We start from the raw sequence: 72089 nt of genomic DNA, 5'->3' as shown, positions 1-72089 counted from the left end.
GGTCGGCAGCCGAGTAACATAGCCACTGGTCCACCGTGACGTGCCTTCTATAGTATAAAGGCACACATACGAAACATTAAATTGTTGTTATAGTACCTCAGATACTGCGCCATAAATGCTTTTTAATAGACAATCACACAAGTATGAACGCTACAACTTGAGAAATATTGGTGGGCACGGCGGATGTGGTCGGCCGTTTGAGGTACCAATTAGGGCAGACAAACAGACGAAAGTACAGAGAGACAGATAGACAGACAGACAGCACAAAAGTTTTCCGTCGAATGTGCCCAAGAAAGTTTATCATCTTTAAAAAATGTCCCAAACTCCGAAAATAATCGTGAGGAAATGCGAATGCATTTCTTGCACTGAGGGCACGTAACGTTGCTGTTGCTGTCAAAGATTCGCCTTCACTGACTTCTGCCATGCCGTTTAGAGATGTGCCGCTAGCAAACAGTCGAGAGGGAGGAGCAAGATTACGGGAGAGTAGGGTACCAGTGTTCTTCGATCGGCGTTTGCGTGTCAAAGCAGCGTCTGGAGCACACATTTTCGGATGTTCTTGATAGGCGTCCAGCCAGCCAACGGTCGAGAGTAAGACATGAGCGAACGGGAAAGTGGTGCACAGGAAGGAGAGTAAGCGAAAGGTGATGCACTGCACTTGCCCTCTCTTACACTCTCTCGCACCACATGATTTGGTTGCAAGGGAGCAAGCCTAAACACGCGCGCCGGCAGCTGTTGTTATGGAAGGGGGAGTGAGAACGAAGAGAAGAGTGCGGGGATGCCACGGACAACGCCGGTTACCTGACATAGCCCGAGTAAGAAATGCATTCCCATCTAAAAATGAAACTCTTCACAGCGAAACATTTAGGGTGGGGTGCTTCAGCTACCTTAACGTAAAACGGGGCGAGGGGTGAAGCCTGCAGTGTCCACTACCATTTCCCAAAGCAAAGTCACTGCTACTGGACAATTAGGAAAAGCACAAGAATACGAAAAAAGACTGATTTAGGTAAGTCAACACATTGTTTTGTGACATATTTCATTGATAAGGCACTAGCTACGACAAACCTGAAACCTTGTGTGTGGGAAAGAATGTTTCAGCTTCACTAACACCGTCTGCTATTTGTTGTGGTAAACAACAACCCTTTTATTTTTGTGATGGGTGGCGATTCAAAGTGTGGAGATATGTTTCAAAAAGTGGTGTTTCAAACAGATTACAATAAAATGAAGATCCGCATTTGTCTGTCTGTTTCAGGCAAGAAACATCAGAGCCTTGGTAAATTTGGTCCAGGATTCTCGCGCCGCTACTAAGTCAAGCATAACATTTAGTTAGTGACGACGCACCTCTAACTCTTTATATGCATAGCCTAGGCTGGTGGCAAGTAGGGTGAAATGGGCAATCTTTTAGGCAGATACGCTTTTATGGCGTATCGTAACGACAACGTGACACGCCCAAAACCTAAGGTGCTTTGCGCATGAAAATCCCGGATAGACTAGGCAAGCCAGACTTCTTGTGCTCGGGAGCATTCTCAAATACATGAGATACCAACTGAGCATATATTTCTTCGTGTTCTCATTATGTTCTAAACACATGAGCTCTAATGTGACTCAACCAGCCAAGTGTTTATTCATGTCTAATTTTGCAATGCTCTAATTGATTATATATATTTCTTTTCTGTTGTGAGCCCTTGTGTTCGCTCCTGTCCTTCGGGTGACAACCAGCAATCACTGGAGAGTATCAGCTTTTGAAACCTCGATAGCATGAAGCTTTCAAATCTGACCGGCTTTGTCTAGCATTTTTGAGGAGAATAAGAGAACCGTAATAGCTTACAACACAATCTAACACACACAAAAAGAGGAAAAATACAAAGGCAAGTTCTATAAAATACCCTTTGTTTTAATAGAACTAAGATTTAGCCCAGACAGCACTACACAGTGACCCAAGTCGGCTTACTATGACAACACTCCACAGACAGCCAGTGGATCGGCCGCGACCATGCCTCAGAGGGAAGTGACGTAGATGAAGAGGCGTGCTCGGTTGGTATGTTGCCTCAATGATATATGCGCCACTCTTGTATTCGGCAAGGGTGCGTCTATGTCCGCCTACGGTGCAGCAGCGCTATGCATGATTGTGGTGTGCGCAATTGTGGTTCGCAACGCACAGCCACCCTGCACCGTGTTCGCATATCAAGTTGTGCACGAGGCTTTACTCACAACGCCTGCGTTGGGCGTGCATACATAGGGAAGGTTGTGGTCACCACCAACAATGCGTGTTGCCTTCAAAATTAGGGCGCGCCACAGTGAGCTCAAGGAGGTGTGGCTTCTCGATAGCGAATTTGTTCTCTCGAAGCATACGTTTGTGTGATGCATGCCAAGTGAAGGATGCCGACATGCGCATTCTAGACAACGCACAGAAGATGTCCAAGAAATGCATGTGCTATCTGTCATGCACATCTGCGAGACCCTGCTGATATATACCCACGACTGCTGGGTAGACTCTCAGGCTTGCGATTTCGTTTTGGGCCTGTGATTTCTCAAAGGCCTGCAGGTCGCTGATTTCATTTTTGTAGGCCTGTTGAAACATCAGAGTTTGCACTTGTAGTGATGTTCATTATGACCAATGGACTGAGTGAGCCGAGGCGAATATCTAATACAAGAAACATACACGAGTTTATTTTCAAGTAATTCCAATGCAAGATATACATTTTGAAGTAAAAAGAACTAAACATGTTAGATAAAAAGAGAAACAGCATAAAATGCATTGCGGCTAGAGATTACAAGTACGAATATACATCATGTGGTAGATAAATATGAGAACTTAACATCACGAAGGCAGAGAAATTAAAAAAAAATTTAGAATGAAATTGCACTCTCGCATTAGAGCTTTTATACCAGACAGCGCACACCAGTAGATGTATAGCAAAGCTGGTTTTGAAATAAAAAGCGTAACATAAGAATCACCCGAAAACGTTCCGTAGGAACCATGCCAACTCGTGCTACTTGTGCGGGCAGTCAACGTTGTGCTTCTGGTGGTCTCGCCATGTTCGAATGGGACGACAGTGGCCAACGTTACAAAAGCCTAGATTCTTAGCTCGGGATTTGAAGCTTCTCACCCTCGCAATGATAAATTCAAAAAAGATGGTGTTCTTTGCCAGTTCAACGTCCACTGCTGAAGCAGGCAAGCTCTGTCGCGCCGTATTCCCGCGCAATGGCTGTTGGAGTGCATTAGATGTTCGAAATTAATCGAAACATCTGTGGGGTGTTCTAAAAAACTTGGCTAGTTATTCTTCTTTTGAAACATCAGTTACCAGCGATTATGGGTCATCCACTGAAATACCAGCGTTGAGCAGTATTTCAGTGGTACGTCTAGCATTGTGTAGGTACTTATACAGCACCAACACTTTTTCTCGATGTATTGGTAAATACTAATAAACACAAAGTTTTATTGCGGGGTGCCATTGTTGGAAGAGTAACCGGCAGAAGAAAGTATGAGCATGAGCAGTAGAAATTTGGTACGGGCTCCTTTTCACATTTTGTCGAAAACATAAAGCACATCATTTCAACGAGGCAAAAATCAGGCACGTGTAGCGAAAGAAACAGCGACCTAATATGAATGCAGTGCCGTGGTTAATATTTTTCAGTAAACAGGACCAGCAGCTTTGTTTTTCTACACAGCAGTAAGATATTTCTCCAGCAGATGTGATGCGCAATCGAAAAAAAAAACCTTCCTCCATTTTTTTCGTGCTATCAGCTATATGGACAGTTTCCATAGAAGTGTGCCTTCGCAGTTTTCCTCGCTCTCACGTCACGCATATAGTAATAGCTGTGAATATCTCCAAGCACATCGCAATTTCTACTCGCGGTTAGTAGCGCGCAAGAAGGGAAGACGAACCTGGAATAAGCAGACATCAAATGAACATACCCACCACCTCCACTAAGAGGGCACATGCTATGAGATCACGCCGACTGTTAGACCGGCCGTCGAATGCTCAAGCAGAGAGGAAACTACTCGTCCGTTTTTGTCTGGCATGAAATGATGCGAGGTGGTTAGGGCAGCATTCGAACAGCAACCGTGAAATCAGATTTGACGGTCGTGGTCGCCATCGCCAACGCGCGTTCTATCTGGTTAAATTGGCACCATGTAAGCCAGCGTGTTCCGAAGTTATATGAGAACGGATCCAAAAAACTTGGCAAGCTGCCAACCTCACCTCATATAACTTTACAATTTGCTGCTATCGCATTCCCTGCTTCAAGCCTGGGGCGAAACTGTCGGTGCTTTTATATAAACGTTTAAAGAAGACTATCAAAGTTTTTATGCATATTCATTATCTTTATATCAATATCAGTGTTGAAAATTGAGCTTTTTCAAAATACATCTACTCCTATTTGGATCATTGTGAAATTTTATATGTTTTTCAACATCCCAACAAGGAAATGATAGGCGAAGTTGCAATAATAAACTCTACAAAGTATAGTTTTTACAATGATATCTGACATTACATTACCAATGCTGTATTTATATGTGGCATTAAATTGCAGAAACTTGTATTAAATGAAATCTGTTATATGCGCCAGAGATAGCAAATCGTTAACGCACCATTCCTTGAGCTGCCCAGTGTGGATATGTAACGGCGGTAAAGAGAACAAATAACCAGAGGCACTGGGGAGACATTCAGGTGGTACAATAAATTATGCAAGAAGTAATAACTTGGAAGTTTCTTGCACTGACAGACGCTGTAGACGGCCCATTATATATGCGCTGCAGCGTGACATCCGCGTCACTAAACTAAAGGTCAGTGGCTAGATAAGTGTAAAGACAAAGAAGCATACATTTCGATCGTTGAAGAATTCATCTACAACACGTTGTGTGCATCGGAACATTCGTATTCAGGGCTAATTTATTGCCTTTTTGCCATTTACGTTTTCGCGGCACACCGAAAACACAAGAAGCAAAACAAAAAAAAAACACGTTTTGCATCTTCAGACAATGGCTTGCTTCGCAAAATCACGGTCGTGAAAGTGTGTATCTTCTTAGTTCACTGCGTACAGTGGGCGCGCCATTGACCTCCCTTTAAAGGAGCATCACCCGATGCCTAAGTCATTTCACTAGTGTCGCTTTCAACAACCGAAATTCACTCTCAAAGATTCAATTTTATGCATTGAACATGAACAAGTTGAGGAGAGGGCTGGTGGTTCCTCGTAGAGTCTGGGCTTCCCGGCACTACTTCGTACGTGACGCCCTCTTATCGTTTGAGAATTCGAAAATGTTCGAACGTAGTTACTGAGAAGCCTTTCGAATAACCAGTAGAATGTAAGGTTGCGCTAGTTGCAATGCTTGCATGATTAACGCAACGCTACTGACAAAGACGAAGGAAACCGAGAGTACATAGGAACCGTTTTCGAAGAGGTCTCTGCAGCCATACCATGTCACAGGTTTCGCAGGTTACAGGTTTATGACGAAGGTCGCAGAGGACTTTCGGGTGCGTTTGCTACTGGTATATTCGCGAACGTGAGAGCTGCCTGCCCTGCTGTTCACGTGGGGTAAATTAGCCGGACCTCGTTTCAACGTCAGTGCATTTGTGTGGTGTCCCTGCATTCAACATCGCCCTTACAACTCGTCTATGAGAAAGACGCAACGAGGTCAATTAGTTTTTCTTTGTTATTGTGAGCAAACGTTATATATTGAACTGTAGTTTGAGTAAACTACGAGGGATCCAAATAAATAGATCATTTGACCTAAAGTTTACTAAAACCGATACTCACTATAAATCAGAACAGCACTGAACACAGAAAACTACCGAAGAAGATGCTACAAACCAACCAAAAATAGTTCTGTGTAGGTACGGAAGCACACGTAGCTCGCTTTCATCACCCTAATGAGCGCTTTGCATCGGCGGAGCTATGTGCACAAGCGTTGTTCCACCGCAAATTAAGTGATTTGGGGACGGCATACATCTGCTACATAAGAAGAGCTCGCCGCTACATTGGATTTATAATCAAAATATGCCAGGTTAGGCACTTCGAGTTCAGTCAACAGAAATATTCACTGTCGGCAAATGTGGCAGGTCCACGTGTCCATTTTATGTGCCTATAAACATGGTTGGTGATGGTTGGGGTGTTGCAACAGGTGGGGTTCACCTGGCCTAAATGGCAGGCATTTGTTGCGCCTGAGCTTCTCCTGAAGTGTAGGGGTCCATGAACAAGTGTCGCACAGCGAAGCGTCTCCTGGAAGCCATGAGAATTGGTTGCACGCTACTCCTCGTTGCTGTGATCCCTTAAGAAAGAATAACACCATGAAATGTCCAGTCCCTGTGCCAAGCCTCTGGGTAACATCGCTGCTTTTTCGTTCTCAAACGGTGGGCTCAGCTAGATTATTATTTGATGTCAGATATCCACACAAAATCCCAAAAATGGGGAAGCGCCTCACCAATTTCAAAAGACTAAGCCGGCGATTATGCAGAGTCACTACTTACCCAGTAAATAAGTGTCCGTTGTTCTAGTTCGCGGAATATATATTCATGGCTTGTGTGGAAAGTTGTCCCGTTGCCCTCGATTATTTGCGTAGTAAGTCATCCTAGTATTTATACTTGAAGTCTATGCTTCACGTGCATGCGTGCGTGTTCTACGTTTTCAACGTGTTGCCTTCTTCTCTTAGGTTAAACATGTCTGCGAAATCAAAAGCATGTCCTTTAGTGTTTTGTTCAGCCATTTGGTTACTCCGTTATTTGGCAGGTCACAGGTGCGGATAAGTGAGGTAGAAACTCCAACATCTTCACAGATTCCCGAAAATCATGTCGGATTTTTATCCATGGCACAATACTACAAACTGTGTTAAGAATGTGAGGTTCACACAGTGTATCTGACCATGGCATCATATGGTGCCTGGTGCATAGGGTGTTCCCGGTAATGAATTGACCAACCAACTCACTCGCGCAAGTACCTACCAAGCGATAGATGCGCCTGTATACAACTTCGTCCTTGTCTACGATGAGCGACCAAGCGGTCGAACTGACATTCTCGAAGCACAACAGCTGGAGCGAGGACTAAAGCATAGCCTTACACAAAACTAAACGGTGCACAAGTCTTCAGGCGAACACGTAGCCCAATATACACGCTTTCAAAATACACCCCTCCAAATATTGCGATGAGTAGCTCTGGTGTGAGGAGTACCCATACTTACATTACAAACAGCTGTCCTTCGCGTTCTGCTGCGGCAAACTCGACGTTCATACAAGCACAAACCTTAACACAACAGTCGTGAAAGGCGCAACTCTTGAATGAAGCCTTGCGAAGCCTATTGGCAACCATGGACCCAGCCCGGCAAACCGCTATAGTCATTGGAGCTCGGGACAATGGTCCTCATCCACTTTAGCTGTAAACAGAGTACTAATGAATTTTATTCTCTCTCTCCCTTGGTTTGTGCATTAGAGGTGGTCGGTTCACGATTAGTTCTCCCATTGAGCCCCAATACATAATCTAAAGGTGCTATCGTGATAACAGTGAAAGGTGCTTTCTTCTCGCCACAGTCATTTCTATTTATAAAAAGAACAGATAACCTGTGCTTCTGGGACTTCAAACTTTTTGTCTAGGCATAGTGAGGGAGAAAGCCGGTTGCTAAAATGACCCAAGTTTTACGAGAACTTAGGGTAGGAACAGGGCAGAAAATCTCCATTTCGCCCTGTTGAAACAGTGTGCATGCGTTGATCTGTACTGAGTGTGTATAACCGGATGGTGTTGTTGAAAGGAAGTGGCATCATTGACAGTCGAACTCCACTCGAGAATTATGTTGCACAAACAGCGGTGAACATGGGCGGTAGTATGTCTTGCGCGTTCTGCTTAGGCTATGGGCGTAGCCTAAATGCATAGGAGTGATGTCAATGTGCCACGCTTGCAATACGTCGCTACGAATGGTGGTGTACACATGACGAGCAAGTGAGTGGATCCGTCTGACGAAGAGTAATATATGTTGGCAACTTTGCTTTGTAAACTAAATGACGAAACTCCTGTTGCAAAGACGTTAGGTGCGTTCTAAGGTCACCTTTATTAAGCACGCGCGTCAAGTATTCTGAGGGAGGCGTCGTGTTCATCAAGAGGAGCAGATGAATCTGTGAGTTTCGAAGATAGCCAGTAAACGTCCATTAGTCGTCTTTCCTACTTGTATACAGACTCATTTAAACTTCTGCGGTCTAAGGCTCAAGCGTCCTAGTGAAGCATTCGAAAAAATTGCTGATCAGAACAATGAATGGTGGTCACTGAAAACCTGTACAGCGGCTGTACAAATACAAGCGAAATTTCCTGAGCGCCTATACCACAGCATCACACTCTTTTTTTTCAGTGATTGTGTATATAGTTTGCTTCTCAATAAAGGTTAAGAGTGAAGTGTTAGAATTTTTCACATACGAAAGCGCAATTTTCGTAAGTTGAACAAAAATGTTCGTGTTCAAGACCGGCCACCACCGACTTTCACCACCAGCTATTCACATCAGTCTCAAAATTCAGATGATGTTGCACATAAAAATAAACAAATAATTAGCACTGTAGTTATAATACATTTGAAAACAATTACCTATTAGAAGCATTATTTGTTATTGTCCTTCTGATTGTGTACTTATTTTCGGCATCAAATTAGACATATACAGGATGTTTCATGAAGAAATCACCATGCAAAACAAAAAATAAATTGAGCGTTGCGGGTTTTCAACTTTATTAGATGGAAGTATACCGCGTCAGAAAATTTAGTTTCGTTTGCTCCACTAAACATGGTGATTCACAAAACTTGTTTAATGCTAACTTGGAGAAAAAAAAATCTCCAAAAAGCTTGTAGCCCTTCTCCGGAAATAATGAAATTTAAAATTTAGGATAACGACACCGGTGACTTTTTGCAACGTTTGTTTAAACTGCGCAAAATTTGAAAAAATCACAACAGGATTGCTGCCTAGTGTACAGAGGATTTATTGCCCTGAAATATAAATTGGTCAAATTAGCAAGCAGTTTTCACACATGAAAGCATCTTGAACAGGCTATCGACGACTACGATGGACGTTTAGCCAAAGTTGGATAGTACAGTTAAAAAAACAAAGGCAATGAAATTCAATAATAAGCGGCCGCCACATGTAATGCGATACGAGAACGGAGTCGGCATTCAGCGCAGCGCAGGCTTTTGCTTTTTCAGGCCAGCGATGAACGGGATTAACAGTAACAGATTAGAATGCTTTACATGGTATGGGCGTGCTTTTGACTTTGAGTGTTCTGTGCGCGCTTTTTGTGGCTTTGCACAATCAAACGTTCAGCGAACTTGAAACCCCAAACTGTTTCATGGCATATGAACCGTCCTCATATTTTTTCTGTTCATTTCAAGGTGTACTTGGAAATAGTACTTTCGCTGCCACGGACGTCTCCCGTTGTTCTGTTTTATGCATGAAGATGTGACTGCGAAATTGTCTCGTTTATAATTAGCTACGATAAATGACTTCGAGTTGTGTTTTCTTGCGGAGCAAGAACTACAAATGAAAAAATTTCGTGTTCACGCTCAAGTTGCTCACATTCCGACTGCATGTATAGACCCGTGAATGCTCACTTGCCACTTCTGAGCGTCTACATCCACATAGTAATATATGTATACACTGACTCAATGTTGTGCATTATTGTAAACTGATTTCTTTTGCATTTCAAGCGTCGGTTTTCATGAAACCGCATTCAGACGTGCATTCAGGACTTATTGTAGTAAAAAGCAGCGACCTTTTTATATTGGTTTTTTTTCATTATATCGCGTGGCACCAACGAATAGAGGGTGACAGAAGAGCCAGCACACTCAACGTAGACTTTTCCTAAAGTGTTTCGTGCACACGCGAGGCGTTCTTGGATTGCTTGAGAATGGGCGACTGCACAGCAATAAAGCCATGCGATCACCAGCCTACAGCTGTACAAATCCTAATTTGCATATGCATAGTTATATCTTAGCTGACTTGAAATGGGTTTGAATATGTGGAGATAGGTTTGCACAAGGCTTACTTACTATGCGCAACCGTGTAGGGATGCGACGTCCTCCACTGCCGCAGCGCGCGAAGACGTTGCGGCCGGATTTGTCGTTTTCTTCGGCACGGCGCAGAAACCACGCATGAGGCAGGATAACAACAACAAAAGGTTTATTAACCCAAGATGCAGCACAGTGCGACACTCACGGGCTTGCAGGCCGTATAGGGAACTCCGCAAGACCGAGCATATACGCTTGCCTAGGGCGCTACGACTCCCGCACAAGGGCCGAAGTCGAACGCTCGAACGAGAAGCCGCCTGCTAAGCAGCGCGTCAACCTCTCGTGGAGGCCTGAGAGCATCTGCCGCAACGAGCGAATCGTCGGGCACAACACAGCTCGTAGGAGAGGAGGATGTCACGCGCCCCCAATGGGAAATGGCGCTGCGTTGAGACGTAGGCCCGCGCAGCGCACCAGTGCAGCGTGCCCAGACATGCCAGTGCGGGAAGAAGCCGACGGTTGACTGGCCCAGACCAAGAGGCGCCCTGGCAGCCATCTCGGTGGATGCCAGCGCTTATGCGCGCCCGGGTTACGCTGGTGGCGCGCGTGCGGCAGCTGGGGAATGAGGCGCCAGATAGGGGGGTGCTCTCGATTCCCACATCCCCCCTCCTAAGACCGAGGCCGTCCTAAAGACGCCGTAATAACAGCATCCACTGACACCGGAAAAACTGAGGTCCAGCTCAGTGCCGTCCACGAGATCGACGGGGGCCCCAGTGTCTTCGTTCGGCGGCGTCTCAGCAGGAACCAGGGGCCGCGGGAGGGCGGCAGACACCGCATCAGCGATGGCCGACTTGAATGATGAGTCTATGACGAGCGCCGCCACGACCACCTGAACGGAGTCGGTCGACAGGGCAGGTTGAAGGCCCGGGCCAGGCGGCATCGCCGGAGTGGACAGGACCGCAGGGGCACCACCGGACTTCGTTCGGTGAAACCGTGAACGGAGGTGGGTAGCCTCGTGTACCAGCAGGACACCGCAAGCGTCGCAGTAGGAGGCCTCGGGAACAGGCGGCATCGAGGCACCTCCGGACGCGTCGAGCAGGTCCGAAAGGGTGCGCCCGCGGAAAGGACGTGGGATAGACTCGGGGTCTAACCCCACCCAGACTTTGCGTTGCTTGGATCAGCGACGAGTCGACACGAAGGCGACTGGGGCCTCAGTGCCTTGTTGGAACGTCCACGTAGCGACTTCACGACGACGCGGTGTCTTGTTAGCCGGGGCCGGGGAAGCATTCGACGGAGGCGGCATGGACGCGGCCGGTGCCTGCGGAACGACCGAGCGCGCGGCTAGTCTCCCGGGGTTTTTCTTGGAGGAACGGGTCATCGACGGAGACATAACGAAAGCTGGGGTGTCGGTGAAAAGCCGAAACGCAACTGAAGGTGCGGCCCCGGAGGCGCGACAGGCTGGCCCAATAAAGAGAGCCAACTCCGTCGGACTGAAGGTTGCGTCAGCCAATAAGGCGCACGCTTCCCTTCTCTCGCTGACTACGCGGAAAATACCCAGTGAGAGAGTGAGCCACCAGGGAAAGGGCTTTTCTCTCTCGAGCAGCCGAGAGCGCTGGGAACTGAGTGGATCTTCCGTGCGCAGCGCGCGTAATGTTGTTACCGGGGAGAAAGCTCGCCAGGTAACCGTTACTGTCGCTGCTGGATAGGCAGTCGCACAGCCGCTATAATCTCCGCTCCCTTACATTGAGGGGGTGACGTCCTGCTACATGCCGGGGGCGAAAATTAGCCTAGGTGCGTTTTCGCAGGTTGTACCGGTGGCGTGGTTTGGAACCAGCCTTATCCCGGTTTCCCTGCGGTTCGGTGACCACCTCCCCCTCCCCGAAGTCGTTGCTGCGTGCAACGAAAGATTTGAGGTCGGAGACGTTAACTGGACCACCGACTGGTCTCCCTTGGGATTCAGCCAGCTTGTATACCAGGGGCGACACTTTGGTGTGCACTCGGTATGGGCCCAACCACTTGGCCGAAAGGGAGGCCGAGATGCCTTTGGCGGCGTTACTCAAGACATGATTGCGCCTGAGGACGATGTCACCTACATCGTAACGGACATCCCGATGCGACCGGTCGTATTGAGCCTTCTGCCCAGCTCGCGCTTTTGCCAGGTTGGAACGCGCCAGGTCGAGGGCCGCGTCCATCCATGAGCGCAGTTCCGTCGCGTAGCCAGGCGGGCTGACCTTCGCGGCGCTTGTCCTGCCTCCACCCCGTAGGATGCGGTCCATGGGGTTAGGCAGCTCTTTCCCAAAGTTGAGGAAAGCGGGCGTGTATCTTGTGAAGCGATTGACCATAGACCGCAAGGAGAAGCCGATCTCGTTAAGACAACCATCCCAATCCCTGTGTTGCTGCGCAAAGGCCGTCAGCAAGGGCTTGAGGTTCCGGTTGATCCGCTCGGTCAGGTTGGCCTGTGGGTGATACGTGGTTGTTTTATGGTGCTTAATGCCAAAGGCAGCACACGCATCCCCAAACACCTTGGCCGTGAGATAGGACGCATTGTCCGTGATCAACTCCGCCGGAAAGCCAAAGCGGGTAAAAAGCTCGGTCAACTTGTCCCAGATTACGCGTGCCGTTAACTTCCGAAGGGGAAACAGTTCGACCCACTTCGTGAAGTGATCTGTGACGGCCAGGAAAAAAACATGGCCTCTCCGGCTTCTTCGGAAAAGTCCCATAATATCACAGGCCGCGACCTGCCAAGGCTGTTGGCTGTCGATCGGCTGCATGAGCCCGGGAGGCTTGCCCCCGCGAGGCTTCACGCATTGGCACACGCGGCATGAGCGGGCGTAGTGAAGGGCGTCGCGCTTCATGCCAGGCCAGGTTGTGGAGCGGCACAACTTTTGAAAAGTCTTAAGGCCACTCGCGTGTCCGGCCAAACGCGAGTCGTGGAAATAACCTAGGGTGACTTTCCTCAGACTGCGGGGTATCACCACCTTGAAAGACTCCTGGGGAGCTTCTTCAGATGGGACGTAGCGCAGGAGAATGCCGTCGGAATCAAGCAGGTAAAAGACCAACGTGCCCGCAGCAATACCAGCCTGCGTACGGCACTCGGCGCTGACAGCAATACCAGCTGTCTGTTCGCGCCCGGCGGCTTGACCGCCACGCTCCATTTGGGAGCTCAGCTCTTTGAGCTCATCAACGATGTGTTGACAAAACGCATCGTGCTGCTGTGCCTTGAGCAGCTCCTCTCTGCTAAAGACGATACCGGCGGACGTAACAGGGTCTACCAGGTATGCGTCCTCACCCGAGGCTGTCGACTCGAAAGTCACTTCGCCATCGGAGTTCGCGCCTTTCAACCCTTTGGAGCCAGAGGGCCCGGGGTCTACTTGATGCGATTGCTCTCCGGAGTGGCGGACACAAGTGTCGGACACCGAAACGGGGGCACGCGACAAGGCGTCAGCCACGACGTTCGAACTTGTACCGCTTCAAGGTCAACGCCTAGCGCGCGAGGCGGCCCGAGGGCTCGCGCAAGCGCTTAAGCCAGGTGAGTGCCATGTGGTCCGTTTCCATCACAAATGGCACGCCGTCGACATAGCAGTCGAACTTCCGGAGAGCAAAAACTATAGCGAGACATTCCCTTTCTGTGACGATATAGTTACGCTCGGCGGCGTTAAGTGACCGGCTCGCAAAGGCGACTGGCCTGAGGACGCCGTCGTGCTCCTGAAGGAGTACCACGCCGAGACCCAGGACACTCGCGTCCGCTTAGACAACGAACTCTCTGTTCAGGTCGGGAAGCTCCAACTCGGCTGTGGCCACTAGAGCTTCCGAAAGCGCCTTGAAGGCTCGCTCTTGTTCTGGCCCCCAGCTCCATTGTGCCGACTTTTTGCAAGAGTGTAGTAAAGGGCGCTTGGAGGTCTGCACAGTTTGGGATGAACTGTCGATAGTAGTTCACCACGCCCAAAAAGCGCCTCAGGCCCTGAATGTTTGCCGGCGTCGGGTACTCCACAATGGCACGTACCTTCTCCTCGCACGGCAGAACTCGACCACTCTGAATGGTAAAGCCTAATAGTGAGATGCGAGTCTCAGCTATTTGAGCTTTCTTCGGGTTCAAAGTCAACCCGGCGGCACGCAACCTCCCGAGGACATCCTCCAAGTGGTGAAGGTGTTAACTCGAACGTTCGAGAGAAGATGACGATGTCTTCGAGGTACGCCATGGCGTTTTACCAATTATCGTCCTCTAGAACGCGGTCTATCAATCTCTGGAACGTAGCTGCAGCTCCAGAACAGCCAAACGGCATGCGGGTAAACTCGTACAAACCTCTGTGAGAGGTGAACGCAGTTTTCTCCGCGTCAGCTGGCTCCATCTGAAGCTGTAGGTAACCGCGGCTAGCATCCAAGGTGCTGAAGTAGCAAGCACCGCCTATAGCAGCCTCAATCAAGTCAAAGTTAGGCATAGGATAAGCATCCTTCCTCGTGACCTAGTTCAGCTGGCGGTAGTCTACACAGAGCCGATGAGAGCCGTCTCTTTTTGGGACCATTACCACCGGTGAACCCCAAGGAATGTTTGAGCTTTGGACATTTCCAGTCTCAATCAACTCATCGAGTGCCTGGTCAATTGCTTTCCACTTTGCCGCACTAACGGGGCGAGGATTGCATTTCCACGGTTGTGTGTCGCCTGTGTCAATCCGGTGCCTCACCAGAGAGGTCCAACCAGGGTATTCCGTGAACGTGTCGCTGAAACGTGTCAACAGCGACGACAGGCGTGCTTTCTCGCGTTTCGACTAGCTGTCTAGCTGTCCGGCAAAGGTGGCAGCGAGCCATTCGAGTTGCTGCTTAGCGGGGGGTCACCGGCATAGCCGAGACCTCGTTCACCGCGGCAGCATTATGTTCGAGGGAAAGCTGTACGCACGGACCGTTTTCCGCCGCGCCGGCCAAAGTATAATATAGAACGGAGACAGTCAAAACTGTTATCCGAGACCAGGTAGGAGCGTAGGCCTAGCTAGCAAAATCAGCGACAGTCCGGGCCAAGCGTCTCGTGCTTAGCACTGACAGTGTGTGTGCCGAGATTTGCATGACCCACTACATTCATCATTACATATTTCCCCCTCGCTGAAGATGGTGCCAAGTCAGTGTTCTAAGGTGTCGTGAGGACAAGTGGTTCGTGATATGGTTTGAGCAGATTCACATGTACGATTTCGCGGCCTCGGCGACGCAGGTCCACAGTGGCCGTGAGGGGTTCGATGAGGTAGTTAACGGCGGAAGTTTGTTCTATGACGCGATAAGGTCCATGGTACCTGCTGACAAACTTTGTAGAGGTACCAGGAGCAGCACTGGGGGGCACCCACAGCCAAACAAGAGAGTTGGGCGAAAATTGGTAGTTGGACCGTCCATCGTCGTGACGAAATGTCTGTAGCCCTTGTTCTTGTGTTGTAAGGGTGCGAGCTAATTGCCGACATTCTTCCGCATACCGCGCGGCTTCGGAAACTGGTGTGCCTTCGGATGAGTCGGGTCGGTAGGGGAGAATGGTGTCAATTGGAGATGATGGTTCTCGACCATAAAGTAAAAAGAATGGAGAAAAGCCTGTAGTCGCTTGAGGTGCCGTGTTGTAAGCGTACGTTACGTAAGGAAGGATAAGATCCCAGTTGGTGTGGTTGGAGGCGACATACATAGAAAGCATGTCGCCAAGAGTACGGTTGAAACGCTCGGTCAAGCCATTTGTTTGTGGGCGATATGCGGTAGTACAGCGGTAAATTACATGGCATTCTGAAAGAAGTTCTCGAATAACATCCGCGAGAAAGACGCGGCCTCGGTCGCTCAAAAGTTCACGTGGAGCGCTGTGACGCAGAACAAAACGTTGCAGCAGGAAAGACGCAACGTCACGTGCCGTCACGGCTGGTAGAGCGGCCGTTTCTGCATATCTCGTGAGATGGTCGATCGCTACAATAATCCAGCGATTCCCAGCTGATGTATATGGTAGAGGACCATAAAGGTCTATTCCAACCTGGTCGAATCGTCGCACTGGGCATGGTAACGGCTGCATTGGTGCAGTAGGACGGCTAGGATCGTGCTTGCAGCGTTGGCACTCTGTGCAAGATCGAATGTACTTTTGAACGAATGTGTACATGCCGCGCCAATAAAACCGAAAACGTAGCCTGGCGTAGGTTTTAAACGAACCGGCGTGCGCACACTGCGGATCGGCATGGAAAGCAGCACATATGCTGGCGCGGAGATGCCTGGGTATGACGAGTAGCCATTTGCGACCGTCAGGGTGGTAGTTGCGGCGATAAAGTATTCCATCACGAATGGCGAAGTGAGAGGCTTGTCGGTGTAGCGCTCGAGATGGCGGGTGGGCGAGTGTTTCAGATAGGTAATCCATCAGAGACGCAATCCACGAATCTTTGCGCTGCTCCGCAGCCATGTTGATGGGTCCTGATAGTGGAAGGAAGTTGTCTTAGATGGAGACACTCGCAATATCAGTAGAAACAGGCGAACGTGAAAGAGCGTCGGCATCGGCGTGCTTCTGGCCTGAGCGATAAATGACGCGGATGTCGTACTCTTGGAGCCGTAAAGCCCATCGTGCCAAGCGTCCCGAGGGATCTTTGAGGGAGGATAACCAGCAGAGAGCGTGGTGGTCGGTAACAACATCGAAAGGGTGGCCGTACAGATAAGGCCGAAATTTTGTAATGGCCCAAATAATCGCTAGGCATTCTTTCTCAGTTACCGAATAATTTGCTTCTGTTCTTGTAAGAGTGCGGCTCGCGTACGCAAGAACATATTCTTGGTAACCAGGCTTTCGTTGGGCGAGTACAGCGCCAAGACCGATACCGCTAGCATCTGTGTGGATTTCTGTGGGAGCGCTTGAATCGAAATGACGCAGTATGGGTGGTGTTGTAAGCAGTTCACGGAGCTTCGCAAAGGCACTGTCGCAAGCTGGAGACCACGCAGATAGATTGCGGTCTCCTTGAAGTAGGTCTGTCAGAGGCGCCATGATCGAGGCGAAATCTCGGACGAAGCGGCGGAAGTATGAGCAAAGCCCAATGAATCTAGGCAGCTACTTGAGAGACGCGGGCCTCGGGAACTCGCGAACAGCACGTAGCTTAGCGGGGTCAGGAAGAACGCCATTCTTCGACACGACGTGTCCGAGAATGGTCAGCTTGCGCGCTCCAAAGTGACACTTCTTCAAGTTGAGTTGGAGGCCTGCTGCAGAGAGGCAGCGCAGAACCTGTTCCAAGCGACGAAGGTGCGTGGGAAAATCGGGCGAGAATACCACTACATCGTCTAAGTAGCACAAACACGTGTTCCATTTGAGGCTTCGTAGGATAGTGTCCATCATGCGCTCAAATGTTGCCGGCGCATTGCATAGCCCGAATGGCATCACGTTAAATTCGTATAAGCCGCCTAGTGTAACAAATGCAGTTTTTGGCCTATCATCCGGATTCATGGGCTCTTGCCAGTACCCAGAGCGTAGATCAAGGGAGGAAAAGAACTCTGCGCCTTGTAAAGAGTCGAGGGCGTCATTAATTCGAGGCAAAGGATAAACATACTTTTGTGTTATTTTGTTTAGGCGACTGTAATCTACGCAAAAGCGTATCTTGCCATCCTTCTTTTTAACTAAAACAACCGGCGACGCCCAAGGACTGTTTGACAGTTGAACGACGCCTCGCTTTAGCATGTCACCTACTTGTTCATCGATGATACGGCGTTCAGTCGGCGAAACACGGTATGGTCGCTGCCGTAGTGGTGGGTGATTACCTGTGTCGATCTGGTGGCATACGGTAGATGTGCGACCTAAAGTAGCACTGTGACTGTCAAAAGATGGTCGAAACTTGTCAAGGAGGCTCAAGAGCTCACACCTCTGTTGTGGGTTTAGGCCTTCGTCGATGACACGGTTGAAAATGTCGGTAGTGGAAGGGTCATTCACGGAACTACAGGAGAGGGCACTGACTTCCGATGATTCATCAGGAACGTCAAGTGTAGCGATGGTTTCGAATGATTCTATCGAACCATTACATTCGCCTCGAAGTAGCGTAATCGTGAATGGGAACGGATTCTCCACAGGCACGTTGGTCGCACCACCTTGAAGAGTAACGAGAGCGGTTGGGAGCGGTGATAGGTGGCGATGAACGAAAGCAGCGGAAGGCGTGAAGAATGCGGTAGCGTCGACGACGGTGGAACACGACACAGGTGCGAAGACAGTAGCGCGTGGAGGGATTTGAGTTTCGTCACTACTGGCCAACTTTGCGTCGCAAGGGCGATCGTGCACTGGTAGCGCATCACCAAGGGGACAAAAGGCGACTTCGGCACGGGCGCAATCAATGACGGCTTGGTGATGGGAGAGAAAATCCCAACCTAAAATGATGTCATGAGAACAGTGCGGGAGTACTACGAACTGCACTGTGTAGGGCACTCCTTGAATTACAAGTCTGGCAGTACACGCGGCCACAGACTGCAGAGGCTGTGCAGTGGCAGTATGAAGACATGAACCCAAGTAAGGTGTTGTCACTTTTCGAATTGAACGGGAAACTTTTTCGGCCATGACAGAAATTGCGGCACCAGTATCAATAAGGGCAAGTACGGGTACACCTTCAAGAACGGCATTAATTACATTCGGCGGCGAACGAAGAGGGCTTGTGCTTTGCGACGAGGACGCAGTTCTTGCCTCGGCAACTGCGTCGTTTAGTTTTCCGCGTCGATTGTAGGGGGGCGTCGGCGCATCGGGGAGAGCGAGCGTCGACGTGGTGAAGGAGATCGGCGATCAGGGGCTGGTCGGTGGCTTGGACGAGGAGCGTGCAATCCGGGGTCTGGGGTGTATTGAGTGTACGTGTAATCGTTCTCATATGGACGTAGGTTTTCACGTGAGTGGAGTGGGCGGCGGCGGCACAGACGTGCGACGTGCCCAGGTAGACCACACGAAAAGCAGATCGGTCGGTTGTCGGCAGTGTGCCATGGATTAGGGACTCGGCGAACTGGAGGTCGTGGCGGCTGGGCGGCATAAACAGGAGCAGGCAGTGGAGGCGGCGCTTGGAACGTCTGTGGTCGTGGTCGTGCTGCTGCTTCGGCGTACGTCAATGGTGCATTGAATGGTGGCACCAGCTGCGGAGGAAAGACCTCAGACACTTGATCTCGTATAATAGTCCGTAGAGTAGGGCTAAGCGGTGCACTGCGCTCCGGTAGGCCAGAGATGAGCGAGAGTTGGCGGGCAACTTCTTCGCGCACGAAATCTTTGATCTGCGAGAGGAGGAAGGGGTCTTGCGAGGGAGTTAAGCCGGACATCGATTCCTGATGTGGGACAGCACGGCGGGTGACGAGACGTTGCCAGCGGAGCTCATCATAGCTTTGGCAGAGCTCGGTAACTTGGGCGACAGTAGCAGGGTTTTTTTTAAATGAGCATCTGGAAAGCGTCCTCGTCAATACCCTTAAAAATATGCTTGATGCGGTCCACCTCTGTCATGTTCACATCGACGCGTTTGCACAAGTCAATGACGTCTTCTATGTAACTTGTAAAGTTCTCACCAGGCAGTTGAGATCTCGACTGAAGGCGCTGCTCCGCACGAAGTTTTCGGACAGAAGGACGACCAAAGACTTCGCTGAACTTTGCTTTGAATGCTGTCCAGGTGGGAACGTCGGTCTCATGGTTCCGAAGCCATAAGTGGGCAATGCCACTGAGGTGAATGCCGACAGTGGCCAGTCCCGTGGCTTCGTCCCATTTGTTCAAGACACTCACGAGTTCTTAAGTAGCCAGCCAGTCGTCGACGTCGTGGTCGTCAGTGCCGCTGAATATGGGAGGATCCCGCTGACGGACCGCGCCGGAGCACACGATGGCCTGGGAAGCCATAGGAGGAGGGCTTGTGGCAGATGCAGTGGTCATGACAGCAGGTAGAGTCCGGCTTCGCAACTCCAGAATTGCAAGGAGACCCCGCACCTCCACCAACTATAATATAGAACGGAGACAGTCAAAACTGTTATCCGAGACCAGGTAGGAGCGTAGGCCTAGCTAGCAAAATCAGCGACAGTCCGGGCCGAGCGTCTCGTGCTTAGCACTGACAGTGTGTGTGCCGAGATTCGCATGACCCACTACATTCACCTTACAAAAGGACCAGTCTTGGCGTTGGAGGGGGAGACGCGGGCCGCGGGGGCAACGCTTGGTCTCCTTTCCTCCTTCCTCCTCGTGGCGTCCGGCGACTTACTGGCAGCCGAGACCACGGGAGGTGCAGCGAAAGGCCGTAGGGTGCCGGAGGGGCCGTCCCAGCCTCCCCTTGCGACGTCAATCACGATACCTGTGCACGCGAGAAAGTCGCGACCGAGAATCACAGGCACGGAAATACCAGGGAGATGAACAAAGCGCTGTCGGCGTGCGCGATTCTCCCAACGCACAACCAACCGCGCAGCGCCGCACGAGGTGGCGGTACCGCTGGCGAGGTGGAAGGCAGTGTGGCAAGCTGAAATGCGGACAGAGCGGTCGCGCAAATGAGCCCTAACCTCTTCGCCGAAGAGCGCGATAGAAGCCCCGCTATCCAGCAACGCCGCAAACTCTCGACCAGCGATCGTAAGGGCGATGAACGGCGCCGGCGTGGCTGGAATGTCATGTTCAGCGCGACACGCCATCGGTGCCAGAGGTTGTGTTACACTCCCGTGCTCTCTTACTGCTGCGGCCACCGGCAAGGGGGAGCTCGTCGATGGATCACCCCGTTTCCCGACGGGCGAGGAGGCCCTTGTGTCGGCTGGGGCGCGTTGCACTCACGCGCGGTGTGACCACGCTCACGGCAACGAACGCAGACCACGCCTTTTCCTCCAACAGGGGGGGGGGGATTTCGGCGATCCTTCAGAGCTACGAGGTGTTCGTTCGCTAGCCGCAGTGGGGGCTCCGTGATTGGATATCCCCTCGTGCACTGGAGCACGGGGTTTCCATTCTTGTTCACGCTGCTGGGCAACGGTGGCCGCCCGGGCGTACGAGTACGGGTCCAGAGCGCGGTCCGACACGTCCAGCACGTCTCAATCTCTCACGGCAGAGGCGGCCTCATGGTTCGGGGATCCCCAGTGTGACGAGTCACGACCAGCCCACGCGCAACGAGGCTCGAGAGACGCGGACGGCGGTGGTGGCGGGCGATAGGCTCACGCCGCCAGAATGTCACCCTGAATACGCTTCGCATCGGATGCCAGCTCGTTTAGGTCACTATAACGGCCGTTCCGAAGGTAAGCGGCGAAGGTTGGATGAGCCTGACGTATGGCTCGCTCCACCTTCTCGGCATCTCGGCAGATAACTGGAACCTTTTTAAAAATGCTCTTTCAACCTAATTGATCAATATATACCAGTCATTACCATAAAAACAAGCAACGTCGTTCCGTGGTTCAATAATCAACTGCGTCGACTTAATGATAAAAAAAAGCGACTGTTCAGAGTAGCGGACAAAAACAGATTATCAGATTCATGGTGTCGTTATAAAACATGTGACAAGTTATACCAACGCCTTTTAAAAACTACTCGTCGTCGTTTCTTCAGCCATGATTTGTCATCAATGCTAAAAAATAACCCTAGGCGCTTTTGGCGCACGATAAATCCTAGTAACCAACCTGATGTATATCTCGGTAATACTGATGAAAGCCCTGTTCCGGAATCAGAATGCGCTCAGTTATTAAATGATACATTCTTATCAGTCTTTACTCTTGAGGACACTACTTCATGCCCTAACATAGATGTAGTTGCCGGTATTAATATGTCGGAAATAATAATTGACGAAGCTGGTATCATATCTTTACTCGAAAAGTTGAAAACTTCGTCTGGATCCGATCATAATGGCTTCAATAACAAAATACTGAAAAATATTTCCTCAGGTATCTATCGCTTTTTGGCAGCAATCTTTTCTCTATCGTTATCATCAGGCACCATTCCTGACGACTGGCGAATAGCAAAAGTAGTGTTGCTATTTAAATCTGGTGATCGCTCATCCCCGCTTAATTACAGACCCATATCTTTAACTAGTACCATATGTAAACTTTTGGAACACATTATACACTCCCAGGTAATCTCCTATTTAGAGGAACACAATATCATCTTTATATACCAGCATGGTTTTCGCAAGGGCTATTCATGCGAAACTCAACTCGCGGGATTTACCCATGACTTGCACTCATCATTGGACGCCGGCATTCAAACTGACGCTATATTCCTTGATTTTTCAAAAGCATTTGATCGTGTCTCTCACCATCGGCTCTTACTAAAACTTAGGCAGCTTAATATTCACCCACTTGTTCTCGCCTGGCTACAAGCCTTTCTTTCCAGTAGAAAACAATTCACATCTGTCAATAACTTTAACTCTCCTTTTGTTGAAGTCTCATCTGGAGTTCCCCAAGGAAGTGTGATTGGTTCCTTGCTTTTCCTTATTTATATTAACAACTTACCCTCCTCAGTCAATTCTAAAGTTAGGCTTTTCGCTCACGATTGTGTCATTTACCATACCATTTCATCTGAAACTGATCGACAATCTCTACAATCTGATCTTGTCTCTTTAACTTCGTGGTGCACAGCATGGCAAATGAAACTAAATCCTTCAAAGACTAAGCTAATGTGTTTTACTAAAAAAGCGTCCCGTATTCCAACGTCTTGCTTACTAAATAATACTTCAGTGGAGCTTACGACTTCTTATAAATACCTTGGGGTTAACATTCAGTCTGACCTGTCATGGCATCACCACATTAACGTCACCCTTGCTTCAGCAAATCGCTCACTCGGGTTCCTTAAACGTAATTTGAAACACACACCCTCACACTTGCGTAAACTGGTTTATATCACCCTAATCCGTCCTAAAATAGAATATGCCTCAGCCATTTGGGATCCCGATCAAGACTACATTATTGAAAACATCGAAGCCCTGCAGAACCGTGCTGTACGTTTTATTTTTTCTGATTATTCACGTCACACGAGCGTCACTTTATTGAAACTTCGTGCCGAACTGCAACTCTTATCACGCCGCCGTAAAATTGCTCGCTTATCACTACTTCATAAGCTCTACCATCACACATCACTTCACGAGGATTTCTTTAGGCCACCCCCTGCCATCTTTCCGCGCCGCGAAGACCCCTTTAAAATCGAACGCTTCCCTTGTCGCACTTTTCATTATGCTAGATCCTTCATACCCCGCACAATAACCGAGTGGAATGACTTACCTTCAAACATTGCAACCGTCACCGATATCACTGAATTTCAGAACCTACTAAACATGAGTGCAAGCGTGTGAACCTTTTGCGGCATTCCCCCCTCTTTTTTCTTTTTTCTGCAAACCGTATTTTTGTAGAAACTGCGTATGTTCATGGTTCGTGTTATTTATTGCTGTGTTTGCCTAATTCAGTTATTCACACGTTTTTTGGTGATGTTGCCATTCCTTTATGCTTAATGGCGCGTGTGTTTGTAGTAAGCTAGATTGCGTTTTATTGTACTCTTGTGACTCTATTTCCTTCTTTGTGTAGTTCAATTTTAAAATATTTTTTTAGTTTTATCATTGTTTGACTCATATTATTTCTTCTGAATATTTAAGATTATGCGGTAAGAATATTGACCTTATATTTATTCTAATGTATTTAGTAGCTGTATGGTGTTTAGTTTGCGTGTTTTCTGGTTCTATTAATCATTTCATGTACCTGTATGTGTTATAGCCCCCCCCCCCCTATGTAATACCCTCCTGTGAGAGCGCCCTTAGGGATATTCTGCATAAATAAATAAATAAATAAATAAATCTGATGCCGTAAGATCGGCAAGGAGGTAGAGCTCCCGCAAAGCCCGAACGTACTCGAGAAGAGATTCGTCGGAATGCTGTGTGCGAAGCTCTAACTCACGACGCATGCGGTGCTCGTATTCAGGAGGAAGCATTTCGCTGCGGAAGAGCGCCCTAAACTCCTCCATCGAGCAATCTTGGTGGCCGACGAGCCGGTACCACCTCGCCGCTTGGGCTGTCAGCGACACCGGCAAAACAGAGCCAAGATAACGCTGTCGCTCAGCCGCGTAGCCTGCTGATAGCGGTGCAGCGAATCGAGGTACTCTGTGGCACTGATGCGGTCCAAATAACCGCTGTACTCAGGCAGAGGTACCTTTAAGCTACTCGGAACGCTTGGCTGAGCGCACTCGGGGTCTCCCTCTAAAGCACAAGGCTGTGAGCGCACCGCATCCAACAGAACGTTTAGGAGCTGCGCCACAGTTGCGTGCAGCGGTGACAGCTCCGACGCCGGCGCCGCCGTAACAGGTGCACGCGCCTGTTCGCCAACATGCGCGTCCGACCGAAAAGGGCCAGTACACGGCATGGAGGAGGGTAGGGTTACCGCTCCGACTAGTGCTTGAGGCCTCACGCGACTGGCAAACGGGTCGACAGCGGAGCATGGCGCCCACGTCCGTCGAAAGCGTCGCCCACGCTAGTCTCAGGCCAGCGAGCTTCGGTGAACGCGGCGACGTTGTCTGTTAAGCGAGCAGGCTCGCAAACGACATCGTCAACCTTTTGCGCTCGCGACCACGACGGGTCAGTAAGCGCGTTCCCGCCAACACCTGAGTGCCCCCGGTATGAATGACTGGGTGCGGCTATTTGAGCTGTCAACCGTGCTGCTGACGGGGAAAGGTCAGCGAGCGGAGACTGCGCCGGGGACGGGCCTGTAAGTGCGTGAGCATCGAACAGCTGATACAGCCCGTTACTGGCTTGGCTAGGACTGTGGTCCTCGTTCAAGCGACTCGCATAACCGTAGGGAGCCCCGAAAAAGGGATCCTTCCCGGTGAACGAAAGCCGAGGGTCGCCGATAGGGCCGTACCCCGTGCTTTTGCAGCGGTCCGCCTCAAACGAGATCCAGTCCGTCGCCACAGGATCGAACAGGAACGAGCGCCTTGAAGGGGTCTGCTCTGAAGCCATGCCGAAACCAAGTTGGGCGCCAGTTATGTAGAGATAGGTTTGCACAAGGCTTACCTACTATGCGCAACCATGTAGGGATGCGACGTCCTCCAATGCCGCTGCATGCGAAGACGTTGCGGCTGGGTTCGTCGTTTTCTCCGGAACGGCGTAGAAATCACGCACGAGGCATGATAACAAAAACAAGGGGTTTATTAATCCAAGATGCAGCACAGTGCGACACTCACGGGCTTGCAGGCCGTATAGGGAACTCCGCAAGACCGAGCAAATACGCTTGACTAGGGCGCTACGACTCCCGCACAAGGGCCGAAGTCGAACGCTCGAACGAGAAGCCGCCTGCTAAGCAGCGCGTCAACCTCTCGTGGGGCCCTGAGAGCATCTGCCGCGACGAGCGAATAGTCGGGCACAACACAGCTCGTAGGAGAGGAGGATGTCACGTGTCCCCAATGGGAAATGGCGCTGCGTTGTGACGTAGCCCGCGCAGTGCACCAGCGCAGCGTGTCCGGACATGCCAGCGTGGGAAGAAGCCGACGGTTGACTGGCCCAGACCAAGAGGCGCCCTGGCAGCCATCTCGGCGGATGCCGGCGCTTATGCACGCCCGGGCTACGCTGGTGGCATGCGTGCGGCAGCAGGGGAACGAGGCGCCAGGTAGGAGGGCACTCTCGATTCCCACAAATGTCATCGGTGCACGTGCACATGTTAGCTGATAGCGGAGTTAGCAGGTATGCAATGAGAACCTTCCTTGAGTGAGCCCACAATTAGGAAGGGGACGCAAATGTCGGGAGTCAATATATGCCACTTAAGTGTATTACCACCCCAAATGTAATATAACTGTCCAATCTGCGGCTGCTGTCACCATATCTTAGAAGCTAAGCTCCTTATGGCACCACCTGGTCGTTCGTTCCTCCATCCTACATAGCCAGCATATCCACGGAGTAAGTTATTCCTTGTTTTTGCTATTTGCATCATGCACAGGCAATGAAAGAGCAACACATATCATACATTGGATTCATAGCACATCCTTCGTAAAGGATTTGTCCTCATTGAGAGAGAGAAACAATATTCATTTACGCGTTCGGCGTGCGGGAAGTCACCGGCCACGCAGGGCGCGGGTATTCCCTATCTGAAGACTTTGGCTAATAGAGTCCTATAGTCTCAGACCTAGATCTTGAGGACGTTCTGCTCCGGCTAGGCGTTGGATACTCGGGCTCCTCCGCTCCCGTTGTCCGGGGCGTCGGCTCCTCTTTTCCTCTGCTTTGCAAGGGCCTTCTCAAGCTGCTGGATGGCCCTGGCAAAGTTATGTGCAACAGTCTCGGCAGAAAACAGCACTTTGCTATAGGTGGAAGTGGTGAAGAAATACGTCTACTTAAAACAGGTAGTTACCGCGTAGCCGAACCATGATAGGGAATCATTGACCCTCAGTTTGCAGTGTACCGGTAGATAAGGTAATTTTTCTGAAGACACCAACACGTTCAACGAGCCGTGCGACGTGCTCTTCCTGCGATCAATGAGAAAAGAAGAATTTTGTTTTCCTCCACATGGACAGCACTGAAAATGAAAATAAATTTGCAATATAATCCTAGCCTGAAATTTTACTTCTATTTATGCCAAAAATGAGCATCTATGAAATCAGGGTAAATAGATGTTTAATTACAACTAAATTAGGATGAGTACCTAAAGCACTCATATACTCACGAATTATCTCAATATTCTTTTTGCAATGGAATATTGAGTGCCTTGATGTAACGTAGTAGCAATTTGACTCATGTACATATAGTTCGTCATAGGTGGCGCCTGTAAGGGGTAGTGATAGGTGCATTATCCCACCTACTTAAGTAGGTGCACGTCTAAGGCAGGGAGACGTGATCTCTCCACTTCTATTCACCGCGTGTTTACAGGAGGTTTTCAGGGCCCTAAATAGGAAAGAGTTAGGGATAAGAGTTAATGGAGTGTACGTCAGTAACCTGTATTCGCAGATGACATTGCCTTGGTGAGTAATTCAGGGGACGAATTACAGCCCATGATTACTGTACTGGACACGAAAAGCAGAAAAGTAGACTGAAAATTATTATGCATAAAGCTCAAGTGTTGTGCAACAGTTTAGGCAGAAAACAGCACTTTGCGATAGGTGGAAGTGATGAAGGAATATGTATACTTAGGACAGATAGTCATTGCGAAGCCGAATCATGACAGCGAATTAACTAAAATAAAGATGTGTGGATCACATTCAACAAGCATTCTCAAATCTTCAATGGTAATCTGCCACCAAACCTGAAGAAGAAGGTATATAACAGCTGCATCTTGCCAGTATTATCTACGGAGCAGAAACTTGGAGGCTTACAAAGAGGGTCTAGCGTAAATTGTGGACGACGCAGCAAGTGATTGAAAGGAAATGGACAGGTGTTACCTTAAGAGACAAGAAGAAAAGGGCCGAGTGGATCAGGGAACCAAAAGGGGTTGAGAATGCCATAGTTCAAAATCAAGAAGAAATGGACATTGGCCGGAGACGTAGCTTGTAGGCAGGATAACAGCTGGTTATTAAGCATAACCGAGTGGATACCAAGAGGAGGAAAGTGCATGAAGAGGAGACAGAAAGTTAGGGGGACCGATGAGATTAAAAATTTGCGGGTATAACGTGGACACGGAAAGGACAAGACCAGGTTGAGTGGCGGATGATGGGAGAGTTCTTCACCCTGGAGTGGGCGTGGTCAGGCTGATGATGATGATGACGATGACGACGACGATTATGATGATGATGATAATGATGCATCGTTGCACCGCTTCTTTTTGGACAGTCCAGGGAGCCATACATGTTCATTACTGTTTTATAATACACCTTGTTCCACGTATCCAACTTGCCTTAATATTGCTAACCTGTCGTCCCTTCAAAAAAACACAAACATATCCACCCGCATAGTATTAAAGTGAGTAGGGATGTCAGAAGCTGTGCACAAACAAGCCGCAGCCAGCAGCCGAGTCACTGCGCCGCAAGTCAGGGTCTATATGTTCTGCAGCACTTTCAGGCGCGAGACATTCATTTACTTGTTGAGATGTATCGAGCATTAAAAAATTCATAAAACGTTGTAAGAGTCCTCCAAAATAAAGAAGGATCGTCATTTCACGATCTACCTATATACTTCAACACATTAAAAGCTATTTCAAGCTTCTGCCAGCGTATCTTGGGAGAGCCCTTACAAGTGAAATGGACTTTCGCTGAATTTGATCAGAGCCTTTTCAAACAAAAGAAAAATCTAACGCATGAATTTGCGGCAGGGCTCCAAAATATCCAATAAAAATGCTCCAAGCTTTTTTAACCTAGGCATTACAGGAAAGGAGACTTGTGTTGAGCACCGCTGGAAGCGAAGCAAGCATTAAAGAAGACGAAGACTCCCAACGTTTGTAAACCAAAACCGTAAGAAAACAGAGCTCGAAAGTGAACGATAAGGCCATAGTATTTTGTCGTGTTCGTAATAATTTGCGTCGAGAGTTTGTAACCAATGGCTCAACTTTTAAGCAGCGTTTTCAATTGACTGTTTCAGAATGTCCATGACAGATGTGTAAAGGCACCGCGTGGAGCTTTCATTAGGCGGCTGCTTCATTTTCCAGGTCAGCGCCCCCACTTTGAGCATGAGTTTACGAGTGGACCATAATTTTGCATCTCATTCTTCTTTACCTCCTTATTCGCCTCACTTCATGCATATGATTTTGTTCTATTCTGAGCAATGAAAAAGAAAAGGTTAAGAATGACACTTTATAATGATGAAGACGTGGTGAAAACACCCTCGCAAAGGACTCTTGATGACATAAAGGTTGAATAGTTTCAGACATACTTCAAACACTACACAAGAAATATTTCGGATATGCGTCTCGTTTTCTGATAGTACTTTAAAGGTTAATGAAAGAAGTCTGTGAACTAGTTCACGAAGTAATAATTCTGTAACGAAATTTTATTGTTCAGAGGGAGGGGGCAGGTTCTGAATTATAGCTAGCACTGTCTGCTTGAAGTCAGTGACGTTGTGTTTGACGTCGCCGAATTGTGTTCGTAATTTTCCAAAGATGTTCTAGTCCTGGGATAGGCAACCTTTCACCTTTCGAGGGGGGGGGGGAGGGTCAGCTGTGAGGACTGTGAAACGGCTATGTGACCTCACCTATATGAGCGTGCGGGAGAGGGTCGCTTTGAAGGTAAAGCAAACAACTTCGTGAGGATTGGAAATCATGTTTACTGCCAGTTTTCATGACATAATGTTAGCATGAAAGATAGCTTGTTTACAAATATCTTATATTTGGTTGAAGCGACCAATTCGGCGTTCATATGGTAAGAGATAAATTGAGTAGGAAGTAGGCAGAGGTTTGAGGGCGTGCTGGGGCCGCATAATGCTGTCCTTCGGGCTGCAGGTAGCTGGCCCCTGCTGTTGGTCATGGAACTTTCAGATTCCTCCATAAAAACTTGTTGACTTTTTCAGTTTATAACTACCAAAGTGTACGTAAGCTAAATGGTAGCTCATTGGCAGCCAGTCCCCACTTATAACGGTAGGTTGGCTGTTTGCACAACGTTTTGCAGTTAGTGATTCCATTATCAAAATGACAGAAATATCGTACCGGGTATCACTCAGGCTCCGACCCCGGTTCTTTTCGTTTTGGGTGTGTAAGGTTAGACGTTCACCGGGAGTGATGGTTTTATGGGCAAAGCTGGCGCTGGACCACGCTCTAGTGAGTTAAAGTGGCCTTCAAAAGGGAGAACGGCCGTTTTAATGACAGTTCCTAGCGGCACGAGACCCACGCTCACGTGTCGCCTTTGTGCGAAGCGTTCGAACGCCTGACAGAAAGAACGTCAAATACATGTTTTCTAGTCTCTTTTGTTTATGTCATTAGGACTTCTTCCGCTTAACAAGTGATTTAGTGCTCTAACACTTGTAATTAGCTCGCGTTGTTTTTTCTTGAGTGAGACAGCCAGATAGACCATGAACTTTAATAGAGCGTCAGGAGCAACTGACAGAATTAATCCAACAGAAGGCCGTTGAATTTAATTTCTTTTTTAGATTTATTTATGGTTTTGCGCGCTTGCATTAATGTCGTTTGATCCGGTTTTGTCTCGCAGAGTAGAATAAAAGTCATAGCTTTGTTGTAAGGGCTAAGCCATGAATATGAAAGCTAGAAATAGGATTGTCGCACACAGGGCGACAAACGACTCTATACTTTAAGCGAGGTCTTGACGCAAAATATGCTGCACGAAAAGAGCATACATGTAGACGCAGAACGAGTGTCATGTGAAGTTCGAACTGACACATTTGCTACGTCTTTATATTCGAGCAAGCCGCAGCGAATGTTAATATAGCAAAGGCGATGCTCAAGGATAAATATTTTTGTTCTGTTTTGACCTGAGGCGCATTGAGTGACCTCACTGCGCCCTCTGCCAAGCAGTCGTGTTAGATGCAAGGTGTGCATGGTCTTCTTTTATGGGCGAAGTTTTTTATAGCGGCACCCGTTCATCCCTCGTAGCTGTTGCAGTGTGTAACAAGTATAACATTTTGACCTCCAAGGTTGTGCTGGTGAAAGATTTCTTCTGTGTGTTGTTGAACAACAAAAAATTGTGTTTAATGTACATGCCAATGGCTGCTAATGAGAAATGAAATACAGGAGCACTCGGCTTTTAGTAATGCGCACGCTGCAATCCCCATTAGCAGTCATTAGCATGTGCATTGAGCACTATCTGAAAAGAAAGGGTTGATACGTTATGCTCACTGGGTGTCCCCTCCTTAGTTTTAGAAAGGTTTAGCGAGCGTTGAGCCAGAGTGCCCTGAATAGAGTGAACCAGTATATACCATGAATTCGAGGTTGATAAAGATGGAAAGTAGACCCGAACCGCAAGCCGTAAGAAAGGGTGCGTGTGCCGCCTCTCGTTTAGTCCTTGGAATATCCGCTGGATGGTGGTGCTTATATATGGGGAATATAAGATGAACAGATACGAGATGGTGGTACGTACTTGGAGTGTTGAATGAATGGACGAACGGACACGCAGACAGATGCATGGATGGACGCATGAACGGATGCAGGGGCGGATGCATCGATGAACGCAGGAATGGACGCACGAACAGACGCACGCACGGACGGGCGGATGGACGCATGGACGGTCACTCAGACGGACGCATGGACGAACGGGAGCAAGAACGAATGGACGGACGAAGGCTGTGCCTCAATCTCCATCATTCACTTCGTGGATAAGCTGCCAATTGTTGACATGCCGAACAGCATGCGGAACAGCATGTTGACATGCAGATAAGCTGCCAAAGCATGACATGCCGAACAGCAACCCTGTGCACAGTTCGGAGGGCCCTACTGTACGCGTAATCCAGAAGCGGGCAAGGAATTCGCATTGCGCCCGCTTACAGGCCTCTGCCGCAATACGTGGCACCCCTCTTTCTACGACGAAATGTCGACAGGGCGCTGAAGAGTTAAAGGCTTACACTTCTTAAAAAAGCTCTTTTTACCCCACACCGAACCGCCAGAGCCAGGAGGCGCCGTCTGGTCGGGAAGAATGCGTTAGTGAAAGGAAGCATACACAGACCGCTGACATCAGATAGGTGAAGGGAAGAAAGGGGAAATAGATGGAAGGGGAAGTGGAACGAAGAGTGCGAGGGGGGCGCCTGGGGATTGTCCACCTGTTATTCTTTCTTTCTTTCTTTTTCCCTTTCTCTTTTTTTCGCTTTTATTATTTTTTCTTTTTCTTTCCTTTTTTATTTTTTTTCTCTCTGTCCCTCTGATTTGAGATTGTATAAAGCTGAGTACCAACAAACTGTACCTTCAATCCTGATGAAGGTCAGACTCTGGGCCCAAACGTCGAAATAAACCACGTTGTGACCACTCATGGAGGATCTACTTCGATCATCATCGTCTTTTTCAGGAACAGCAGAGCGTCCGTTATTCAGATTCATTACAGTTACTCCCCGGGAAATAAGGAGCTATCCTGGTGACCTATGGACAAGTAAACACGGGAAGGTTGTAGCAGGGCTTAAGCCTTTACACGTGGATAATTTTCAGGCCACGACGATGACGGTTAGAAAATGGTTGCAGTGACTCGATGAGGTAATTCAACGGTGACTTTTTTGTAGTATACGATATTAGCCGTGATACTTGGGGAGCAACTTGGGAGAAAGGCCAGGTGTAGCGGAAAGTACACGCAGCCAGACGAGTGAACGTGGATCGTAGGAATGACTGTTGATTGATGCGTCATGGTGGTGCTTTTGGCATACTCGGTCTTGGGTTGTGAATGATCTTGCCAGTTGGTGGCATTCTTCAACGTATGTAGCGGCTTGAAACAGAGTTTTGGACTCCGAGGAGTCAGGTCTGTACGAAAGATTGGTGTCCATAGTGCAGGAATGTTCACGTCCGTAAAAAAGAAAAAAATGAGAGAACCCAGTAGTGCTTTGAATGGTGGTAATTTAGGCGAACGTGATAAACGGGAGCACTCGGGCCCAATTGGAGTGGTCTAACGAGATGTACATAGACAGAATGTCACCAAGTGTGCGGCTGAAGCGTTCTGTCATTCGATTGGTCTTGGGATGATAGGCGCTTGTAGTACAGTGAATGACGTGTGACAAGGATACGCGACCACGATCACTCAGTATTTCTCGAGGTGCTCTATGACGTAATACGATGTTGTGAAGAACGAATGTCGCAACGTCTTTTGCTGTAGACGAGGGAAACGGATGAAGTTTCGACATACCGCGTGAGGTTGTCGATGGCAACTATGATCCAGTGGTTACTGTCTGCAGTGTTGGGAAGGGGCCATAGATATCGTTGCCGTCACGATCGAATGGTCGGGATGGGCATGGTAAAGGTAATAAGCTACCACTGTCGTGATGAGGGGGGATCTTTTGTCTCTGGCACGTCGAGCAAGCCCAAATATACTGTCGTACAAAACGGTACATGCCACGTCAGTAATATCGGAGCCGTATGCGAGAACAAGTCTTCAGGAAATCTGCGTGGTCACATTGGGGGTCGTCATGAAACGTGAAACGAATTTCGTATTGCAGATGACGTGGATTCACGAGTAGCCACTGACGTCCACCGGGTACGTAGTTGCGTCGGTACAGCACGTCGCCGTGAGTGGTGAGGTGCTCGACTTGCCGACGCAACGCGTGAGCAGGAGGAGAAGCTGTCCGCCAGCCAGAAAGTCTAGAATTGAAGCAACTAAAGGGTCCTTGCGTGTGTCAGATGGCATGTCGATGATGGTGACAGCAGTGGCATCACAGATGAGATTTTCGCAGCAGGCCTGGTCAGGGAGTAAGTGTGAACGGGAGAGGGCGTCTGCGTCCGAATGTTTCCGGCTAGAGCGATACACAACGCGAATATCATATTCCTGAAGGCGTAACGCTCATCGGGCGAGGCGACCACTTGGATCCTTCAGTGACAATAACGAGCAGAGGGCGTGGTGGTCAGTCACGACGTCAAAAGGGCACCCGTACACGTAAGGTCGAAATTTGTCTATCGCCCAAATAATGGCGAGGAATTCCTTTTCAGTGTCGGAATAGTTGATTTCGACTTTGCTAAGAGTTCGGCTTGCGTAGGCAACCACGTACTCTTGGTAGTCGTCTTTCTGCTGTGCAAGAATAGCGCCCAGCCCGACACCACTAGAGTCGGTGTGAATCTCTGTGGATGCCGATGGGTCGTAGTGTCGCAGAATAGGCGGCGACGTGAGGAGGCGGTGCAGTTCATTGAAAGAATCGTCACAGGTGACAGACCAGGTCGAAAGGTCTCTAGAGCCGGAGAGGAGCTTGGTCAAAGGAGCCATGATCGTTGTCATATTGCGGACGAAGCGCCGGAAGTAGGAGCAAAGGCCTATGAAGCTTCTGAGCTGTGTCATTGTGGTCGCTTTGGGAAACGCTGAAGCGGCTGTAAGTTTGGCAGGGTCAGGCAGAATGCCGTCCTTCGAAAGCACGTGGCCAAGGATCGTAAACTTTCGAGCGGCTAAATGGCACTTCTTCAGATTCAGTTACAGCCCCGTGGCGAAGATACAAGTGAGGACTTTCTCGAGGCGGGTTAACTGGGTTACGAAATCAGTTGAAAAAACGACAATGTCATCTAAATAACAAACGCAAAGGTTCCATTTGAAGGCCTCAAAGGATAGAGTACATCATTCGCTCGAAAGTACCTGGCACGTTGCAGAGGCCGAAGAGCATGACTCTGAATTCATACAGCCCGTCAGGCGTAATGGAAGCTGTTTTTTTTCTCGATCGGCCTATGTCATAGGTACCTTCCAGTATCCAGAGGGCAGATCTAAAAAAAGAAAAAATTGGCTCCCTGTAGGTAGTCCAAAGCATCGTCCATTCTTGCCAGCGGATAGACATCCTTGCGCGTGATTCGGTTGAGACGTCAGTAGTCCACGCATAACCTTATGGATCCGTCCTTCTTCACCAGCACAACTGGAGAGGCCCAGGAACTGCTTGACGTTACAATTGTGCCATGTTTCAGCATATTGTATGCATTAGAGACAGGTGGGGCTGGGGGTCTAGCAACAACAGCGGCGTAGGCAGTGCCTGCGTGACCTGTGTCTCAATGACCTTGCGTAGACGTGGGTCTAACGAGGTCGCTGGCTCGGATGCTTCGGCCACAAGAGAAAGTTGACGCGCAACTTCTTCACGAATGAATTGTTTCATGTGAGGCAGTAAGACGGTGTGATCAGCAGCGACGTCATGCAGGAGGGCGGAAATTTCAGCTGTATCTTCAGTGGCCCTGCGCGTCGAGACACGCTGCTTACGCAACTCGTCGTACTCCTGACAGAGCTGGACAACATCGGTGACGGTCCGTGGATTCCTAGCGACGAGCATCTGAAAGGTATCGTCGTCGACTCCTTTGATAATGTGCCTGATTTTGTTGTGTTCGGTTAGAGATGCATCGACGTGCTTGCAAAGAGAAGACATCTTCGATGTAACTTGTAAAGGTCTCGTTCCTGCGTTGGACTCGACTACACAGACGCTGTTCCGCGCGAAGCCAACGCATGGTGGGACCACCGAAGACGGCGGCGATGGTGGTCCCTATTTATCACTTCAACATTAAAAACTACAAGTAGGAATTGAAAGCCGTATTTCTTTTGTCTTTTTGAAAATAACTACAAACGGCCTCAAAAGTGTCCCTGTGACTCAAGCCCGAATCCGATGCACCAAAAGAAATTATGTCCTTACTTATGAAGTAAAGCCCAGGGTTAGCGAACGCGATATGAAGTAGTCTTTTATGTAACCTGTAGCGGCGACATGACAACCAGTAGCGTTCTATTGCTTTCATTTTAGAAAAAGATTGTATGCGGGTTTTATCCCCAGACCAGCCTGTGTGAATGTATTATTAACGGGGGTACACGACATCGCAACCTGGTTGTTATGACTTCCTAATATTTAAATTACACCAATGAATTTTCGACGAACGCTTTAAATGACTGTGTTCTGGACATGAACTTGCTAATTTATTGCATCTGCATGAAGCTAAAATGATGTATATCTTGTTGCAGTTGTATAGGCCGCCACAGAACGGACCTATAGTATAAGACTATATATAGCCACTGGGGCTATTGAGTCAGCCTTTTCATTTAATTCTAATACACAATGACCAGGCGCCCGAAAAAAGTTTAGAAACTTCAGCTGTGAAGGAACTAGTGTGAAGAATGTTTCAAGGCAATTTCTTTTTGTGATGCAGTGAGTGACGTGCGCACTTACTAGGAGTCATATATTATCATTGCTAAACCAGTATGTTCTATCACCGTGCTCAGGTAGGTAGTTTGTTTTCTTTGCTTTAAAAGTTTCAAGTGAGTCAATTCGGCATCATACAGTCCTATCGAAATAGTTTATATAAAAAATAACGTAAAAGCAACGCAGAAATACAACATGTATTGCATCGAAAAAAAATTGTTGAAGTTACTAGTTACTCTTGATTGAAAGGTGTTGGCACCGTTTTTTTCTTTCGGCACCGTTTTTTTTTCTTTTTCGATTTTCTGGCGGCTGTTGTGGTCATGCGCCTCTCAAATCCTCAAAAGCAGCTCTTCCCATTTCAACGAAATACTTTGACCCTGAAAGTATAGAATGCCAATCTGCATGCAATGACCATCGTGCAAGAATAGTAGCGTTTTCACTCTATCAGTTCTTTTACTCTAAACTTGAATTATGTTTTATAAGACCACTCAATTATATTCCAATGTCCTACAGTGGGTATGAGCCACAAGTGAATGTCAACAAAAACAAGAACCAGACGCACGAAGAAGAAGCAGAAGAAGAACGAGCCTCCAAGATGTCGCAGCGCTCTAGCTCCGATCTTCCCCAGCCAGCGTCCACTTTGGCGAAGATGGTGAAAGGTTCCGCCAAAAGCAGCGTGCCTCCCTCCAACAGTGCGGACATGTGCCGACTGCCGGGCAGTGTGGGTTCTGCCAGTGCGGCATCACGGTTCCTCACCACGCCGAGGCTACAGGACGGCTACATGACGCCATCAGAGACCCAGGTAGAGAGCAGGTCTGCGTTCGGCCACGGCCGATTCCAGAAGACGATGCTCCTCTGTGCACAGGTGCGTGCTATCAAATGTATTTGACAGTGAATTCATAATCTGGTACCAATCTGCAAATCATGTCTTTCATGGGTTATTTTTGTACTGTTCGGCCAGCATCGCTCCCTCTGTGTTTCATGTCCGGATTGGCTGAAATATTCTCCTAGGAGTTTTTTAAAGTGAGGTGTCATTTTTGACCCCCGGTTTTCTCACCCAACCCCTACAGAACTGCAAAGCATTTCGAGGCTGGTCAGAGTTGGTGACTCTGGGGCTAGACTTATTCTCTAATGTTAGCGTAAATGTAGTGGCTAGCCATCCGAGAGAAATAAACGAGGTAAATGGGTATGCTGTCGCCCTTGGGTATCTGGTATTTTCTTTAAAAACGCTCTGTTTTATATATATGACCCTGAGTAATAAAGTATCTAATGGTGCCCTGGTGACAATATTAAACGCTCATCCCTACAGAGGCAACATTCAATAGGTATCAAACTAGCGTTATAAATGATACACGATGCTGCTCAAGTCAGGTGCCCCAGGCACCAGACCAGGTGGCCAGCACTCGTTCGCAAAAAGCGGAAAGTGTGAAATAAAAAAAATCAGACGCTGGGCACAATCAGTGAGAGGTTGTTCCACTTATCATGCGCCGCCTCTCCGAAGATGGGTGCCCCCTTGAAGCAACGAAAACATTCCTGTGTGTACACCAACAATCATTTCGCTCCTGCTCAACGCAGCTGGCAACTATGCTCGCCTACTCCTACAGCTTCACACTACTATTCATCGATCTTGAGCCGGTAGAGCACTGGTGTGCGCCTCCGCAGCAGTTCGCCACCCTATCCGAGCAGACGTGGAAGGACATCGCCATCCCACGTGACTCTAACAGGGACTTCAAGCAGTGCGAACGCTACGAGCCGCTCGATGCGCCAGCTTCACCCCTAGCAGCATCCACGTCGCAGGCTGGCGCCCCCGCGACCCCTAATCTGGAAGCCAGCACCCAGTCACCTGTGACAATACACACAACCAACGCCAGTGTGGTCCGCTGCGAAAGCTTCGCATATAAACCTGATACGCCTGGCAGAAACGCCATCGCTCGCTGGAACCTGGTCTGTGACAGGTCGTGGTACGAGGGACTTCTGAAAGCAGCATACACTGGAGGTGAGCTACAACTTGGATGCGTTGGCTACTTTGGGGTGGTCAGATGACGCAGTTGAAATGGGAGATCACACGCATAATAAATAGACAATCGTAGATGCCTCACAAGACGCCAAAAGTGACTGTCAAAGTACGTGGCGTCCACACAAGTAATGCCGAAAGTTGCCACGTGATAAAGTTATGATATAGCGTCATCACGACCTCAGATGTCACCGAAACTTGACATGATGCCTTTACTTAGCTTGACGTCACAATATAACGTTATCACGTAATTTCGTCGCTTGGTGAAATAGGCTGATCCTGTAGGCACAACAAAGCCAGGCGATGTGCAAAAACATTGCATTGCCCCAAATCGCAGAGGTCATGCCCAACAAGTTTCGGTGTGAATAGATCATGGAGAAGGTGGTTACCAAAGTATTCACATCACATCATCACTTTATTTCACTAAAGACCCCTCAAGAGGGCATTACATAAGGGGTGGGCAGTGTAGCCAGGTGACTTCACTCGTTAAGAAAGTTTGTTACTTTGTCCAAGAAGTTTGATGGATTAGTAATGACTGCAATGGTGTGGGAAAGGCCATTCCAATCTGTTGCTGCTCGGGGGAAAAATTAAGAGGAAAATGTGAGGGTGCGAGCACGTGGGCGTGAAACTTGCAGTTCATGTCCGCGGCGATGAGGTATGCGCGTAAGGTGAACGATGTAAGGCGGATGACAGAAAGCTGTAGACTAGAAAATCCTGGTTTCGGTCTCACAGTTGCCTTAGGCTATTGTAGTAGAAACTAAGTACTTTGTTTTAAAGAACTAGGTCAAGAACCTAGTTGATTTATTCATTATATAACCTCACAGTGCAAACGAAATAGCCACGGTAGCAGCGGAACACAACAGGGCTTCTTTTTGTACCATTTCATCTCGGTTCCGCTTGTTTTCACTGCCACGTTAATGAGTCATAATAAATCATTCCTGAGGTTGAACGTTCAAACAGCACCATATGATTTATAGATACGCTGCTGTGGATAGCTCAAGAAATATTTACCCTCTGGCACTCTTTAACATGCACTTAAACATAAGCACATGGCCCCGAAGCGGTGGTCTAGTGGTTATGGCACTGGACTGTTAACCCGAAGGTCGTGCAATTGAATGCCGGCTGCGGCAGCTGCATTTTCAATGGAGGTGATATTGGTGTAGACCAGTCTGCTCAGATTTGGGTGCATGGTAAAAAACCCCAGGTGGTTGAAAGTTGTGGAGCCCACCACTACGAAGTGTCACGTAATCATGTGGTGGTTTTGGGACGTTAATCACCACGTATCAGTGCATCAACATAAGCACATGGGCCTGAAGCATTTTCGCATCCAACTGCCAAGGTACCATGATGAATCTATACGAGCTATTTTGCCTATCAAGCCTTCTTGCAGTTCATTCAGGCCTAGTTTGTCGCACATGCATAGAGGCCACTGTGATTAGGAACAACCTATAAACAGTGATTTCAGGGGCAATCAGTTCGATAGGCGGGAGTTGAAGCAACGTATAGAACGTATAGCTGCACGTCCGGCTTTCCGTTTCAAAGAGCCAATGTTGCTTGGTTGACCAACCATGTTGGCAATTGAGTTCTGTATATGAAGAATGTGCTAAATGCTTTTCAATGGCAATAAATGAAGTAAAAGCAAAAATAATCGTCCAAGTTTTCTGCGTAGTATGCTCGTAGCCTCAAAACAAGTTAGAAAAAGTATGTGCTCACGGTCTCCTGATTCGCTGCGCACAAAAGTTTAGGAAGAAAAAAAAGCTTATGATAGAACAGTTTCATGTCACCAAGCACCATCCGATGAAATAGTAAAAGCAGTGCCCAATAGCGGTCGATTATTCAAGTCATATGGAAAGAGTCAGGAGGCATGCCAAGAAGAAAAATTAATGTTTTTATACAAGAGGCCTGATATTTTACTGCTTGTGCGGAAGTTTAACCCTAGTGCCGAGGAAGTCGGCCATGGTTGAATATTCATTGATTTCCCAATTACTGCCGTTTCCAGTATGAGAAGTAATTTTATACGAGGGAGCCTTGTTGGAACTTTTCCACCAACCTAGCAATCACCGTTCTTCATCATGCCCATTTCTCTTCACAAGCTGCCGCTCGCTTGACGCTTTAAGACCACCTTATCTATCCAGGTAATTAATAGTCAATTACACTTTTCGTTATTAATCTATATACCAACTCAAGTCTGACTCGGTAGTCTGGTAATCGGAGGAAATCGACGTGGACCCCACAGCTTGTTTGCTCAAATATGTGATAAACAAGGCAGAAGCATCAGGGCTGTTTGATTGGCTGTGAATAGGCGTGTGTACTATCAATGTTATAATAAAACGCTTACAACGGCAAGCATTCCCTGTGGCGTAAGGCTCTACGTTTGGTCAGTACAAGGAACAAGTTTACTGATACACTTCGGCACAAATGCGCATATGCTGCCACGACATGGACCTCACTGCACGCACAATATCTTTGTGAATACGTGCTGCTGCATCTGTTTTATTTGATGCCTCTAGTACTCAGAGGTAGCCTTTCTTTTATTACCAGTCAATAACTAAATAACTTACTGTTGGTATTGACAGTAGTCTATAATTACACTTTTATCTATTATATTGGTGAAACGTAATAAATTAACAGGTTACTTTATATATTCGGGTAGTCAATCAATAATCTACGCTGGATTTTCCTTCCTTAATTTTTTTAAATTAAAAATGAGTTTGGGCAAAACGAGCATGGTGCTAGTTTATTGAGTGGTGCTGTACGTACTAGCCTTGTAGATATTTCGTCTAAAGTTAGTATCAGTAAAAATCAAGTAACTGTTCTCGTAGTGAGGCCTTCACCAAAAATAGAGAAGTTAGCACTAGAAGAAAATTGGACTTAGTGGTTTTTGCGTCTTCATTGCTTGAATGAGTTGCTGGTCATGTTATAAAAGATGAATACATATTGTGCCACCTAATGTAACACGCTGTAAAGCCATGAATATTTCAAAGGCATTGTACACAATTTAATATTACACAGCAAATTTGATATACATCATTGTGTAAAGAAATAAGCACTGGAAATTCGACACTAGGAAAAAGTACTGTCAGTGGAGCTCTTTACCAAGGCAAGCGCTATATTGCAACATGATGGTTTGGAACAACATGGCAAGAAATGGCAAACACAGCAATCCATCCTTACTTGTTTGGTCTTTGAAGCGAGTGTCCTGGCCATACCGTGCGTAGGCCTAGCGTCCGACAAGTTCGGCCGCCGCCCTGTACTCCTCTGGGCTTCAGGCTTAGTGGTATTGTCGGGTTTGGCTACCTGCGTGGCGAGCTCCTTCGTGGTCTACGCTCTCCTGCGCTGCTTATCGTCGGCTGCCTGCAGCGCCATAGAAGTGATCTCGTTTATTCTACTCTTCGAAAGCACGCAGCCTGGACCCAGGGCGCCCTACTGTGCCCTAGCCATATGCTGGCCCACAGTACTTGCGCCCATATACGTCGCCGCACTCGCCGCCTTGATAAAGGTACTTTTTCCAAAGCGATAGGCTTAAAAAGTTCGTTTAGTAGAGATTACAGTTCTGTTTAGTATGAATTACATTTGAACCCTCAGCATGCGTATACCGTGTACGCAATTTTCCAACACGCCAAACATTACACCAACCCCACATGCGTTTTTCTTGCGCACCAACGCTAACGATATGCCCCGCCGCGGTGGTCTAGTGGCCAAGGTACTCGACTGCTGATCCGAAGGTCGCGGGATCGAATCCCGGCTGCAGGGGCTGCGTTTTCGATGGACGCGATAATGCCGTAGGCCCATGTGCTCAGATTTGGGTGCACGTTAAAGAACCCCAGGTGATTCAAACTTCCGGAGCCCTCCACTACAGCGTCTCTCATAATATTATAGTGGTTTTGGGACGTCCAACCGCAGATATCAATCAAGAGCTAACGATACGTGTAGACCCCACTTTTTATAGATGTGGTGCTTCCGTTGGAGCTGTGCAGCAAGATCTTGCCTGACGATGTTTAACTGTCGGCGCTATACAGCATCGTCTAATACCCACGTTACACAGGCAAGTTAGCCACAGTCACGACCAATCATAGTTATTCTTGTGCACGATCGCGTGAAAGAGCAGTTAGCATCAACCACGGTTCGTCAATGTTACATAGCGCCAAAGCATCCTCGGTTACAAGAGTGGATGCTTGGGCTAGTTGGTGCGTAGTCCTATTTGCAAGATTGTTTCAGCGCGCGAACAATGGAAAAAGGACAGGGTAAACAGAAAGAGCGCTGACTTCCAACTAACTTTATTTCACAGAGTGGCAAAAATATATACGTATAAAAAGGATGATTACAGAGCATGAAGGTAAAAAGCAAGCCTAATCGACACACCAGTAACAAAGCACGTGTGACGGGTTCTCTATTGCCTTAAAGCCCAGCCAGGTAATCACGTTCAGCTTGTGATAAAGCAACTAAAGAAGTGCTTACGCATTTATCTCCTAGCAGGTGTATTTTTTCGGCTTCGATAATTTGTCGGGTAAGCTGGTCCCTGTGCCTTGCCAATATAAAGCAATATAAAGCACTGAGGGGTGCACCCACAATCTCGGCAATGAATGCCAAGATGCAATTGTACCACATTGTGCACATTGTTTCGTTGTTCACGGAGGCGGTCATTTATGCACCTGCCGGTTTGGCTGACATAGATGCACCGACACGTCAGTGGAATCAAGTAAATGACTCCCACTGCGCATGGGAAGTAGCGTGTCCTGTGCGCGACAGAGCACGAGGCAGAACTTGCGCGAGGTGTATTGACCCGTTTGCAAAGTGACTGCAATTTTTCGGGTGCTGAAAAAACCACAAGAACGTTGGCGTCTCGAGCAATTTTTTTTAGCCTGTGTGAGACGTCGTGCACGTAAGGTAGTACGACAGGCCGGCTCTTTCTGACACTGTTGTGCTTATCCGGTTCGTCGCCTCGCTTCACGACAGTGACCAGATTTTCCGCCACCGAAACAAGAACGTGCGCGGGGTAAACAGCTTTGGTGAGACGCTCCACTTGTAGGGCAAAGCGGCGGTGTAACATGGGGGGGCTGGACTTCTTTAAGGCGTTGGAAAGGCAGAGATTAGCAATGCCCCGCTTGACCAATTTTGAGTGAGCTGAGCTGTCGTACTACCTTACGTGCACGTCGTCTCACACAGGATAAAAAATATTGCTCGAGACACGAATGTTTTTGTGGTTTTTTCAGCACCGGAAAAAATGCAGAAGCTTTGCAACCGGGTCAATACACTTCATGCAAATTCTGCCTCGTTCTTTGTCGCGCACAGGACACGCTACGTCCCATGAGCAGTGGGAGTCGTTTACTTGATTCCACTGACGTTTAAGTGCATCTATGTCGGCCAAACCGGCAAGTGCATAAATGACCGCCTCTGGGAACACCGAAAAAATGTGGACAATGTTGTACAAGGACATCTTTGGCATTAATTGCCGAGATTGTGGGTGCACCCCCCTCTTTGATCAGTGCTCTATATTGGCAAGGAACAGGGACCAGCTTACCCGAGAAATTATCGAAGACGAACAAATACACGTGCTAGGAGATAAATGCGTAAGCACTTATTCGGTTGCTTTATTACAAGCTGAACGTGATTACCTGGCTGTGCTTTGAAGCAATAGAGGACCCGTCACACGTGCTTTGTTACTGGTGTGTAGATTAGGCTTGCTTTTTACCTTCATGCTCTGTAATCATTCTTTTTAGACGTATTGTAGGGAACTATGCGAACGACGAAGAAGCAGCATGAAACGGCAAGCCACAGCGTTGGTGCACGCGCGACCCGAGCTTGCGTTTGTTTTGTATTTTCGGCCTGTTGGCGTTCCTCGCTCTTCTGGCGTTCCTCGGCCTTCCAGTAGGTCTGTACGTGAATAAACTGCGTGACATCTGGTGGAGGTGTGTGGACTCCCGTACAAACCTGGAACTTCGCTCCCGTAAGCTTCCCCCTCTACGTGACACGAACATGGCCACCGAGACGCCTCTCCAGGTGGGACCTTCGACCGTCCATGTCACTTGCGGTGCCGTGTATCCTCAACGAGACCCTCCTATCTTCACGGGCTCCACTGAGTCAGACGTCAAAGATTGGTTGGCGAGGTACGACAAGGTCGGCGCAAGTAACAAATGGGACGACCCAAGTAAGCTTGGCTACGTCACATTCTACCTTGCGGACACCGCGCAGCTGTGGTTTAAAAACCACGCAGCTGACATTACTACGTGGTCTGCATTCAAGAAGGCTATTACGGACGTCTTTGGACGACCTGCGGCACGCAAGCTTCAAGCCGAGCACCGTTTACGTCACCGTGCACAGCAACCAGGCGAGACCTACACGGGCTACATTGAAGATGTGTTGCATCTATGCAACCGCATCAACTCTACCATGCCTGAGGAAGAAAAAATCAAGCACATATTGAAAGGCATTGACGACGGCGCCTTTCAGATGTTGCTCGCGAGAAATCCCCCCACCATTGCTGTCCTCGTTTCCCTCTGTCAAAGCTTCGATGAATTGCGTAGGCAGCGCGCAATTGCTCGTCAAGCCATCACGACGCCAGACACGCTCGCAAGCTTGCACCTGGCTGCCCATCCTACCGACCAGCAGCCGCTGCTTTCGACAATCAAGGACTTCGTCCGCGAAGAGGTAGCGCGCCAGCTGTCACTGCTGCCACTGACACATGAGCCCACGCAAGCTTTGGCACCGGACCTCCAACACGTCATTCGGACCCAAGTCGCTGAAGCCCTTCCGCCGGTGCATCAGCAACCACCAGTCACAACGCCTCTCACGTACGCCGCCGTCGCTGCTCGGCCTACGCAACAGCGTATGCCGTATGCTCAACCTGCCACGCCACCCTATGTCGTGCCTACAACCCCAATTGCGGCGTCGTATCCCTACGCGAGATCTCCAGCTCCATTTTATCGTCGCTCAGACGCTTGGAGGACGCCAGATAATAGGCCCATCTGTTTCACCTGTGGTATCGCTGGACACGTCGCCCGCCACTGTCGCCGAGATCCCCCTCCAGTCGACGCCGTGGGCCGGCCAATGGCGTCGTCGCCTAGGACGCCATCAAGGTACACCACTGACGGTCCTCGACCCTACGCAAACCAACGGTCACCATCGCCACGACGACGCTCCCTGTCACCTATGCGTCGCCGACCTGCTACGGAAGAGGGAAACTGATCGCTGCAGCTCCGGAGGCAACAGCTGCATACAATTCGAACTGCTTAAGGCCTCCATCTTTCTCGCCGCAAAACGTTATTGACGTCAATGTTGAAGGGACCGCCGCACAAGCGCTTATCGACACAGGGGCCGCCGTTTCCATAATCTGTGAGCCCTTATGCCGCAAGTTGAAAGAGGTGACGACGCCTCTTTCGGGCCTGATGCTCCACACGGCCAACTCGCAGTGCATAGAACCTACAGCTGTGTGCACTGCACGTGTCATTATCCAAGGTGAATTTATGCCATTGAATTTTTTGTGCTGGCATCCTGCTCCCACGAAGTCATTCTTGGATGGGACTTTCTTTCGCGTCATCGGGCCATCATAGATTGCTCACGTGCAGAAGTTGCCCTTACACCGCTGCCAACCTCTTGTTTTGTGGATTCTCTTCCTGAACCTTACAAACTTGTCGTTGTTGCAGACACGGAAATAGCACCGAGAACATCCGCCCTTGTAGCCCTGACCTGTACGGCCGCTCCAGCCGGAACTGTTTTGTTCACTCCGTCTGACGTATTTACCCGCCACCGTAGCCTACACCTGCCCTTTGCCGTACTCACCGTGGAATACGGTGCTACCACCATGCTCGTCGCGAACTCGCTATCGTCGCCAGTTACCTTACTTCGCGGAGAATGTTTGGGTAACATACAAGACGTTGACCTCTTGCGCCCTCTAGAGTTCGCCGAACACGCACCTCACCTCCAGCTCAATGCTATGACGCCACCTGTGGCCACAGTGCCCGCGCCAGACTCATTCCAGCCCTCTGTTGCCGCGGAGCTATCGCCGACACAAAGAAGCGAACTCTTGTCCCTTCTTCGAGAGTTCCGTTCTGTCTTCGATTGCGCTCAACCATCTTTGGGTCGCACAGCGAACATCACGCACCACATTGACACCGGTACTAATGCTCCCTTACGCCAACGACCATATCGAGTATCAGCGGAAGAGCGCCGTATTATCAACGAACAAGTCGACGATATGCTCAAGAGTGGTGTCATCCAGCCATCGCAGAGCCCTTGGTCGTCCCCTGTTGTGCTTGTGCGCGAAAAGGACGGGTCTATCCGATTCTGTGTCGACTACCGCCGGCTCAATAAGATAACTCAGAAGGATGTGTACCCGTTGCCACGCATCGACGACGCTCTAGATTGCTTGCAAGGGGCAGAATATTTTTCCTCCTTAGATTTACGCTCAGGATATTGGCAAGTTCCAATGGCTGATCCTGACCGATCGAAGACTACATTTGTAACACCTGATGGGCTGTATGAGTTTAACGTCATGCCGTTTGGACTCTGCAACGCCCCAGCTACCTTCGAACGGATGATGGACACCATCCTTCGCGGCTACAAGTGGAACACGTGCCTTTGCTACCAAGACAATATCGTCGTTTTTTCTCGCGACTTTTCCACTCACCTTGTTCGTCTTCGTGCTATTCTCACGTGTCTCACCTCTGCTGGCCTTCAACTTAACATCAAGAAGTGCCATTTTGCCGCACGTCAGCTCACCATACTGGGTCACGTCGTCTGCAAAGAGGGTGTTCTCCCGGATCCGGCGAAACTCCGCGCCGTGGCCGACTATCCGAAGCCCAATTCCATCAAGACGCTTCGAAGTTTTATCGGCCTTTGCTCATACTTTCGTCGATTTGTGCGAAACTTCTCTTCCATCATCGCGCCTCTTACCAACCTGTTGACAACTTCCAAAGGCATTTCTGCTTGGTCAAAAGAGTGCGACGAATCCTTCACCGCGCTTCGGCGGTTATTATTATCACCTCCAATTCTACGACATTTTGACCCTGATGCGCCTACGGAGGTCCACACCGACGCCAGTGGTGTCGGTCTTGGTGCTGTATTGGCTCAACGAAAACCAGGGCACCAAGAATACGTGGTCGCTTACGCGAGTCGAACCCTCAAGAAAGCCGAGTGTAATTATTCCGTCACGGAGAAAGAGTGCCTCGCAATTGTCTGGGCTTTGACGAAGTTCCGCCCATACCTTTATGGCCGCCCTTTCGAAGTCGTTACGGACCACCACGCTCTATGCTGGCAATCATCGCTCAAAGACCCGTCGGGGCGCCTTGGTCGTTGGGCGCTTCGCCTACAGGAATACGACATTCGTGTTGTATACCGATCCGGCCGCAAGCACTCCGACGCTGATGCGCTATCCCGCTCGCCGCTACCGGCTGACCCAGCCTCCTCGTTACCTTCTTCAGCTGTCATAACACCAATCGACTTCACAGACATGGCATCGGAACAACGCAAAGATGTGTGGATTTCCCAACTCCTCGCCTTTTTGACTGATCCGTTAGCTAATTTAGTGTCAAGAACTATCCGCCGTCAAGCCACACATTTCGCTATTCGAGACGACCTACTCTATCGGCGGAATTACACGTCCGAAGGTAGGAAGTGGCTGTTAGTGATACCCAACCACATGCGCTCGGAAATCTGTACTGCTTTCCACAACGACCCGCAAAGCGCTCACGCTGGCGCTCTCAAAACGTACAACCGTCTACGTCAGCGGTACTACTGGCGCGGCATGTACACATTTGTCCGCAAGTACGTACGTGCTTGTACTGCATGCCAGCGACGTAAAGTCCCACCTCAACGCCCTGCCGGTACACTTCAGCCTCTGCCTTGTCCAGCGCGTCCGTTTGACCGCGTTGGTATCGACTTATACGGACCACTTCCCACGTCGTCTTCTGGAATTAGGTGGATAATTGTCGGCGTGGACCACCTCACGCGTTACGCGGAGACAGCAGCACTACCCGCAGCAACCGCGAGGGAAGTTGCGTTTTTCATCTTGCGCAACTTTGTTCTTCGCCATGGTGCTCCCCGCGAACTTTTGAGTGACCGGGGGCGTGTTTTCTTGTCTGACGCCATTCAAGCGTTGCTCGCTCAGTGCAACATGGTTCATCGCCTGACGACAGCATATCACCCGCAGACGAATGGCCTCACAGAACAATTTAATCGCACTCTCGGTGATATGTTGACGATGTACACAGCTTCAGACCAGACTAATTGGGACACTGTCCTTCCATTCGTCACGTATGCGTATAACACCGCTACGCACGCGACAACGGGATTCTCCCCTTTCTTTCTGTTGTACGGACGCGAACCATCGTGCACGCTCGACACTATCCTCCCATACACGCCCGACTCCTCTGAGTACACTGCAATTTCTGATGTTGCCAGGTACGCAGAAGATTGCAGACGATTCGCCCGTTCTCTGACAACCGAGGACCAAGGCCACCAGAAGCTACGGCTTGACACCGGCCGACATCTCTCTACTTTCACGACTGGTGCTCTCGTTTGGCTCTGGGTTCCACCGAGCACTCCTGGCCTTTCGTCGAAATTACTGGCACGATACCACGGGCCCTACCGCATTCTCGCCCGTACGTCACCCGTCAATTATGAGATTGAGCCATTGACACAGTCTCATGACTTACGCCGTCGTGGCCGAGAAATTGTGCATGTGAGTCGCCTGAAGCCGTATTACGACCCCGCTATAGTGACTACGCCTTAAGTCGCCAGGTTGGCTACGCTATTCACCGGGGGCCAATGTAGGGAACTATGCGAACGACGAAGAAGCAGCATGAAACGGCAAGCCACAGCGTTGGTGCACGCGCGACCCGAGCTTGCGTTTGTTTTGTATTTTCGGCCTGTTGGCGTTCCTCGCTCTTCTGGCGTTCCTCGGCCTTCCAGTAGGTCTGTACGTGAATAAACTGCGTGACAGTATATATTCTAGCCACTCTGTGAAATAAAGTTAGTTGAAAGTCAGCGCTCTTTCTGTCTACGCTGTCCTTTTTCCATTCGCGCGCTGAAACAATCTTGCAAATCTGTCATCCTCAGTTAAACGGGCCGACACCACCTGGCGTACAATAAAGTGACGCACTAATCAGCAGATCGCCAGTCTCTACGCAAATATATCCGTTATTTCTCCCATAATGTTGTTCAAATAATTTTCCCATAGCCTTATAAAGCTTTACGTGGTTCCTGAAGTCCAGTTAATCTGTTTTTTACGCACGCTCGCCGATATGCACTCACCGCTCAAGGGTACCGTCATTTGTTCGGTCAACTGCCGAACCGATGTTGCCAAGCCCGGTTTCCTACAATCATTGAATCCGGCATAAGCGTGATTTCCCGTTCCGCGTAAACTGAGTGAACAGCGGTTAACTTAACTATCATAACGTTAACCATAATTTAGGCGGCCTGTGTAAGACTAGTATACATAATCCGACAAGTTCGGCCGGAGCCATGCAGGCTGGAGCAAGCCGGCCAGCGTGGGCGCTTGGGGGTTCTAGCTGCATTAACTGGTGCAGCCCAGTAATTGCTAACACGCCAACTATAAGATAAGTGACGAAACAGCATAAAGCGAAGCAGCAAAAGCTTCCTGTTCCGAGACCTCATGACGCGGTATCCTACTCCATATCAAACTTTTTCTTTGTTATTTCTTCTATCGACTATCTTCTATCAACTTCTATCAACTATTATAGCTTCTATCAACTATCTTCTATAACTAAGGTTTTTATCCTAACTAAAGCGACTACATATTTTCGTTGTTTCTATGTAAAGCTACCGTGCATTGCCTTGTTTTCAATTGTACAAGTTCGCCAATTAACAGTACAATAACTATGACATTTATATTTTTTTGTATTGTAATTCGTTCAAGTGCCTTCCTAATAATTTATGGTTCTATTGACAGTACAATGCATTGTTGCTGATAATGCTGTTTCACTAACATGTTATTTTCATTACCTTTCTGTGCGCTCACACTTTTAGACGGCTGTTCATGTGCACGACAGTTTGCTGTAGACTATCTAACTTGTACTTTTCAGGAGTCGGAGCTAGTCAACCTGGCTCTCAGCTTTTTCTCCCAGCTTCGCTCATCTTTCTGACTAAAACAACCATTATTACTTTTATAAAATACTTTTATGATTGCAATTACTAATCTTGATGATGATATTACATTATCCAGAATCTCTCTAGAACTCGGTTCTCCAAGGCTTCTACAAATTGTACACCGCAATACGTCTTTCTCGGCTTGTCTCATAGACAACCAGGAAGATGTGTGTGTTAGCCACACTTCGGTAGCCTATGGCGAAAGAAATTTCACTCATGTTTCTTATTCAACGAACTTGTTATTGTTATTTCTGTTATGTGCGCAGTGCATTTGTGTTTCGGTGACCGCAGAGCGCAGATATGAGGGCTATAAAGTGATTTTTTTATATAAAGCAGTTGTTATATGGGGCCCGTTTGAATTCTTATCTGTGTCCCTGTGAGCTTCGGCAAAAAATTCATGAAGAATATGTTCCAACTAGACCAAATCGTTGTTTTTCTTGAATATGTACCTGTGATCTGGAGTGACATTTTTCAATTTGGCAGTGACATCATTGATTGAGTCCAGAAACTGTTAATTAGCATTTAAAATCATGGTTTTTCTGTAAATGACTCTGTATCTCGTTCCAACACTGCAGATTACTACCATTGCCGTCACTTCACTGCCGACAAAATCACACTGACCTGTTATTTTTGTCAAACTTGTTCACTGTATGATATCCTGTCCTTTACTTCTTAGTTGTGTAAATTTTAAGATTCCGCGTATGTTGACCAGAGAAAATCGGCCGTTTCATGTGCCTGCCAAGTTCTTTCAACACACTATTGTTCACAGTACGCAAGGTCTCCATAATGACAGCTTTCATGATCTTGGTGCTTTTCACAGTCCACTGTCATAGTTTCCATCTTAACACTGCACTGTTTTAACATTGTTTTTCACGATGTACCAATTCTTCCCCATTTCATCTTTCACGAAAGTTTCAGCATAGTTATGTATATTCCCCTTTTTTTGGCACTACTTTTTTTATGACTCTCGCCTTGCCTTTCTATTGTTCTCATATTGAGCTGATTTTTTATGGTTTTTTTCAATTTTTTTATTTTTCTGAAGAGTAAATAAGTTAAGTTTTTTCATTTCATTCCATTTCTGAAGAGTATTCTTATTGTATTGTTTATTTGTAATGCTTTTTTTTTGTGGGCCTCCACTAAGATCTTATGGCTGTTCCAAGGCACGTTAAATCGATAATTGATTGGCGATGGTTAATTGTATTGCGACCTAAAGTAATTATATTTTCATACTTCAGAACTGGGTCATGTTCAACCTGATGGTCCTGCTACCATCGTCGCTCCTGCTGGTCACCACGGGCCTGGTCGAAGAGTCGCCACACTGGCTCCTCGTGAGCCTGCGCTTCGAAGACGCCGAGCGCGTCGCCGTGTACGCGGCCAGGTTCAACGACGAGGACACGGACCGAGTGCGCAGGCGCATCGACGCCATTCGGCACGCGGCCACGATCAACCAGCCCGGAGGCCGAGCCGCACCGCTGCTGGAGGCTGCCAAGCGATCGCTGGCCGCTACAGTTGTGTGCGGTGGAATGGCGTACCGAAGCTTCGTCCTCAGCGTAGCCTGGTGAGCTCGCTCGATAACGGGTTATCGACGTGTAAACATTTTACGTTCAGACTATGTAAAGATGGAAAATTGATTTATTCTTTAGTGCAGCCACATTATGCACATCAGCGTTTTGTGGTGTAACGAGCGACAAGAACAAAAAGAGTTCGCTGCTTAGTGCATTCGTATATCACTTCAATTTGTTTCTGTCACATACGTTTATTCGCTTTGCGACCATACGTACGTGTAAACACAAAAGTATCTGAATCTCGAATCAAAGAAACGTTCCCTGGCGTCAATGAGGTCTCAGAAGTGACGTGGGTAAATTTCAAACGATGAGAAAAAAAAACGGAAAGAAAAGTTTCGCTGATTTCGATGACGTCAGAGTCGTAACCATGTGCTTTAGGTCTGCGATGATGGGTGGCGGATGATCAGCCGGCTCTGCTACCGATGCACATTCACGAGGCTTCATAATCATAAACGCGTTTTTTTTTACATCGAAAGCTGTTATGAGATCACAAGGGTCACGTGCACATTAGTTGTCCGCCACCGCTGCTGCCACTGCTGACGTCACCGCCGGTGCCCGTAACCACTATCGCGCGAAATTAAAAATTGGACCTACAGAATAAAAACGCCAAGCTCACGAAAGGATTCGATGAATGTCATTGCAGTGTTCCCTGCATGTCAGTCCAGTGTTCTACCACTGAGAGATGCTGATGGTAAAACTTCATTGCAAACAGCCACTAGGCATATAAAATTGCACAAGTTCCTTGCAAGTGTGCAAGAGGTACCGCACTTTTCTGAAGAATTACGAAGGATTGCATTGTAAATACGTTTCTACAAAACTAAATTTACGATGAACTATGACATCGTGCGTACCATGAAAGTGCTATTGTAGCAGCTACCCAAAAATTGTTTTAAAAAGGTTCGGAAAGGCCGCTCTTCCAGCTTTCGCTGCAACTGTACTGCGCGTTGCGCGCAGACCTGGCGGCTTTTTAAAGACGATAGGCTTTCTTGGGGACCTTCGACGCGAAAATTTTGGTCTGGCTATCTATCTGTTTTTACATTTGTCTGTTTGTCTACTCTTAACAGCATCGGGTATTTGACGCGGCCGACCCCATCCGTGGCGCCCACCTATGTTGCTCAAGAAGCATTCATACTTGTGCAATTGTCGTATAAAAAGCAATTATTGTGCGTGTCTGAGGCACCATATCAACACGTATATATTCTGCATGTGCGCTTTTTACTAGAAAAGGCATACATGAGTAACTTTAAGGACCGTATTGCTTATCACCCTGCGCCGACCATCCAACGCTTGCACGGAACGGCGAGTGTTTCCAACGCTTTGCTAAAACGAGACGGTGTTGGCACCTACCCGTCGCCTTGAGTTCTACACTATATCACCTCTGAGGTGGGCGCGCACATCCTTCTCAGAGCCACGCACTTTGTTTTCGAAAAAAAAACTGCCAGAAGGCACTCATGTCTCACGTGTGACGTGACTTGATGCGCTCGTTCGCCTCCGCTGCACGCTCGAGGCACTCTAACGCAGCGCCTCTAGAATACAATTCATCAATTTTCTTAAACAGAACATCAAATAAATCTCTTCTTCACTCTCTCCTCACGCAAGACTATCGTCTTTCGACAACATGTGCAGATTAAATACAGATACGAAGCCAATTTTTTTCGTGCTTCTCTCTATCTCCCCGCTCGCATATCTCATTCCTCTCAAAGTATTCTTGGCTGGTCGGTGTGGTTTCGCCGTTCGGCAGCAAGGATTTTAACTTGTGCATCATTACGCTGAAAAGCAGCAGTTTCGCTTCGACAGATTTAAGGCAGGGCAGGCTTTCCATACAATATCATAAGAAGTTGTATGGTTGGAGCGTACTTTGTGGTTCGGTTCGGTGACCACGCACGAAGTGCTTTGCATTTCGCCTCTTGTGAATGTGCCACCTCGTTAATGTGACGACTTGTTAATGTGACATCTTAACACAAAATAGCGCAGCTCGTACATGCACCAACGGTAATTCTCAGTAGGCTACTTCTTCAAATTTTTTGAGCCGCTTTGTAAACCATTTTGTGTAGCCCACTCGTTTTTGCTATTGGCATCAAGTAGAAGCTATGAATGAGCAAGATATGTTGTACTGTAGATGAATTTAGCAATCTGCATAATAAATATGCCTTCTATTAACTACAGTTTGCAGTGTACTGACACATATGTCCACTTTTCTGAAGGCACTACACCGTCCGACGAGTCGAGCGACGTTTTGCTTCCTACGAGCAGTGTGAACTGCAGAATTTTTCTGTGCTCCAAATGGACATAACTAAACTGAATATGCAAAATGCACTATATTCTTAGCCTGAGATTTTATTCTGTCTGTGTCAAGCGCAAACATTTATTCACTTCATGTAAAGGCATGTTTAATTTCAACTTAATTGGGATGAGACCCTAGAACACAGGTAAACTTAAGAATTATGTTACTATTCTTCTAGCGATAGAAGATTGAGTGCCTTCATGCAACACAGTAGCAAATCGACACACTTACGTTCAGTTCTCAGAGTTGGGGTCTGAAAGGAATAAAGTTATTGAGTGGACTAACGAAACTGTTCTAAAAAAGGTCGTAATGCAATCACGTCGTAGACAGGTGAATGCCGCTCCTCGAACACTTTGCTGCAGTGACAGATCTGTAACACCTTGCAGCATTCACGGCTCAAGCTGCCACTTAATCCTCGCTTTTCTGACGCGCTGTGTGGTATGTAGATGAGTACAAGCGCAGGTAACCTATTAGATTACAGCGCATGCCTTTCTGTTTATGGCCTCAAATACCGACAGTTTGAATTTGTTCATAACGAGGTGGAGTGCCTATTGTGCATGCGTTGATGTAGTCATTGAACGGTACCCACGACAAGCTTTGTCTAAGTGTATGTGCTCAGAGTATAACCAACCACTATACGTAGCTTTCATAGATTACGAGAAGGCGTTTGATTCAGTAGAAATATTAGCCGTCATGCGAACACTGCGGAATCAGGGCGTAGATGAAGTATATATAAACATTCTGGAAGAAATCTACAGGGGATCAACTGCTACCATAGTGCTTCATAAAGAAAGCAACAGAATACCAATCAAGAAGGGTGTAAGGCAGGGGGACACAATTTCTCCAATGCTATTTACCGCGTGCTTACAGGAGGTTTTTAGAAGCCTAGAATGGGAACAGTTAGGGATAAGAGTTAATGGAGAGTACATCAGTAACCTGCGTTTCGCCGATGACATTGCATTGCTGAGTAACTCAGGGGACGAATTGCAACTCATGATTACGGAGTTAGACAAGGAGAGCAGAAAGGTGGGTCTTAAATTTAATCTGCAGAAAACAAAAGTAATGTACAACAACCTCAGAAAAGAGCAGCGCTTCGAGATAGGTAATAGTTCACTTCAAGTTGTGAAATACTATGTCTACTTAGAGCAGGTAATAACCGCGGAGCCGAAATATGAGACTGAAGTAACTAGAAGAATGAGAATGGGGTGGAGCACATTTGGCAAGCACTCTCAAGTTATGACAGGTAAATTGCCACTATCCCTCACGAGGAAGGTATCTAACAGCTGTATCTTACCGGTACTTAGCTACGGAGTAGAAACCTGGAGACTTACAAAGAGACTTCAGCTTACATTGAGGACGACGCAGTGAGCAATGGAAAAAAAATGGTAGGTGTAACTTTAAAACACAAGAAGAGAGCCGAGTGTATTAGGGAACAAATGGAGGTTAAGGATATCATAGCTGAAATCAAGAAGAAGAAATGGATATGGGCAGGGCATGTAGCGCGTAGACAGCATAACCGCTGGTCATTAAGGGTAACTGACTGGATTCCCAGAGAAGGGAAGCGGGTTAGGGGGAGACAGAAGGTTAGGTGGGCAGATGAGATTAAGAAGTTTGCGGGTATAAATTGGCAGCAGCAAGCACAGGACCGGGTTAACTGGCGGAACATGGGAGAGGCCTTTGTCCTGCAGTGGACGTAGTCAGGCTGATGATGATGATGATGATGATGATGTTCTCATAAATTACCACAAAGATAGAATTAAGACGATGGACGTTCATCTTCGAGATACATATGTGCCATTAGGCATTAGAGTGGCGGCTTTTGTGTCATATGTTGCTATAACAGCCGAAAAATGGACATTGTCCAAGCTCTCCATTATCAAAGTACGCAGAAAAAATTAACTACTTATGAGAAGACATGGTGCACTTTCGTATTACAAGAATTCCTATGACGGAGGGATCAGTGCCATTTTTTTCGCATGTCGCCAGTGCGGCGTTTCATGATGCTTGCATTTCACATGTGCCTTTCACAAGCGGTCGTGATGTAAGGTGGTCCTTAAGAAGCAAAAGAGAGCTTTGGTTGCTTGGAATCTATGCGATACCGTCGTCGTTGTTTCAAGCAGAGGCAGAGACAAATGGAGAGCAAAGGCTGGGAGGTCAACCAAGCTTGGCTCGGTTTGGACGGGAAAAAGGGGGAATAATAAAAGCCAGTGAGGTAGAGAAAAATGATCATGAGTAATACAGATATGAATAAATATTCAGCTCGTGATTACACCAACATGTTCTCACGCTGCTCTTTCACAAGCGCTCGTGACGTCCGCTGGGGCCCTACAACACCTTTTGAGCATGGTCAGAAAACGCTGCCGACCGGTAGTAGGGGCTCTCGACAACACGCGAGCCAAATATTATAGCACAACACGCGGCCAAAATAAATTATGAAAGTCAGCTAAAAATAGCTTTTTCTCTCGACAAATCACGGAATATGCCCAAAAGTCAGACGTGAAGTAAATTACCCATCTACCAGCCATTGGCTGATTTGAACATGGCTCGCTCGCTTGTTACATAGACCACCGCGGGAGGTCGCTACTTGTCAACGCGTGCTCGCGCGATCACACTGACTGGCCCAATCGTCCACTTTGATCACACTGAAAAAGCGCCGCATTCGAAAAATAAAAGAAATTGTGCTCAACGACACGAGGCGCATGTGACGTTTTCTGTGGCCCTACCATCCCTCCCTGCTTAGCTTCCAGTGCTTTCGTCGGGACGAGAGAAGAGAGAATGCAATAGCACCATGCATGCGACAAACCTTTGTCGCTCCACTCACACTGGATGGATTTTTTAAATTTTTTGCTGAATTCGTGAGGCAATAAGCTTTTTCAGTGAATTTATTCCGTGTTTACTTGAAAAAGCGTTTCAGGGCCCCTTTAAGCAGCACACGAGATGCTTCGGTCACTTTACACGTATGCGAAACCATCTACCAAGGTCTCGGTATCTTCTTTTCTGTAAGTTGTCCTGTATCCAGGTGACCAAGCATTTCAGCCATAGAACGTCTTTAAGGTTGGTCACTTGAACAGTCGCATAAAATGTGCTCGAGTGTCTCCTCGCAGTTGTAAATGTTGCACGGCCGCATTGCTGACCATTTCAATGGGACATGAATACGCATTTGTAAATGTCATGCCCAACCACATGCGACATAGCATTTTATCACGTCGTGAGAGCCCGGGCGACAAACGAAGTTGAGGATTTAGGACGAATTCAGGCGCGCGTTCGAGAAACCCTCCCTACTTCATTTTAGAGACTTGATACGGTGAGGAAGTGACTTTAATTACCGCGCAGCATCCATCTTCAAGATTAGTATCATCATCATCATCATCATCAGCCTGACTACGTCCACTGCAGGATAAAGGCGTCTCTTATGTTCCGCCAGTTAACCCGGTCCTGTGCTTGCTGCTGCCAATTTATAGCCGCAAACTTCTTAATCTCATTTGCCCATTTAACCTTCTGTCTCCCCCTAATCCGCTTCTCTCTCTGGGAATCCAGTTCGTTACCCTTAATGACCAGCAGTTATCCTGTCTACGCGCTACATGCCCGGCCCACGTCCATTTCCTCTTCTTTATTTCAACTATGATATCCTTAACCCCCGTTTGTCCCCTAATCCACTCTGCTCTCCTCTTGTCTCTTAAGGTTACACCTACCATTTTTCTTTCCATTGCTCGCTGCGTCATCCTCAATTTAAGCTGAACACTCTTTGTAATTCTCCAGGTTTCTGCTTCGTAGCTAAGTACTGGCAAGATACAGCTGTTATATACCTTCCTCTTGAGGGATAGTGGCAATCTACCTGTCATAATTTGAGAGTGCTTGCCGAATGTGCTCCACCCCATTCTTATTCTTCTAGTTACTTCGATCTCGTGGATCGGCTCTGTGGTTATTACCTGCCCTAAGTAGACATAGTCTTTTACAACTTCAAGTGCACTATTACCTATCTCAAAGCGCTGCTACTTTCCGAGGTTGTTGTACATTACTTTCGTTTTCTGCAGATTAATTTTAAGACCCACCTTTCTACTCTCTCTGTTCAACTCCGTAATCAAGAGTTGCAATTCGTCCCCTGAGTTACTCAGCAATGCAATGTCATCGGCGAAGCGCAGGTTACTAAGGTATTCTCCATTAACTCTTATCCCTAACTGCTCCCATTCTAGGCTTCTGAAAACCTCCTGTATGCACGCGGTAAATAGCATTGGGGAGATAGTGTCCCCCTGCCTTACACCCTTCTTGAATGGTATCATGTTGCTTTCTTTATGAAGCACTATGGTAGCAGTTGATCCCCTGTAGATTTCTTCCATAATGTTTATATATACTTCATCTACGCCCTGATTCCGCAGTGTCTGCATGACGGCTGATATTTCTACTGAATCAAACGCCTTCTCGTAATCTATGAAGGCTATGTATAGTGGTTGGTTATACTCTGATGATCTCTCTATTACCCGGTTGATAGTATGAATGTGGTCAATTGTTGAGTAGCCTGTTCGAAATCCTGCTTGTTCCTTTTGTTGATTGAATTCTAATGTTTTCTTTACTCTGTTAGCGATTATCTTTGTAAATAGCTTGTATACTACAGAGAGCAAGCTGATCGACCTGTAATTCTTCAAGTCCTTGTCATCTCCTTTCTTATGTATTAAGATGATGTTAACGTTCTTCCAAGACTCTGGTACTCTTCCCGTCAGGAGACACCTCGTAAACAGGGCGGCTAGTTTTTCTTACACAATCTGTCCTCCAACTTTCAGCAGATCTGATGTTACCTGATCCTCACCAGCAGCTTTGCCTCTTTGCATGCTCTTCAAAGTTTTTCTGACTTCTTCTATCATTACTGGTGGGGTGTCATCTGGGTTACTGCTAGTTCTTATAGTATTAAGGTCGTGGTTGTCTCCGCTACTGTACAGATCTCTGTAAAACTCTTCCGCTATTCTAACTATCCTGGCCAGAGGAGAGCTACTAGTAGAATTCGCGGAACGCAATAATTTACGGATTTTGAATACCTTCTACCAAAAACGAGAAAACCGCAAGCGGACATGGAGGAGCCCTAATGGCGAAAGTAAGATCAAAATAGACTTTATAATGAGTGTACACCCAGGAATCGTGCTGGATGTGGACGTGGTTGGCAAAGTACGATGCAGTGATCATAGAATGGTACGGTCTCGAATTCGCCTAGACTTGAAGAAAGAACGACAGAAACTGATATGCAAGAAGCCAATCAATGAGCTAGCACTGAGAGGGAAAGTACAGGAATTCAGAGTGTCGCTGCAGAACAGGTACTCGGCTTTTAGTGAGGAAACCAACCTTAGCGTAGATACAATGAATGATAATCTGACGAGTATTATTACGTAGTGTGCAGTGGAAGTTGGAGGCAGGGTAGCTAGACAGGACCCTGGCAAGCTTTCGCAGGGAACGAAAAACCTACTTAAGAAGCGTCAAATCATGAAAGTGTCAAGTACAACAGACAAAATAGAACTGGCAGAGCTTTCGAAGTTGATTAATAGACGTAAGGTATGCGATGTAAGAAGGTATAACATGGAGAGAATTGAACACGCTCTGAAAAACGGAGGAAGCGTCAAAGCAGTGAAGAGGAAACTTGGGATAGGCAAAAGTCGGATGTATGCACTAAGGGACAAAGAAGGCAAAATAATTACCAATATGGATAGGATAGTTAAAATAGCGGAAGATTAGTATAGGCATGCGCAGGTCTTGGTTATGAGCCAAATGAGCAGCTTCATCAGTGTGGTCATTGCTGAGAATTCCGCAATGACTCGGCAGCCATTGAATAAAGTATTGTGTCTTTCCTCGAGCGCTTGGTGGTAGCCCTGCCCTATATGATACACTGATTGTTCGTGTAATCCATGCCGTAAAGTAAATGGTAGTGTCTCTAAGGTGGACCTCGAGTCGCAAAATATGCCCCCATGCAACAAGCAAAAGTTGACAGAAACGAGTCAGCACTAATTCATCATACCCTTACTGCTTTTCCTTTCAAATTTAACAAAAAGTACGCGTGACCCAGGTTCACGTTGTTCGTCGTGTACTACGGCGGACTGGCGACCGACAGCAAGACGGTGAACCACGACTACGAGCTCGCCAAGTGGGTCGTGGTGATCGGAAACGCGCCAGCTATGGCGGTCGCCTACTTCCTGGTCAAGCACTACGACCATCTGTCCACCATCGTTCGCCTCATGTCCACGGTGGCTATGGCTCTCGCCTTTCACGCGGCACTCGTGGCCTTTGAGCTGCCGTTGCCACTCACTGTGCTCATAATGTGGGTGAAGCTCCTACTGAACATCACCTACGTCGTGTTCTCCGTGGAAACAGTCGAGATGTTCCCGACAGAGGTGCGAGATATTTAATTTTCTGTTCACGCTTTGAAAGCTGCTCTGACGTTCTCTATGTGACATAATCGTTGTTCAGAGCATAACTTGGCTGCGCCTGGACAAAACAGGAATAAAAATTACCCTAAACTCTTTCCGACATTAAATTTCTGTGACATAAAAGTGGATGCCTACTTTTGGCTTCCTGTGAGCCACCCAATTACTCAAACGTTTTTCACTAAACAGAGAGGAATGTGCCAAAAATGAGATTCTTGTGCAGCTGAAGTTTTTTTTCCTACCTGAATGGCTTATGTCGCATTATTAAGACTAGAGATTTACCTTAGCTACAGTCCCCTATGTTTTTTTCTTGGACTTGGTCTTTGTAGGTACCTGACTTGTTAGTATTGCTTCTGCGCAAATATGATGACTACGATTGATCAACTTTCTTGCATTATGGTACAATGATAATATCTGTGCTTAGTGGTCTATGACTGGCAGCAAATGAAACAAACAGTCTGTTCGCTGCTCTTATTTGCCGACCTGGTAAAAGATTTGAAATCTATTGACAATGCTGCCTCGTCCTAAAACCAATGTATTTTTACTACAAAATTGGTCAATGACTGAAACTTAAATTTGTGTAGCTATGATAAAAACCTTACTACGAAAAATTATTCTGCAGCTTTTGTGTATAAAATACACTCACTTGACGCATGTGCTTGCCTATTCCCTGTGTAGTTTTGTATCACAATTTAATCAATAACAACGTACTAAACGTAAGAAATAATCCTATACAAAATTACGCCATCTCCCACTAATTGGAACCATGTGCAGATGCGAAGCAGTGGGCACGAACGCTTACACTGGCGGCGTCGTTGACGCTGGCGCTCACCGCGACGCTGCACAGAAGAGAATAGTTGGGAGGCACAAATACGCCGCTCCATCATTATGAACCAGCGTTTCCTGCTATAACATGCCAAATGCTGCTAATGGGCACTGAGAGACAGAAGACTCGAATGAAACACGGCGACACGCAGTCTACTTTAAGCGAACGTGCAAGCTGCGAGTTTTTAGACATCTTTAGCTGGGCGTACAGGAAAGATGCGTGCGCTCTGAAAATGACGTTGCGTACGCTGCCAGTGAAGAGTGCAACGACACTTTTAGTTTAACGTACCATGATGCGTTTCACTCAACTAGTTAAATGGTATTCAAGATGCAGGCGTTTTCGCATGCTCATCAGTGCCACTGACGTTAGAAGTATGCTAGATCCCAGTAATAACGCGCCCTCTGTGATCTGCACGAAAAACATCTTCACGGCCAGGGTAAGAGCAGCCGGTGTACAAGTCAGGCCATGGCGTTCACTGTGTATATTTTTAGCATCGTTCCTAGGTGCACTGAATGTGCCCGTTCACCTTTGCTTTGAACTTGGCTGCGCAATGCGTCTAATTGGGCACGGCCACACTGGATCGCCCCCAGCGTTCTATCCAGCGCTGCTGTGGATAAGGCTTGACGTACTCTGGAGCAAGTGGTCGCGTTCCAGGTAGTCATAGCCTAACGATTACTACCAGCACGATTAAGGAGTGAAAGCTCGCACAACGTCAAAGGCGTGTTACGTTGTATCATGAATAAAAGTATGTACCAAGGTGCTGTTTTATTTAGTGGTTCACTCTCCGAGAGGCTTAGGAGAAACAGACGCGTTCCTGCTAACAACCTATCGAAGGCGATTCTGGAGGATTTTCGTGAGACGCCAGGCAATTTCATACGAATCAGCAGGATGCCGGAACGCGCTGCTGGAATGCCTTGTCTGCATGAAAACATCGCCTTTTATTGTGAACTACACAGGCCTTGCATCAGGTCCGCTGTTGCTATCTGCGTCGAACGTCACTGCTGTCATCATATAGTCTAGTTCTGGTTTCTTAGAGGTCTCGCGAGAACATAACGTAGTAAGCGTTGCGTTCCATACGCAGCGTCTTGTTTCGGGCGTACGCGCGCACCTTCGGTATCAATACGTTACGCACTGCACATGCGCATTTCTCTCCCGTGGCAGTGCGGCGTACGTCTGCTCGTTACGTGAGCCCAGCTAAAAGTGTCTTTTATTGCTCAACGCACAGGAGAAATCTCCCACTGGCATTACCTTGTAGGCCAAGATCCAGGACTTATATATGCGGGGTAGCCGTGAATGGCGGTGCAGCGTGAGCAGTTGGGTTTTTTTAGGGGCGAAACTCCTTATAGCGACACCCGTTCGTTCTTCGTAGCCGTTGTAGTGTGTAACAAGTATAACATTTCGACCTCCTGGGTGGTGCCGGTGAGAGATTTCTTCTGTGCGTTGTTGAACAATAAAAGATAATGCTCAATCTACATGCCAATGGCTGCTAAGGGGGAATGAGAGTCAGGAGAATTCGGCTTTTAGTTAACGCGCACGCTGCGAATTTTTATTGTTCAATAACGGACAGAAGACAAGAAAGCGTTGCTACGTTATACTCGCTGGACGTAACCTCCTAGGTTTTAGAAAAGTTTAGCGAGCGTTGGGCCGCAGTGCCATGATTACAGTGAACTATTATATACCTTGAACTCGAGGTGGTTAAAGGTTATACACGAAGCGAAAGCCGTAAGAAAGTGTGCGTGTGCCTCCTCTCGTTCAGTCCTTGGAATGTCCGCTGGATGGCGGTGCTTCTATATGAGGAATGTATGATGAAAAGATGCGAGGTGGTGGTACTTGGAATGTCGATTACGTGGACGAATGGACACACAGACAGATGCATGAATAGACGCACGGATGGCTGCACGGACGGATGAACGCATGAACGGGCGCAGCAGCGGATGCATGGACGAAAGCAGGAACGGACGCACAGATGAACGTGTGGACACACGAACAGACGCACGCACGGACGGGTGGATGGACGCATGGGCGGCCACACAGACGCACACATGGATTGACGGAAGCAAGAACGAATGAACGGACGGATGCTTCGTCCCACTATCCATTTCACCCCGTGGATATGCTGCCACTTTTTTTGTTCAAGAAACTGGCTAGCAGACGCTGCCTGCATGGACATTTCGAGAAAACAGAGGGAAGAGCGTGGGAAAAGAGAGAGATAGGGGACGCGCACGTGCCATGGGGGTGTGAGCGCGGCGAGGAGCGAAGCTCAGTGGAGAGAGAGGGTTGTATGGAAGACTGCAGCTAATTTCGGCAGCCCGGTAAGGAGCATGGCGCAAAACCTGAGAGAGGGGGGAAGCAAGCGTAGGTGCGTAGGCTACGTTGCCTACGAGGAAGAGTGCAGGAGAGGAGAGAGGAACGCGCATGTGCAAGGAAGTTGTAAGTGCTGCTGGGAGAGATGGCTAGATGAGAGATAAGCGGAGCGAGCGTTGGCTGGCAGATGCCTCTTCCGTCGGCGTTGCGGGGCGAGAGAGCAGAGGAGAATACAAGAGAGAGGGTAGGCGCACACACGAGCGGTAACGGCGCTCATGCTGCACACCGGATTGAGCTGGACCATGAGATGCTTCGCATCTAAAAAAGATATGTGCATGTTTTTATACTCCCTCATAACTACCTTGAAGTGTTGTCTACTATAAACCTCAGAGGTCCCTTTCCTTTACAAACCCTCAAACGCTCACGTTATTTTAATTTGCCACTGAGCCCACCAAAATTAAAACTTCCTGATAACAAGACGAATTAACTTTGTCTTACATTTTTAAATTTTATCTTATTGTGTAAACGTTCAGTGTCTTGATTTTTATTATTTTTTCAGTGTCAGGAATTGCATTGTTTTCCGGTCCACCTTATTATGAAGCGCTGAATTGCTTTGGATCTCTGGTGCTGTACGTTTTCTAAACACGCTAATTATATCTTTGTATCGACTGGTTGAATGTACCACTGAATCCACTACAATAAAACTTCAAGAATGGAATAGAATGAAAAAAACTTTAACTTCGAGATAATGATATTATTCAATGGGTTGTTTTTAACTCTCACAAGACCTTCTTTTTAATTTCATAATATTCTTTAGAATTTCAGTGCCTTAGTTTCCATGCCTTTTTCAATGTCAGGCATAGCAATGTTTACCTGTCCGCTTCATGAAGCTCTGAGAGAGTTTCGATCTCATATAATGTGCGTTTTCTAAACATGTTAATTATTTTTCAAGTTGACTGGCTGAATGTACCCTTGAGCCCACCAAAGTTAAAACTTCAGGATTGCGACATGAACCAATAGTTTTTTTTAACATTCGCAAGACCATTTCATAGATTTTATTTATTGTAAGACTTCAGTGTCTTAATTTTGTTGTTTTTTCAGTGTCAGGCATTGCATCGTTTACTTGTGCGCCCTATAAAGCTCTGAGGAATTTTGATATCGTATGCTGCACGTTTTCTAAACACATTATTTTTTTTGACTAGTTAGAAAAAATTGAAAAAAAGATTTTTTTTACGTAATGGCCAAAATGCATCAATAATGTGCTTTTTTAATTATTTATTTATTTACCTACATTGCCGTTGTGCATTGCTTAGGGGGAAGTTAATATGGGTCATAACATCCTCCACTTAGCAAAAGGTGCATTAGCTACAGCAATACCCAATATACTTGACATAGTAAAACTAGAAATGTATTGTATACCACGAATTGTAGACAGTAAAACGATACATTATGAACTTCACAACGCTTTTCGATAGAGAACACGTTCTTGTGCACTATAGTGAACTACTTCACTCTACTGTGGACAGTAATATTGCCTCAGTTACAAGACTTCTTTTGGGGTATAAAAAACAGCTCCATATTCGCCGTTTTGAACATTTCCTGCTCAAATGTGCCAGATGCGCAGTGTGGGCTTCGCCGGCGCCTACATGTGGGGTCGACTGGGTGCGACTTCTGCCAACGCGGTTAAGGACCTCGAGAACCAGCTGAACGGAAGCGCGAAGGCCCTCCCGGTTGCCCTCTGCGCTCTGTGTTTGTCCCTTTCATCGCTGATGCTAGTGACACTGAGCAACGAGGAGGCACCCGACACGGCAGTGATGGCACTCATGTGGAACGACGAGAGGCAGAAAGAACCGAAACACTGACGCGGTCGAAACCTCCTTGGCGAGGATTATTGGCATACCTGGCCCACAAGGGCTCATGTAGCACTTGCAACTGTGAACGCCTGTAAAGTGTCTGTGTTTTATGTATATGTTAGCTATTAATCTGCCACCTATAATTACCATCCAATTGACACTAATTTGCTTAATCATGTATTATTTTGCTGTGTTAAGCAGCCAATTGCAGTTAATTTGTTCGTATTTTACAAGCATCTAATCACCATTTTTCTTTCCTTTGTATACACTTTTTGTTTCTCTTCGATGCAATAAATCAGTGCGTTCTTATAAACAAAAGCTTTCTGTGAAATCGCAGCAAATATGTGTCAATTGATGGATTCTGGTTTTGTGCTGCCTAATATTTTTACGTGGTTTTCAGACACTGCACCAAAGTAAATGTTCAAACCAAGTAGCATTGAAGTAACACACACAGCAAATGTGTGTCAATTCATGGATGCTGGAAGTGCGCTGCTTAATATTTTTATGTGATCTCTAAAGACTGCACCAAAACAAGTGTTCAAACCAAGTAGCGTTGAAGTAACACAGTTTATTTAAAAGTTAGCTTTATAACGAACACCTCGGAAATGTGAATTTCGGTCATTGCCCAAGGCGCTTTTATATAGCCAATCCTTGGTGTAAATGAAATTATAATAGCGGGTTCGTTACAATTCACTTGTGATAGAGGCCAGCATTTCAGCTGGTAAACTTTCAATGGTCCGGGTGGAAATTTCTTATGAGCGGCTGCATGTACACGTACCGCATCTTGTTACGTCAAACGCGCCTTCCTTGAAATGTCTCAAAGTTGTTATATATCTGCTTGCTCGGCTCCTCTGAAAGAATGATCTGTTTCCAAGAAATAATTTGGCGTTCGTTTCGCAGCAATTTTCGTGTAGACGTCTAGGTTGTGAGCGATTGATTGATATGTGGGGTTTAACGTCCCACACCCACCATTTAATTATGTTAGACGCCTTGTGGAGTGGTCCGGAAATTTCTACCACCTGTGGTTTTTTATCATGCACCAAAATCTAAGCACACGAGCCTACAGCATTTTCGTCTCCATCAAAAATGAAGCCGCCATTACAGAGATGGGATTTCGCGAATGGCGGGTGATCAGCCGAGTACCTTAGCCACTAGACCACCGCGGCATGACATAGGTTGTGAGCAAGTTTCGTGCTTGAGTGGAAGCCGTGAAATATTGAAATAAAATGTTAACAATCGGGTCCGAGTTAGCATCGAACCCAAGTTGTTCGCGTGGCAAGCAGGTGTTCTATCTGAGAGCCTTGAGCCTGCCTCAAAATGGGGAAATTAAATTACTCTAAGTAAAAGTGCTGTGAAAATAAATTTTATGTTTTGCAGAAACACGCGACCAGTCAATACACACTTCACTATGCAACATGTAATTTCGCAGTAATACAATGCGAACGTAATCGGAACGTGAATATCATGCTTTCAAAGTTTAAAACGTGCCACCCTCTGCATAAGGCACGCACGTTACTGCGTATTTCCCCTTTGAGGCCATGTAGTGGGTGCATAGCAAGTTCATAAAGATCTCACTCTACCAGTTGCACAAAATGCTGCCACATGTGAAAGCTTCGCTGACACAAGCTGCTTTGAATTCATTATACACTAGGGCCAGAACATCGCTATCGCATTCAACTCTTGAAAGTGAAGCTTATAGTGCCCTACCGTTTGTTTAACGCTTCGCCTAATTTTAAAGTCGAAATTCATTCCATTGTGGGTTTGAGCCACTTTTTAGGACCAAAGTATTTTGTGCCGGGGCCTACCATTGCTACAGTGTTGTATTTCTGCCACGAATATCACGTAAAATATAGGCTAACAGGTTACAAAAAAAAACCAAGGTGATGATTCTAGCTTGCGGAGCTTTACTTGTTACCCCTAGTTCCCTTACGCGTAGCGCGAGACGACTAGGCCACAGAAATCACGTATTTCTAGACACTGACGACAATTATTTATATACACCATTTGCCGTTGGCAATACTACGAGCTCTTGTGCTTCAGCTTATTTTCGTCATGATTAGCGAGGTGGTACGACAAGCCGAAGCCTCCTAGATAATTTCAGGCCTGCTCACTGTATTGATTGACTGATTTGTGGGGTTTAACGTCCCAAAACCACTATTTGATTATGAGAGACGCCGTAGTGGAGGGATCCAGAAATTTTGACCACCTGGGGTTCTTTAACGTGCACCCAAATCTGAGTACACGGGCCTACAACATTTCCGCCTCCATCGGAAATGCAGCCGCCACAGCCGGGATTTGATCCCGCGACCTGCGGGTCAGCAGCCGAGTACCTTAGCCACTAGACCACCGTGGCGGGGCACCGTATCTGCCATGTCTTTTGACGTCACTCCGTTTAGACTGGTGTGTTTCGCTGCACAGGCGTGCCTACGCTTGCTCTTGTCACTCGACAGACATGGATTGCCGAGCCTGACGAACGTTTTTGTGGCGCCCTGGCGTGCTTGTTGGTGACTCGAGAATAACATTTTTTTCTATGTCCGTGAACTTGAGCGTGGATGTGCGATGCGCTCCGTGCACTGGATATTCACAATCGGTACGGGTACAAGTTTGAACATTTAGACAATGATGCGTGGCAAATTATTGCTGCAAAAGAACCGAAGTGGCGAGTGTTCTCGTTTCTTAAGGAGAACTGAGGAACGAAATTGGAGTGTGTCGTTTGTCAAGCTTACGTCGACATTCGTTTTCTTCGTCACCTGAAGGTACGTCTACTCGTACTACGTATTCCTAAGTCGTGTCAATGGCTCCATCCCTACCATGTTTTGTTCTTGCTCTAAAATAATGACATCATGTGTGTTTCTGACTTGTTGGCGTAAGCCCTGGCATTATTTAATAAACGCGCGTGGCAGTACCTTTTCAGAACAGGCGTTTTTCCTTTCAGCGTCGGCAAGCGTTTTGTGATGGCGATGTGAGCCGCGGAAATTTTGTCACCTCTATTTACTTGTCTGAAAAAATTGAAACATGCTGTTAAATCGCTTACTTCATCGACTTTGTTCATAGTATGGTCTTGCTGTTGTCCTCAACAATTTAGCCCGGTAATAAAATTTTGCGTCATTCTTGTCACCGCCTCAAAACTTCGAAAGATTTTCTCTTACTGCACATATAAACACACTCGCACTGCTTCTGGCATCGGGCTTGCATGACCACGACATGAAAGTGCTCATCATCGAAAACATGCACTGTTCAAAGTAATTTTTTTATGTTACACGATGTAAGCGAGTGCATTTGCACATGTTAATTGTTTCAGAAAAGGAAGCAGCTGTCACAATGAGGCAATGCAATGAGCAGCTAGAGAGGGAGAAAGCTTCCTTAAAATTACTGCGACATACAATGCTAAGAGAAAAAAAGCAATAAACAGACGGATTGAAAAAAACCTTGCTCAAGAAATAATGATAGGTGCTAGTGAGAAAAGACTGCAATGGCAATGACAGAATTAGTTTAGGCAAGTGAGTACACATGAACCCATTTGGTTGTATACGTTTCCTTCAAACTGCCACTAAGCTTGTTATTTTCGAAAAAGGCTGTACGGGGCTGCTAAATGTACGTTAGGTTAGGTTAAAGTGGTTCACTTGCAGTTGGCTTAGGTGAGGTTAGGCACGAATATATTAGGTTAAGTAACTGAAATTTGTGATTTTTGTTATTGGGTTTACTTCTTTACTTGGCTCGCACTGCTCAGCTAAATGTAAGTGCCTTTAAGCGCTCGTTAACTGCTGACGTGATTTATCCAACGCAGGCAGACTGTCGCTCATTATAGACTATTCCAGGCCACCTTTGGGAAACTTTTGGCAACCATAGACTCGTATAGTAAACCACAACTTGTATATGCTCATTGTGATGGCCTATCTAAACAGCAGCAGATGATGGTCACGCAATCCACGATGAACTGAACAAAAAATGCCAGGCTTGCACGGAAGGCGCAGCACAGTCGCAGCGAAAGCTGGAAGAGTGGCCTGTCAGAACATTTGTTGACCACTCAATGGGTAACTGCTCCAAGCAAACTTTCTAGGTGCTCACTACGGCATTTATAATATGAATTTTTGGTTAGTAGGCCGGCATTTGCTATGTTATTTTTTGTCGTTCTTCTGAAAAGCGTGATATCAGCTAAACACTTGCAAGGAATTTAGTGCCAGTTGCCCATGCATTGGTTGACGATAATGAGGAATTATACGTGAAGTGGGTATGCCTCACAATTAATAGGTGATCAAAAACAGGCTTTTGTAATTGGTTGTAGCATTGGAGGGCCCACTATTAAGCTATTCGCATTGTTTGGCACCAGGTTGTTCTTTTACTGTTATAAAACGGTTTGTTATCACATGAACGCGATTACTTTCCCGACATCAAGCTTACTTACGTCAAGTTTGCGAACAAGTTTAAAGCACAAGCGTGGCTGAGAATGCTGAGATGTCAAGCAGTAGTCGTGTTTTCGAGCCCCACCGTGTCCTTGATACTAGGTTTGTTTCTTGTGAAAGTGGTGATGGACACCGGCGGGAGCGGACAACTACGGCGCCACGCTTGACCCGAGTTGCGATCTACTAGCAGCTTTATGTGTAAAAATTGGACATAGCACTTCATTTGCGTTGGAGAACTGCTTTCACAACGCTGCGGACACGATGAGCGCGTCACCACTACATAGCGTGCCCTATTCTCGTTACACGGTCGTCTGTGCCTGAAGAACAGTGCAGGTGTTAAGCGGAACTTCACTCTAAGGCAAAATGGTGTTAAAAGAGTGTTTGGTTTGCCCTTTTGGGAACTAATGGGGCTGCCACAAAAAGTAATCCATTTAAAGACTAACGCTACCAGGTCTAACCGCTCAACCCCACAAATGAGCTCTAGGGACTACCATTTAGTCTTCACGTTTACACCTTAGTGAGTAACCGTTAGTCCCACAATTCACCTCAAATGACTAACATTTAGTCCTCATATTTGCACCTTATAGAGCAACTGTTAGTCCCCATATTTACACCTTATCAGGCAACCGTTAGTCCTCACAGTTGCACTCTGCAGTACGAACGGTTGATCCACTCAATAATCCAATCAGATCAACTTTTTGTCCCCAGTTCAAACATAAATTTTTGCTTATTTTTCGCCAGGCCTAATACTTTTTTCGCCTGTTTTACTGCGTAGTGAGTAACAAATTGCGCAGAAAAGAACACGCGAAAAAGTACTTAGCCACCTATGTGTAACTGCTTTCGCAGACACGGCAACAACGAGCGACAAAAGTGAGACATTGAAATCTTTTATTATTCTACATACGCATGAAGTTTCTCCATTCTTTTAAGTGAATTCATAGTGAAGTGTACAAGTCCAGTCTCGATGTCAAATCTTGATCACTCCTTGGGGAGCTCCTCCGACAGAAGCGATAGATGACAGGCATTGCAGACGCCAGCGCACGCAGCCTTCTGCCTGTTGTGTTCCCACGGCTGCACGTACAATAATATAGTAAAAATAGACACACGGACAGAAGATGAAGATGCACGCATATGACAAGTACATGCACGCAAATATAAAAACAAGCATTAAAATATGACACACAAATAACTTTACCTTCACGTCTCGCACAGTCCTTCTGAAGCTGCTCTGACGAAAGAGATGGAGGACAGGCATCGCAGATGCCAGCGCACACAGTCTTCAGCACAGTGTGTGCCCACGGCAGCACAAAATGTATGTAAAATAGTGAGTCACACGTGACAGAGGATGAATACAAATGCATATGAGAAATACGTGCAAGGTGAAATGAAAACATACGTGAGATATGACATGCTAATAATTTCACCGTGATGTCACACATCGTCAAAGACTCATTTCGATCCCCGTAGCGCAAAAGCTTAGGAGCGGCGGCCGCAGCCACATCTCCGCGAACCACCGTGCCGCTCACAAGTCGGCGAGTCCTAAGCGACGTCGTTCAGCTCGGGCAAGCGAACGCGAGACCAAACACGGCGCAGCACGCGGAGTGTCTTCCGCCAGCGAGCTTCGAACAGGAGACCGAGCGTACGCTTGGCCACCGCCACAAATGGCGCCGAGCTAGTTCGGAGCAAGCGCCTAAAAAATCGACGGTAATGCGGCCCTTTTCCACATACTTGAGCGAGTGCAGCACGCAAACTTGAGCCTGCCACCGCTGCCAACGGACGGCGCCGAGCTGCTTGCGCCCGACTGACGAGAAAGCCAACTGTAATGGCGACCAATTTTCTGTGAGTTCGGACGCTAGCGAAAACCCCGCCAGCCCGTGCTGGTGCACTTACAGAGGTAGACATACTCCAACCAAGCTCTTTACGAGAACCCGCAACGTGTTTTCGACGACTCCCAACACAGCGACAAGGTCTCAGCCCAATATCGTCAGCCCGGAGCTCATCGCGGCGCCGAAGACAGGCGAGCACTCGATGAGCGAGCGTATGGGAGGCCGCCGTTCAGATGGTCGCAAAGCACAGGTGAACTGCAGACGCCGAAGCTTACCTTCGCGATGCATTTCGTGCGTGCGATATACAACATGACCAAGCCCATTGCCGGCAAGAGCGAAAGCGCGATCCGTATCGCACACGCGACAAGTAGTGTAGAAAAACGATTGATAACCTACTTGCCTTAAAATCCAGCGATGTTTTCGGCCCTTAGTCGGACTGAGGTATATCTGATAGGCATGTTTTCTTCTCGGCCGCAATATTGGCCTTCCCAACTGTTGCTGTCGTGTGTTGGTCGTGACTGTCTTGAAGCCAGAGATATACAGCGTGGCGTGGTGACGTGTCGAGGCTTGCTCCAGACTTCATGGGTGCAGCGAAACGCAAAAGCAGCAGCCCACGCTCGTCCAAGCGTACACGCAAGCACCACGTCGTAATTCCTAGATCGTCGAATCCAGGCACCCGTGGTCGAGCACTCCGAGCGCGACGCAACGCAAATCTCCGCCGGCAAAATACGGGGAAAGACTGAGACAGCAGAGGAGAAGAAGTACATGTGTTCTGTGGAGAAGGAGGGTTGGTCACCTTGGGAACACTTTTCGTGCTGCCTGCAATCTAAGTGATTCTAAGAGAAGGAAAAGAAGAGAATGGTGTGCCCCGTAACTGTCTGCATTACGGTGTGACACCGCAACAGTAGCTCACTGGGTATGGGGTTGAGGAGGGTTTCAAAGGATAGAAGTAAAGGTATAGTGAAAGAGAGATGTGCTACGCCAGCCAGCGAGG

General features: G+C 47.5%; 1 protein-coding gene across 1 annotated transcript; it reads left to right on the top strand.

The window, feature by feature from the left end:
• Positions 1-35517: 35517 nt before the first annotated feature.
• LOC119165117 (solute carrier family 22 member 12-like) lies at positions 35518-51212 on the top strand. Its single transcript, XM_075870703.1, has 5 exons — positions 35518-35591; positions 36025-36376; positions 37087-37507; positions 40717-41024; positions 50866-51212. Exons 2-5 carry the CDS (start codon positions 36107-36109, stop codon positions 51190-51192), a joined length of 1326 nt encoding a protein of 441 aa, XP_075726818.1. The 5' UTR covers positions 35518-35591; positions 36025-36106; the 3' UTR covers positions 51193-51212.
• Positions 51213-72089: the final 20877 nt, after the last annotated feature.

Source organism: Rhipicephalus microplus, chromosome 8, assembly GCF_043290135.1.
Source record: "Rhipicephalus microplus isolate Deutch F79 chromosome 8, USDA_Rmic, whole genome shotgun sequence".
Taxonomy (NCBI): domain Eukaryota; kingdom Metazoa; phylum Arthropoda; class Arachnida; order Ixodida; family Ixodidae; genus Rhipicephalus; species Rhipicephalus microplus.
The sequence above is the reverse complement of the archived record's forward strand: the minus strand, read 5'-3'. Positions and strand labels throughout refer to the sequence as shown.

Bases quoted from the DNA above. Each gene is read 5' to 3' on its own strand.
- LOC119165117 (XM_075870703.1), top strand. From the start codon at position 36,107: ATGTCGCAGCGCTCTAGCTCCGATCTTCCCCAGCCAGCGTCCACTTTG. The intron at 36,377-37,086 runs GTGCGTGCTATC...TGCTCAACGCAG, and splicing joins CGATGCTCCTCTGTGCACAG to CTGGCAACTATGCTCGCCTA. The intron at 41,025-50,865 runs GTACTTTTTCCA...TTCATACTTCAG, and splicing joins CACTCGCCGCCTTGATAAAG to AACTGGGTCATGTTCAACCT.